Source organism: Mustelus asterias, chromosome 19 (assembly GCF_964213995.1).
Source record: "Mustelus asterias chromosome 19, sMusAst1.hap1.1, whole genome shotgun sequence".
Lineage (NCBI taxonomy): Eukaryota > Metazoa > Chordata > Chondrichthyes > Carcharhiniformes > Triakidae > Mustelus > Mustelus asterias.
In genome coordinates, this window is record NC_135819.1 from 33,968,978 (window position 1) to 34,041,066 (window position 72,089).

Here is a 72,089-nt window from a genome sequence, read left to right on the forward strand (position 1 = left end):
AGCTCCACACCATCCAGGACAAAGCAGCCCACTTGATCGGCAGTTCCAGAAGACGGCTCACCACCACCTTCTCAAAGGCAATTAGGGATGGGCACGGTGGCACAGCGGTTAACATTGCTGCCTCGCAGTGCCAGGGACCTGGGTTCGATTCCTGGCTTGGGTCACTGTCTGTGCGGAGCGTGCACATTCTCCCCATGTGTGTGTGGGTTTCTTCCGGGTGCTCCGGTTTCCTCCCATAGTCTGAAAGACATGCTGGTTTGGTGCATTGACCATGATAAATTCTCCCTCAATTCTCCCGAACAGGTGTGGCAGCCAGGAGATTTTCACAGCTGCTGGAACTCTATCACCAAGCCCGCCACGGAAGTGGAGTGGGTGAGGGTCTGACAATGGAAATGTCCATTGACATCCTACGGGAATTTCTGGTCTCGCTCAGGCGAGCCCATAAAATCCCGCCCAGTAATTTTATTGCAGCGTTATTGCAAACCTACTGTGACACTAATAAATAAACTTAAAAACCTAAATGCTGGTCTGGCCAATAAAAACGAAACACCCAAATTCAATACACAGATTTTATTTTGCATAGTCTGAAATTTAGCAGAAAGGAGTCTGCAAGCTCACCCCTCTCTTTTAAGATTAAAAAATCTGTCCAAACATGTCCATAGTTGGAACGTGACTGAGCCCAGGGTAAGGTGCAATCGGAAGGAGGATTAGGATTTGACAATATTTGAAGCCACTTTGTTCAAATCTTTTTTCATTGTTAAAATATGACAAAGTTTCCAAGCCTGCATTGCGTTAGGGAGGAAAGGATTGTCATTGCGATTTAATCTTTAAAGTGTTAATTTCAGGCGGGCTCCTCCTGACAAGAAGAGGAATTAGATTGGAGGACCACCCTTTCACGTCTAGAAGTTTCTACGAAAGGAGGTGGGGGAGGTATATGCTGATTTGCAAACGTAATGTCCACCCTAAAAAAGCTGAGTGGAAGCAGCGAAGCACTCAGTGGGAGAGAGCCAGCTCTGCATTCGGGATTGGAATAAAGCCTGGCGTGGTCCGGCTTCATGGAGCACTTGAGATTGCCGGAGTTTAACAAGGGCAGGATTATAACGAAGGAGCTTACTCCCGACAGGAGTCTAATCCGGAATAGAGAATTGCAGTGAGTAATGCCAAAGCCCAAGGCTTGTCTCAGAGAGGGAAAGCTCTTTCGTGTAACTAAATAAGGAAGCAAAGTAGGGACAAAAGGATAGACCTTTTAAGGAGGCGAGGATAGGAGGGACAGGTTCATGCAGAGAGAAGTTTCCTAGACTGGACCTGTACATCTGGACACAGGTGACAGGCTTGGACTACAGCTGGACACCTGGACAGAGGGGGCAGAGGTGCCAGGCTCAGCCTATACTTGGACATCTGGATATCTGGACAAAGGTGCCAGGCTTGTACTGCAGCTGGACATCTGGGCAGAGGTGCCAGGCTTGTACTGCAGCTGGACATCTGGGCAGAGCGGCCAACTCACACCAGAACATCTGGATAAGGAGACAGGCTCGGACTACAGCTGGACATCAGCAAAGAGGGGGCAGGGGTGCCAAACTTTGACTGCAGCTGGACATCTGGGCAGAGGTGCCACACTCCACTTACACCTGGGCATCAAGACAGAGGGGGCAGCAGTAATCAGTCCTCAATTAACCTGGGCAGCAACAGCAGGGGAAGGGAGTGACCTGCTCCCATTGAACCCACAGAAGTGTCATCTCCAATTTCACCCTGTGCACCAGCCCAGGGAGAGAAGCTTCCTATAGAGTGTGTGCCACCCACACCCACTCCCCAGCACCCTGGTAGCGCCAGGACTATGTTGCCAGCATGCTGGCCAGGAAGAGCATCATCCCAGAGGAATATGTGCTGGCTCGGATCGCCGCTGAGAATGTGCGGCAGCCCCGCTACACGGTGCGCCCTCGCCAAGCTCGCTTCATCGCCAAGAACGGCTCCTGCAACGCGGCTCACAAGAACATCCGAGAACAGGGCCGCTTCCTGCAGGATGTCTTCACCACGCTGGTGGATCTCAAGTGGCGCTACGCCCTCTTCATCTTCACCATGTCCTTCCTGTGCAGCTGGCTGCTCTTTGCCATGATGTGGTGGCTCCTGGCCTTTGCTCACGGCGACCTGGAGCAGCAGCAGAGGCCGGGCTCCCAGCCGTGCGTGACCAAGGTGCGCTCCTTCACCTCGGCCTTCCTGTTCGCCATCGAGGTGCAGGTCACCATCGGCTTCGGGGGCCGGATGATCACCGAGGAATGCGCCACGGCCATCACCGGCCTGATCGTGCAGAACATCTTGGGGCTGATCATCAACGCCGTCATGCTGGGCTGCATCTTCATGAAGACCGCCCAGGCTCACCGCCGCGCCGAGACCCTCATCTTCAGCCGCCACGCCGTCATCTGCCTGAGGAACGGCAAACTCTGCCTCATGTTCCGGGTGGGTGACCTGAGGAAGAGCATGATCATCAGTGCCTCGGTCAGGATGCAGGTGGTGAAGAGGAGCAGCACGGCCGAGGGGGAGGTCATTCCCATCCACCAGATCGACATCCAGGTGGACAACCCCATCGACACCAACAGCATCTTCCTGGTGGCCCCTCTCACCGTCAGCCACGTCCTGGACAGGCGCAGCCCCCTCTACGAGATATCGGCCAGCGACCTGCAGAGCCAGAAGCTGGAGGTCATTGTCATCCTGGAGGGGGTGGTGGAGACCACGGGCATCACCACCCAGGCCCGCACCTCCTACATCTCCGAGGAGATCCTCTGGGGTTACCGCTTCGTGCCCCTGGTCACCGAGGAAGATGGCACCTACTCGGTCGACTACTCCAAGTTCAGCAACCGCATCAAGGTGGCCACCCCTTGCTGCTCGGCCCGGGAGCTGGACGAAAAGCCCTCCATCCTGATCCAGACCCTGCAGAAGAGCGAGCTTTCCCTCCAGAACTGCCTGAGGAAGCGCAGCTCCATGAGGCGCAACAACTCCATGAAGAGGAACACTTCCTCCCTGGTCGTCCCCAAGGTCCAGTTCTTCACCTCCGATGCCACAGATGAATTCTAACAGACACCCAGAGAGAAACACAATCTTTCTTCTTCGGAGCCAACCTTCAGTCTTTGGGAATCAGTACACTTTCAGATCAGGGGACAGCACGATGGCACAGTGCTTAGCACTGCTGCCTCACAACGTCAGGGACCGGGTTCAATTCCGGCCTCGTGTGACAGTCTATGCGGAGTTTGCACATTCTCCCCGTGTCTGCGTGGGTTTCCTTTGGGTGCTCCAGTTTCCTTCCACACTCCAAAGATGTGCCGGTTAGTTGTATTGGCCATGCCACATTGCCCCTGAGTGTCATGCAATTATCAGGGTAAATATGTGGGGTTACGGGGATAGGGCCTGGGGGGGATTGTTGTCGGTGTAGGCTCAATGGGCCAATTGGCCTCCTTCTGCACTGTAGGATTCTCTGATTCAATTGACCAGTGAAGACTGTGTGGGAATTCTCTGACCAAGTGTTTCCTTAGATATGATTTGTCCCTGTCTTTGAGTCCACATCATATCCAGCAGATTGAGAATATATTCAGCAATCTAAAGTTTGCTCCTCTTTTGGAGGTTATGTTCAGTGTTTAACAAAATCTTGTGTCTGTTTGCAATGCCCCATGCGACTGGCTGTCAATTCCCTTGGATTCATTGGCCCTCACGTCTGTTACTGACCAGAGTGTTGACCAATGAGGTTCAAGATGTGAATGAGGACAACAGCTCATCGTGGGAATGGAGGGATACAAACAAATGGTCTAGTTGGACCAATGAGCGGCACAAGCTTGGAGGGCCGAAAGGCCTGTTTCCTGTGCTGTACTGTTCTTTGTTCAGTTAACTTGAACAGGCTAGGGGCCACCCTGGTGTCATTTCACTATGTACACATTCTGGTCAGCAGAATGTCGCTGTCATTATACCTTATTCCGTACTCATTGGGCATCGCAGGGACTGGAGTGCCTTATTGATCCCTTTTAATCACATTTTGATTTAATGTTTTAAGTTTCATTTTTGGTTTGTTTTTGTTCTGGGTTGCCCTCCTTGCTTTGTCCCACAGCTTGTCTAATTTAATTTAATTTCTTTCGACAAAAGGAATGGCACTATACCTTACGGAGCTTGTACTCACTAAAGTGCCTCTCCACATGCTGTTCACCTTTGCACCTTTACCCAGTCCTACATTACCTTTGGCCTGTGATTTCCCCCGATCTCTGAGCAATCTTGCCACTGTCCGACCTCTCAATTTGCAGAGCTGTGGAAATTCATTGGCTTGGGATTTATTAATCTTACTTTAATTAGTTCAATTGAAATAATTAGGCTACACAAATTCCTAATCTCCTTTGTATGTGATTTCTTTGTGAGTGCTCTAAAACCAGTGAGCACAGCGCTTGACATGGAGGGAGGGAGTGAGGAAATATTCTTGGAAGAAACAAGGTAGTCAGCAGCAAAAGCAAGGCAGCTCCTGCAGCAAAGCAAGGCAGCTCCTGGTTAATGTCCCAGCCTGTCATGCAGGGGACCATAGTTCAATTCTCCGATGAGGAGTTACAAAGTTTGCCTGACGGTGGGTACTGGTAGTGTGTCTTTACTAGGACGGTAGGGTGACAAAGTGGTTAGCACTGCTGTCTCACAGCACTGGGAACCCAGGTTGGATTCCCGGCTTGGGTCATTGTCTGTGTGGTGTTTGCACATTCTCCCTGTGTCTGCGTGGGTTTCCTTCGGGTGCTCTGGTTTCCTCCCACTGTCCGAAAGACGTGCTGGTTAGGTGCACCAGGGAACTTGAGTGTGCTTGAATTGTGAAGAACAGTTAACTGGGACGTAATAAGCCCAAGTCGTGATATATTGTGTGCATTGGAATCCTAAGTATCGTTTATGTATTTCTAATACCTGCTGAGAAGTATCTCAAAGCTTACAGTAAGTGGAGTGTAAATAATTGGGTGGCACAGTGGTTTGCACTGCTGCCTCACAGCGCCAGGGGCCCAGGTTCAATTCCGGCCTCGGGTGACTGTATAGAGTTTTGCACGTTCTCTCCGTGTCTGCATGGGTTTCCTCTGGGTGCTCTGGTTTCCTCCCCTACTCCAAAATGTGCAGGTTAGTCGGTTTGGACATGCTAAATTACCTATTAGTGTCCAAAAATTTGTAGATCAAGTGGATTAGCCAGGGTAAATGCGTGGGGTTAAGGGGCTGAGGGTGTGGGCTTGAGTAAAATGCTCTGTCGGAGATTTGGTGCAGACTCGATGGGCTGAATGGCCTCCTTCTTCAATGTAGGGATTCTATGAATGCTGCTCTGTAACTCTTAATATTCAAATATGACCAATAAGAATGGGAGTAGAGGCTCTAGCGTTTGAAGTGCTAGAACAAATTCATAACATTTGGTGCTTTATCACTCAGCAAGCTATTTATTACTGAGGCAGAATTTGAAAAATCACTACACTGACCATCGTTATTTGGTATAAAGGAGAATTGGTTATATTATCTGGACATGTAATTAATATGAAGTGTGGCACCACTTTTCCAGCCACAACACTTCCAAATCACCATGAAAATTGCGACTGACCCTTTGGGACATGCTAAGCCAACATGCAAATGCCATGCTAAACACGATGGCTTTTTACGATTTTAAACTGTAGTGAAGGTCATACTTCAAATGCAATTCTATTCAATTACCTCTTCCTAGGGATTGTACATATCTCCTTTGACACAAAACTTGAAAACACTTTTCTAGCAGATCTCTCAAAGCTGGTTGTGGAAATCTGGAGGATCTGATGATGTATAAGTATAAAGGTGTGACACAATGCAACACTGAATGTGCTAATATGCTGCCAATATGGAGATGCAAGATGACTGCATACTGGGACATGTGGAGGTCATCTGGAGACCAATTGCTTACTGACTGGTCGATGTATGTAAAATCCTGGTTACTCATCAAGGGGTTGCAAAAAGTGGGAGAAGTTACTGCCATTCCCTCTTTTTCCATTGTTTTGTCACTTGCTATGCCAGCAATGTGAGTTTTCATACAGGTATTTATTGTATAGTTGAAATGTGGTGTATTGAACAGATTTTATCTTGATACTCTATTGCCTTTTGCTGGTGTTCTTACAACCTTTCCTCTTTTATTGAGTCAGTGGGGGTTGATTTTCACTTTTCTCACCCGCCTTTAAAGGGATGGAAGTGGCCTTAAATTCAGGTTGTAGCCTTACCAATTAACTAGCAAACCGGCTGATCATATTTTGAAAGGAGGAATGTCCCATTTGCTATTTTAAGATTGGGACTTGTGGTGGCCATTGTCTTACCCATTCCACGGGTGTTGGAGCCAAAGTACATTTGGGGGTATTTTTGTGGGGAGTAATAGTGCACCTCTGGACCTAGCAACAGTATTCTGATCACTGGCACAATGGAACAGCCATCCTATGTAATTGTGAGCTGCACCCCTTTGCACTTACCTTGCCGGCAGCCTGGAGGACATGAGAATGGGAGGCCCCAATTTAGCCAGCTGGGTATTGAGGTGCCCATTTGGTGCTCCACAGCCTATCAGTCTAATGTAACGGAGGGCAGTGTCTTCAAATCACAGCAGCCTCTTCATCGCGGTCAGGTGCCTACCCACTGTTTCCAAGGGACAAACTTGACCCCACTCTCTCAATCTCCTCCAATACCTCCAATCAGGCAATGAAGATTTTGACTCTCTTGCTCAAGGATGTGGTTCCTTCGTGTCCTTCCCTTATCTGACCAGCAGCCACCTTTGATAAGCTTCAGCCTTAAACTGCTAACACTCTGCCTTTCATTTTCTCCCTTAATCTGAAATGGATTTCCCTTCCTATGATAGATACATTGTCCAAAATGCCTCAAAGTAGTTTGGTTTCCTTTTCTAATTAGCCAAACTTATCCTTTTTTCATGAAGAATTCCTAAATTTCCATAAGGCCCAAATCCATTAAAGGCTTGGAGCCTTCACTTCTACTCACTCTGCACAAATGTCTTAGTCCATTTCTCCTCGCATCTGCCTCACTTATGTCAGGAGATATGTCAGGAGATACTGGATAGGTGCAGGAAAAATAGGGTTGTTGTAGTGGGAGACTTCAATTTCCCTGGTATAGACTGGAAATCGCTGAGAGCTGGGACTCTGAATGGGGAGTAATTTGTAAAATGCGTACAGGAGGGTTCTTTGAAACAATATGTAGATAGCCCGACTAGAGAGGGGGCTATACTGGACCTAGTACTGGGGAATGAGCCCAGTCAGGTCTTCAAAGTTTCGGTAGGGGAACATGTGGCAAATAGTGACCACAATTCTGTTAGTTTTAGGATAGTGATGGAAAAGAATGAGTGGTGTCCCAAGGGTAAGGTGTTGGATTGGGGGAAGGATAACTTTAGTGGGATTAGGCAGAGATTGGGAGAGGCTGTTTGAGGGTAAATCCACATCTGGCATGTGGGAGTCTTTTAAGGAACAGTTGTTAGGGCTACAGGACAGGCATGTGCCTGTAAAAAAGAAAGATAGGAAGGGCAGGATTCGAGAACCGTGGATAACCAGGGAAATTGAGGGACTGGTCAAAAAGAAAAGAGAGGCGTATGTTAGGTCCAGGCAGCTAAAAACGGACGGAGCTCTGGAGGAGTACAAAGAAAGTAGGAAAGAACTCAAACGGGGAATTAGAAGGGCAAAAAGGGGTCACAAAATGTTCTTGGCAGACAGGATTAAGGAGAATCCCAAGGCATTTTATTCATACGTTAGGAACAAAAGGGTTGTCAGGGAAAAAATCGGACCTCTCAGGGACAAAAGTGGGGAATTATGCTTGGAGCCCAAAGAAGTAGGGGAGATCCTAAATGAATACTTTGCGTCGGTATTCACAAAGGAGAGGGATGTGTTGACTGGGAGTGTCTCGGAGGGGAGTGTTGAACTGTTGGAGAAAATCTCCATTACAAGGGAGGAAGTGTTAGGTTTGTTAGAGAATATAAAGACTGACAAATCCCCAGGGCCTGATGGAATCTATCCAAGGCTGCTCAGGGAGATGAGAGATGAAATCGCTGGGCCTCTGACCCAAATCTTTGTCTCGTCACTGGATGCAGGTGAGGTCCCAGAGGATTGGAGGATAGCTAATGTGGTCCCGTTATTTAAGAAGGGTAGGAAGGATAACCCGGGTAATTATAGGCCGGTGAGCTTGACGTCCGTGGTGGGGAAGTTGTTGGAGAAGATTCTTAGAGATAGGATGTATGCGCATTTAGAAAGGAATAAACCCATTAATGATAGTCAGCATGGTTTTGTGAGAGGGAGGTCATGCCTCACTAACCAGGTGGAGTTTTTTGAAGAAGTGACCAGAATGGTTGACGAGGGAAGGGCCGTGGATGTCGTCTATATGGACTTCAGTAAAGTGTTTGACAAAGTCCCTCATGGTAGGCTGGTGAAAAAGGTTGGATCTCATGGGATAAAGGGGGAGGTGGCTAGATGGGTGGAGAACTGGCTTGGTCACAGAAGACAGAGGGTGGTAGTGGAAGGGTCTTTTTCCGGCTGGAGGCCTGTGACTAGTGGTGTTCCGCAGGGCTCTGTATTGGGACATCTGCTGTTTGTGATTTATATAAACGATCTGGAAGAAGGTGTAACTGGGGTGATCAGTAAGTTTGCGGATGACACAAAATTGGCAGGACTTGCAGATAGTGAGGAGCATTGTCAGAAGCTACAGAAGGATATAGATAGGCTGGAAATTTGGGCAAAGAAATGGCAGATGGAGTTCAATCCTGATGAATGCGAAGTGATGCATTTTGGTAGAAATAAAGTAGGGAGAAGCTATACGATAAATGGCAGAACCATAAAGGGTGTAGATACGCAGAGGGACCTGGGTGTGCAAGTCCACAGATCCTTGAAGGTGAGGTCACAGGTGGAGAAGGTGGTGAAGAAGGCATATGGCATGCTTGCCTTTATAGGACGGGGCATAGAGTATAAAAGTTGGGGTCTGATGTTGCAGATGTATAGAACGTTGGTTCGGCTGCATCTGGAATACTGCGTCCAGTTCTGGTCGCCACACTACCAGAAGGACGTGGAGGCTTTGGAGAGAGTACAGAGGAGGTTTACCAGGATGTTGCCTGGTATGGAGGGGCTTAGTTATGAGGAGAGATTGGGTAAACTGGGGTTGTTCTCCCTGGAAAGACGGAGAATGAAGGGAGACTTAATAGAGGTGTATAAAATTATGAAAGGCATAGATAGGGTGAACGGTGGGAAGCTTTTCCCCAGGTCGGTGGTGACGTTCACGAGGGGTCATAGGTTCAAGGTGAAGGGGGGGAGGTTTAACACAGATATCAGAAGGACATATTTTACACAGAGGGTGGTGGGGGCCTGGAATGCGCTGCCAGGCAAGGTGGTGGAGGCGGACACACTGGGAACGTTTAAGACTTATCTAGACAGCCATATGAACGGAGTGGGAATGGAGGGATACAAAAGAATGGTCTAGTTTGGACCAGGGAGCGGCACGGGCTTGGAGGGCCGAAGAGCCTGTTTCTGTGCTGTATTGTTCTTTGTTCTTTGTTCTCACAGCACCAGGGACCCGGGTTCAATTCCAGCCTTGGGTCAGTGTCTGTGTGGAAACTGCACGTTCTCCCCGGGTCCGTGTGGGTTTCCTCCGGGCGCTCCAGTTTCCTCCCAGTCCAAAGATGTGCTGGTTAGGTTGATTGGCCATGCTAAATTGACTATAGTGTCAGGGGGATTAGGAAGGTAAATACGTGCAGTTATGGGATAGGGCCTGGTTGGGATTGTGGCAAGTGCAATCTTGATGGGCCTAATAATGGTCTCCTTAGTGTCATGAAATCCCTACAGTGCAGACAGAGGCCATTCGGCCCATCAAGATTGCACCAACCACAATCCCACCCAGGCCCTATTCCTGTAACCCCACATATTGTGCAAACTCCACACAGACAGTGACCCGAGGCCGGAATTGAACCCGGGTCCCTGGCGCTGTGAGGTTAAAGTCCTTGTGTTGTGAGACTTCTTATTGTTCTTACCCCAGTCCAACGCCGGCATCTCCACATCATGGCTGTGAGATTAACAGTGCTAACCACTGTGCCACCATGCCCCCTTCTGCACTTCTGGCATTCTATGATTCTAAGACCTAACTGCAAATCTTTCTCTGAATCCCAAGCATTTCTTCTCTTTAATTGATTGATATTATGTTGATCAGAAGTGTCCTTATGACTTCCTTCTAAGCTCTAATACGCCATCTTACATGTTTCCCTGCCTCTCTACCTCCTTGCTGGGTTCAAATCAAGATAGTGCACAGTCTGCTGCTCTAGTTGATTCTCTCCCAGGACCCCCAAACTGTGGGAATCTTTACTTCTTGCATCATCCCACAATCTAGACATAGGCCAGAGTTTTATCGGAGAATGGCATTCTCCGTTGGCCTCGGGCAGGATTGTCCGAACCTCGGGCGGACGTGCTGGTAAAATCCCGCCCATAGTTTAACCGCTCATAGTTTAAATCTTGAACTAGGGGTCCTTTGGTCAATATGCAATGTTTGACCTCCCATTCCCCTTTCAAACCATGACGGGTGGGACTTGCACTCTGGCACTCAGCTCTTCACTTGGGGGGTCGCAATGAAATCAAACAATCACAGAATTCTACAGTGCAGAAGGAGGACATTCGGCCCATCGAGTCTGCACTGACCACAATCCCACCCAAGCCCTAGCCCACAACCCTATGCACTTACCCTAGCTAATCCCCCTGACAAAAAGGGGCAATTTAGCATGGCCAATCCACCTAACCCCATACATATTTGGACTGTGGGAGGAAACCGGAGCACCCGGAGGAAACCCATGCAGACACAAAGAGAATGTGCAAACTCCACACAGACAGTGACCCAAGCTGGGAATCAAACCCAGGTCCCTGGTGCTGTGAGGCAGCAGTGTCAACCATTGTGCCACTGTGCCGCTTAAGCAAGTTTAAGCAAGAGTGTTAACTCTTCGGAGTACTTTGTGAGTGCACTGCTCTATATTATTTTTGACAGTAGCCTAGAAGTTACTATTACTGTGCTAGTCAGAATACTATTTAATGCTATTTATCTATTTATTTAGGAAAATTAGGCTATTATTTATATTGTGTGTGTGCAGCACTGTTAGGTAGGAATTATACATTTTGCTCAATTACCTCCATTTTCTTATACCGGCACAAATACAATTTCATGCTCTTTCTCTAAGTGTCAACCTTGGCTCAGTAGTAACAATTCTGCTTCAGAGTCTGAGTGCTCTATAGTCAGATCCCACTTCAGCCCAAAATCTAGTCTCACTCTCCAGTGCAGAAATACTGATTTACGGTAAAACAATCTTTCACATCTGTACTCAGATGGGTGTAAAATGTCCTAAGGCAGTGTTTGGGTGGCGCAGTGCTTAACACTGTTGCCTCACAGGGAGATGGGTTCAGTCCTGGTCTTGGATGTCTGTCTGTGTGGAGTTTGCACATTCTCCCCGTGTCTGTGTGGGTTTCCTCCCACAGTCTAATGATGCGTAGGTGGGTTGGCCATGCTAAATTGTCCCTTAGTGTCCCAAGATGTGCATGTTAAGGGGATTAGCCATGGTAAATGCGCAGGGTTATGAGGATAGGACGGAGAGGAAGGGAAGGTCTGGATGGGATGCTCCTTTGGAGATTCGATACAGACTTACTTGATGGGCTGGATGGCCTCTTTCGGCACCGTAGGAATTCTATAGTTCAAAGAAAAGCTTGGGAGTTCTCTTCAATATCTAGGCTAATATTTATCGCTCAACCAACATCACTAAAGCAGACCTAAAACAGCGTATCTGATAGCTATTACATTATTGTTTGCAGGGCCTCTTTACATTACAGTTGTGGCTACACATTAAAAGTATTTAATTGACAGTAAAACACTTTGGGATGTTCTGAAGTTGTGAAATGATATATAAATGCAACTCTTGTTTCTTATAGTTTTTTTTTCAGATGCATTTGTGATCACTGAAAGAATTTTTGAATGTTTTCAAGGCAGAGGTAGATTGATTATGGGTGGTACGGTGGCACAGTGGTTAGCATTGCTGCCTCACAGCGCCTGGGACCCGGGTTCGATTCTGGTCTTGGGTGACTGTGTGGAGTTTGCAAGTTCTCCCCGTGACTGCGTGGGTTTCCTGTGGGAGTTCCGGTTTCCTCCCACAGCCCTAGGATGTGCAGGTTAGACGGATAGGCTATGCTAAATTGACCCTTAGAAAGGGTCCCAGAACGGAAATCTCCGAACGATCTCGCCCGAGCGAGGCCATAAAATCCCACCTAAGGCCAATGGAGATTTCCATTCTGCGAACGATTCCGGGGCGGGCTAAGTGGTAGGGTTTCAGCTTTAATGTCCCAAGATGCATAGATCAGCTGAGTAAATGCAATGGGGTATGGAGATAGGGTGGGGGTGGGCCTGGGTGAGATGCTGAGTTGGTGCAGACTCGATGGGCTGAATGGCCTCCTTCTGCACTGTAGGGATTCTATGATTCTTGATAAACTAGGGTGAAAGGTAGCCGGGTGGTGTCAATCAGATCTGTCATGATCTTATCCAATGGCAGAGCAGGCTCAAAGGGCCTACTCCCGCTCCTAACCCCCGTTGTTCATCTGTATGTTCAGTCCTCAACTCCAAAGTAGAGTTTCGTGGTGTGGCCCTCCCATTCAGATCCAATGGAAATGTTGCAGCAATCTATGATTAATTAGGATGTTGCTTCTACATTCCTTTTATGTGTAGTAAATGTAAATCTACTTGTGACTAATAAATAAACTTTTTTACTTTCCTATATTTTATGCTGCTTCGAATGTGGTCCAGAAGCACCTTCTCCTGCTTTCTTTCATTAACTTAATTAATAATACGTGTGGCGTTATTCTGGCAGTGACTTCAGCTTCATACAAATTGCTGTCAAGTGTTTTGCCATATCTTGTTTTCACAAATGGCACCATGTAAATCAAATAAAATCAAAATACTGCAGATTCCGGTGATCTGAAATAAAAATAAAAAAATGCTTGAAAAACTCGACAGGTCCGGCAGCAACTGAGGAGAGATAAAGAGAGTTAACGTTTCAAGTCTAATGTGACTCTTTTTCAAGAAGTATCCAGTACTGAAAAAGAGTCATACAGGTGACACTATGGGGGTACAGTGGTTAGCACTGCTGCCTCACAGCGCCAGGGACCCGGGTTCGATTCCTGGCTTGGGTTACTGTCTGTGCGGAGTTTGCACATTCTCCCCGTCCCTGCGTGCGTTTCCTCCGGGTGCTCCGGTTCCCTCCCACAGTCCAAAAGATGTGTTGGTTACGTGCATTGGCCATACTAAATTCTCCCTCAGTGTACCCGAACAGGTGCCAGACTGTGGCGACCAAGGGATTTTCACAGTAACTTCATTGCAGTGTTAATGTAAGCCTACTTGTGACACTAATAAATAAACTTAAACTCATATTGGACTCGAAACTCTGGGTGGGATTTTCTGGCTACGCTGGCCCCAAAATTGGAAAATCCCACCCTAGGTCAATGGACCTTTGCAAAGCCCACTCCCTGTCTGCTACGATTCCCATGGTGGAGGGATGGAAACATTTCCCCCAACAACCGTTTCCCTCTCCATAGATACTGCGAGACCTGCTGAGACTTCCCAGCTTGTTTGTGGCTATAAATCACGTTTTTTTCATTAGAAAATTCATCTTATGTCCGGACCTTGAATGACTCTTTCTATTATATGTATGTATCTATTAAAGTCACTTTTTTAATGATATTATTGACTTGCCAGTATCAATTTTGAGCATATTGGGGAATTCCGTCATGTACTTGGTAGAATGCCACAGTTTCATCATAAGAAACTTAATGGTTTATTAAATTCCTGACAAAATTGGATCCTTTTAGTGGAAAAATAGTAACGTTTAGTGTGCCAACTGTTCCTTTGGAAAAACTAGCCTTATCTGAAACAGTTTTATGGCACTTTTTTGAAATGAAATTAATTGAATATCTATGTTGGAAAAAGGAACTAATTAGCAGCACATACATCTTACTGGTGCTATATTTCAATATAATGAGTGTTTCTAATTGTTTTCACAGTCTAGATAGATTGCTGTCCAAATAACAGTTTCGGAGCAACAGTTAAAATTATACTCATGTTCTTTCTACTGCTCACCTCTGAAATGTTCTTGCAGAAACTGTTTGCTAAACCATGTAGTTATGCCTAAAAAAGCAATAAAATTAAACAACTATTTTTGTTGTATGTATTTTTTTTAGCTGCAAGTCAGTTCATATGTTATGAAGGCAATCTTCATTCTTCACTGGGTGCTAAAGGGGCTTAACACACAGTGCCAGGGACCCGGGTTCAATTCCAGCCTCGGGTGACTGTGTGGAGTTTGCACGTTCTTCCCGTGTCTGCATGGGTTTCCTCCAGGTGCTCTGGTTTCCTCCCACACTCCAAAGATGTGAAGGTTAGGTAGATTGGCCATGCTAAATTGACCCTTAATGTTCCAAGATATATAGGTTAGGAGAATTAACGGGTTAAATATGTGGGGTTACGGGTATAGGGCCTGGATAAGATGTCAGCAAGTCAGTGCGGACTCGAAGGGCCAAATGGCCTCCTTCTGCACTGTAGGGATTCTATGAACCTCACTGAGCAGGTGCTGTGTTGTATTGGAGAGATGTTCTCATTGATGTCACTGCTTCCATAACTGGGCCTAATGCTCTTTGTGGTCTGGAGTCTACGTTTTCCTGTCCTTTAAGACCTCAGTGAGCCTCTTTGATCATAACCCTTATGCTGCTCACTCAAATGGGCTGTGAGATCACAGACTCACAGACTACAGTCAGTAAGGCGAGGGAACAACATTCCTCCACGATCATCCTCAACACCGGTGCCCCACAAGGCTCTGTTCTCAGCCGCCTACTATACTCCTTATACACCTATGACTGTGTGGCCAAATTCCCCTCCAATTCAATTTTCAAGTTTGCTCACGACACCACCGTAGTGGGTCAGATCTCAAACAATGACTGAGACAGAGTACAGGAACGAGATAGTGAATCTGGTGAATTGGTGTGGCAACAATAATCTCTCCCTCAATGTCAATAAAACGAAGGAGATTGTCATCGACTTCAGGAAGCATAAAGGAGAACATGCCCCTGTCTACATCAATGGGGATGAAGTAGAAAGGGTCGACAGCTTCAAGTTTTTAGGTGTCCAGATCACCAACAACCTGTCCTGAAACCCCCATGCCGACACTATAGTTAAGAAAGCCCACCAACGCCTCTACTTTCTCAGAAGACCAAAGAAATTTGGCATGTCAGCTACGACTCTCACCAACTTTTACAGACGCACCATAGAAAGCATTCTTTCTGGTTGTATCACAGCTTGGTATGGCTCCTGCTCTGCCCAAGACTGCAAGGAACTACAAAAGGTCATGAATGAAGCCCAATCCATCACACAAACCAGCCTTCCATCCATTGACTCTGTCTACACTTCCCGCTGTCTTGGCAAAGCAGCCAGCATAATTAAGGATGCACCCCAGACATACTCTCTTCCACCTTCTTCTGTCGAGAAAAAGATACAAAAGTCTGAGGTCACGTACCAACCAACTCAAGAACAACTTCTTCCCTGCTGCTGTCAGACTTTTGAATGGACTTTCCTTAAGTTGATCTTTCTCTATACCGTAGTTTTGACTCTAACACTACATTCTGCACTCCTTTCCTTCTCTATGAATGGTGTGTTTTGTCTGCATAGCATGCAAGAAACAATACTTTTCACTGTACGTTAATACATGTGACAATAATAAATCAAATCAAATCAAAAGGATGTCCACTGGTTGTGAAAGGTGCTATGTAAAGACAAGTCTTGTTTGTCTTTTGCGCCTTTTTTCATCCTACCTGTATGAGTGATTACTCAATAATTGAAACAATTTAATTCAATTACACTGCCTCTTCCCTTCTACAATACATTCTTGCAAACTTAGGCAATTCCCTTATGAATAACAGTTTGGTCTTTATCTAAACATTGGCATTTGGTCAAAACATTTCAGGTTCTTGAAACTCTCTGGGGGAAAAGAAACAGTCAAAATTCCCCATCATTCCTCCCGGGAGTTATCCTGAATTCACTAACCAGTGGAAACAATCTTTCACCGTTTAGCCAAATCTTTGCACTTTTAATTCCAGTCATTTGTTTCATGTACTTTCTTTTTGAATCTTCAGTGGTGGTTCTTGCACATGCTCACCTCCCTGCACTGAAATAGATGTAAAATGTCACTGCCGCAGCCTCACTTCCCGGAGCCTAATGTTTATTTTCATGATCAAATTTGCTTCTCCTGCTTTTATGAAAGCATAGATGATTGCATAAAGATTGCAAAGTGGAAATAGTCAAATATTCCATACTCATATTTATCGTTGACATGAGGCTGCATTTTACAGCGGTGGCACAGTGGTTAGCGCCAGTGACCCAGGTTTGATTCCGGCCTTGGGTCTCTGTCTGCGCAGAGTTCTCCCCGTGTCTCCGGGTGCTCCGGTTTCCTCCCACACTCCAATGATGTGCAGCTTAGGTGGATTAGTCATACTAAATTGCAGCCCCTTAGTGTCCCGAGATGTACAAGTTAGGTGGTAAATGTGCAGGGTCATGAGATAGTTTTGGTGGGGGGGGGTGGTGCTTGGGCCCAAGTAAGATGCTCTTTTGGAGAGTCAGTGCAAACTCAATGGGCTAAATGACGTCCTTCTGCACTGTAGGACAGCGGAGGCTGGATGCCCAGACATTGTGGGAATCACAATTGGTGGTGGGCACCTGCGATTGCCCGGGGGTGGGGGGGTGGGAGGGGGGTGGAAATTGTGAGGCTATCTGCAGCAGCAGAGTCCTGACAACTCTCTCTCTGTCTGCCAGACCCTGGCTTGGCTGCTGAAATTGTGCTTGTGCAGCATCAGAAGTCTGCACATGTACAATAGCTCCCTCTACAGTTTCTATTGAAAGTGTGCAGACACATAGGTCTGCGCGTGCACAATAGCTCCCTCTACAGGCTGAGTGGTGAATTAAGCCCAGCCCACTGCCTGCAGCAGCGAGAAACAATCCAGCCCACATTTTCAATGACTAAGTGAATAAGATTAGAGGTGAATACTCACCCAAAAAATGGATCAGGAACTTTCCCATTTTCACACTAGCTGGACACTTAGAGTCAATCTTGTAAAATTCCACCCTTCCTTTCTAAGTTCTTAAGTTGATTTATTAGTGTCATAAGTAGGCTTACATTAACGCTGCATTGAAGTTACTGTGAAAATCCCCTGGTTACCACACTTTGGTGCCTGTTCGGGCACACTGAGGGAGAATTTAGCATGGCCAATGCACCAAACCAGTATGTCTTTCAGACTGTGGTGTTAAGTTCGTTTCGAGGAGACTTGTTACATTCTTGAAGCAAAACGCAGACACCAAACTGTAGTTCAAAGCAAAGGCAGTTTATTCGCTGACTAGTAAGCAAGCGGACAGTCGCTGGAACGCAGTCTAGCGAGAGTGCGCGCTTAGTTAGAGATGGCACCCTTTTTTATACACTTTTACACTGTACATGAATGCCTAATTTGGATCGATTAACGCTGCTTTCAGATGACCAATTAGGTCCTTTCACATTGGTCAGCAATAATTAACTTCCAATCACATTTCTTTCAAAACAAGTTACCATGAGTTCATAATTAATCATTTTAGTTCCTCCTTATCGAAATAGACCGGGTTTGGCCATCTGGACCTGTGGTCTGCTTGTTCCTTATGTTATACAGAAAGGATTCGTAACTCAACCGCTCGCAGACATGGGGTGGTTAACCGCATTCAGCAAGCTGAGGTCATGTCTACTATGATCCATCAGCAAAGTGGGCATTAGGTATCGTTTTGCCCGATTCTGTTTAATTTAGCATTGTTTCACCTTAAAGCAGAAGTGAGGGATTAACCTCAATTTTTGAGCAGAAAATAAGCCTGCTTTAAGTCTGCAATTTTTTGAGAGACCCCCAGGGTCTGCCTCCGATATTAACCCCTTTAATATCTCATTCGCTCTGTAAGGGGAAAATACAAGGAAAGCACACTTTAAAATGGCTGCCTGGCACATAAAGAGTTAACTGGGAAAGGAGCCATAAAGCAGACACCGGCTTCCACTGACACAGAAATCACTTCAAATCAAAACCTAACAGACAAGCCATTTCTAAATCACAGACAGTGACTCAAAGTAAACAAACACCTCAGGAAGCCAAGCCGAGGGTCGAGACATCTTTTAAGATAAGGAAAACCCAAAACAAAGGGAATAGATTAGCCATATGAAGAGCGGGAAAATATGAATGCGAGGAAACCAATTAACACCTGAATGAGCCGAAACCAACCACTGATAGATACAGACATGAGGAAATGTACCCATTCATAAGAACAATACTATGTGAAATGTCTATATCAGTTTGTACCTGCCTAAAACAATGTGATAATGTTCAAATCACCGGTCTATCCATTGTGTAAAGAGTATAAAGATGGACCGCTCCCGACATTTTACCGAGAGAAGGTCTACTACTGACTTGTGCCTTGTCTCCCGGAGCTCCGTTGAATAAATTGTGTTTTCTGAATCTCGAAGTCTGACTACTAGTGGATTTTTCCCACAACACCCTCCGTTTATCATTTCATGATAACTCATTTATAGGGGGGCTTGGAATCTGGCGTGAGTTATACATTGACACACGCATTTCAGCAAGATTAACAGTAAGCAAACCACCAGTATCATTCCTCCCCAGTCCCCAAAGAGACTGGCAAAAGGCCACCGCCCAGAGGGACTGTAGTCCCTCAATTTCTTTCCCTCGGCTCTAATGTCATCCGCTATCTTTCCAATATGTTCCGCTAAGTTAATGATGTTACCAGAAGAATCTGTGATGTACGTGCAACACTCAGAGCCTATTAGCGCACAGGTGCCTCCAGTAGCCGACAACAGATAGTCTAAGGCCATTCTATTTTGGAGCGCAACTGTTCGTGTGGCTACGATTTCAGCTGAGATTTCTGAGATAGCGGTACGCACATCCTCAAATACAACAGCGGTATCATTAGCTATTTTCTCGAGAGAGGCTGCCATTAGCCTCAATTCTCGAGCTGCAATTCCGAACCCAATGGAAGGGAAGACTATCCCCCAATACCGTTGAGCTTCGGTTATGACCCGTTTTGATACAAAATCTACTCTATCATTTCCTGGGGATTGAGAGGAATAGGGAACAGGGGGATCCCTTCTTTAACATGTGGTGGTACGTGTGAACAGACCCAACACGCACTTGCATTATATGTTAAAGCATACTCATAAGACAGGGACAAAAAGGTATTCACGTGAGATAGTCTATCAAATAGTTCATTTTCCCGGCTTGCTTCCCGTTGATCCGACTGTCCTGGTGCTGGGAAAATAGCCGAAAGGCTGAAGATGATGGGTATAAGCCTCATGGCTTGTCTGTAGTTGTCGGCTTCCAGGTCTTGACGTCACTGATGTGGATCCAGCGGGAATGTCCCTGAACCTTGATTGCAGTTGGAGTCTGAAGGAGAACCTGGAACGGGCCTTTCCACCGAGGACCAAGTTTGGGTCGATCCCAATTCCGGATCAGGACAAAGTCACCTGTCTGCGGTCCCGGGAAGTTGTCCTGTGGGTCGGAGTCTTGACCCGGTGTCCGTGGAGTTGGTCTAAAGGCGCACTGCACCTGTGAATGAAGAAACTTTAAAGACGATGTTAGCTGTCGGAAGTGCTTCTGCATTTCATCACCCATAATGTGTAAGTCTATCTGGGTGGGCGGACTTGTATTCGCATCCCAAGGCGTTCTGTTTGGTTTACCGTAAACTATCTCTGCAGCCGATAGTCCAGTGGTAGAGTGGGGGGTTATCCTCATGTTGGTAGAGGGCTAAGGGTAGAGAACTTTCAACCAGTTTAGACCGGTTTCAGATGTCAGCTTGGCTAATTTAGTTTTAAGGGTCCCATTAGCTCTTTCCACTATCCCTGCTGACTGGGGGTGGTAGGCACAGTGGAACTGTTGCTGAATGTGTAATGCATCGCATAGTTCCTTATTAATTTTCCCTATGAAATGGGGGCCATTGTCTGAGCTAACCTGTTGGAGTATCCCGAACCTCGGTATTAGTTCTGTCAACAACAACTTCACTACTGTTGAGGCTTTATTATTTGTCGTTGGAAAAGCCTCTATCCATCTACTAAATACATCAACAATTACAAGACAATACTTATAACACTGCACATGCGGTAATTCAATAAAATCCAGCTGAATACAATCAAATGGGCCACCCGGCAAGGGTGTTTTCCCTGGTGAACACTTTACACCTTGGCCAACGTTAATTTTTTGGCATGTTAAACATGATGCTATTCGAGACTTTAGCAGCCTCGGCTAGTCGGGGGTGCCACCAGGTACGAAGCAATATTCCACTCATTCCCTCCTTTCCAAGGTGGGTGTCAGAGTGTAAACAATCAAGCAATAAAGGCAGTAATGCATCTGGTATACAAACTTGGTCTGCTGGAGTGACCCAGAGGCCTTTTGACGCAGAATGCGAACATCCATGCGTTTTCCAAAGATCTTTCTCAGGAGCAGGGGCGTCCCCCTGTAAGCGCTGAATAGTGACTATATCTGGCATGCCCGGTTGCTCAAAGAAGGCGATCAATTTATTGCCTGCTTATTCATGGAAGGCACTATAGTAGTTTGGTCTGTCGCAGCCTTTTTTGCGGCATAGTCAGCCCTGTCATTACCCCTAGTTACTGCCGAGTCATCAGCGGCGTGGGCGGCACACTGAATAATGACCAATTGTTTAGGGAGGAGGATAGCTTGGAGAAGATTGCGAACATAAAGGGAATTTTGGATGGGGCTTCCAGAGGACGTTAGGAACCCCCTCTGGGCCCACAGTTGACCAAAATCATGAGAGACTCCGAAAGCATAACGGGAGTCGGTGTAGATGTTTGCAGATTTTCCGGCGGCCAGGATACAGGCACGGGTAAGGGCAAAGAGTTCAGCTTTTTGCGCGGAGATCGAAGGATCAAATGCAGCTAATTCCAGTGTCGAAGTAGTGTCCACAATCGCAAAGGGGTGTCCCCGTGGGCGAGAGGGAGGAACTACCATCAACAAACAGGTTAAGGTCAGGGGAAGGGAGGGGGGAATCTGTAAGATCTGGACGAGGGGAGGTCAGGAAATGATTTCTAAGTAAACAATCATGTGGGGGTTCCGGGAGTTCGTCTGGAGGAGAGGTCAGGAATGTGGCAGGATTAATAGTGGAGCAGAAGGAGAACGTCAAGAGAGGGTTATTAAGGAGTGCAACTTCATAACGACTTAACCGAGCCTGGGTTAGATGCTGAGTCTGATGGGAGGTAAGAAGGGCCACCGCGGCGTGTGAGGTAAAAATGGTGAGGGGCTGGTGGAGAGTAATATTAGCAGCTGCCGTCACCAAAGAAAAAATCGCTGGAAGGACCTGTGAGCAAGGGGGAAGGCCTAGGGCAACGGGGTCTAAACGAGTGGAATAGTATGCAACGGGCCTTCGGTGGTCCCCATGAGTCTGGGTCAGAACCCCGGTGGCACATCCTTCCGTAACATTAACGAAAAGCTGGAAGGACCTATCATATAATGGCCTTCCCAGAGCTGGGGCTGTGGCAAGGGCTGACTTTAGTTCCCCAAAAGCTGTCTGTTGATCCTCTGACAGGGCAAAGGTTTTTGGAGCCTTGCAGGAGGCAAGGGGAGTTAGGGGCTTGGTTAAGAAAATAACATTGGGCAGCCATTGTCGGCAATAGTTAACCAGGCCTAAAAAGGCCCTCATTTGCTTAGGAGCGGTGGGCAAAGGAGTTGCGAGGATAGGCAAAATGCGCTCGGGGGTAAGGGAGCGCTCTGAGCCACTGAGAAGGGTCCCTAGGAACTGGACCTGCCATTGTGTATGTTTAACCTTTGCTGCCGGGACAACATATCCCCAAGAGTGGAGGGCATTCAATAGTCTGTTTGTGTCTGCAATGTTAGCAGGCTCTGAGGGACTTGCCACAAGCAGATCATCGACATATTGGATGATTGTAGATCCATCAAGAAGCTCCAGACTTTGGAGCTGATGATGTAGAGTTTGAGAGAAGAGAGTGGGGGAGTGAATAAAGCCCTGTGGAAGGCGTGTCCAAGTGTATTGTCGGCCTTGGAACGTGAAGGTAAACAAATATTGGGATTCTTTAGCTAAAGGAATGGCAAAGAATGCATGTTGTAGGTCTATCAGGGTGAATACGCATGAATCTGGGGGAATATGGCTGAGGATGGTGGCAGGATTCGGGACTATAGGATGCAGAGGGTTAAGTATTTTATTTATCTGACGTAAGTCTTGGACCAACCGCCATTCCTTGCGTCCTGGCTTTGGGACTGGTAAAATAGGAGTATTACAGGGTGATTGACAGGGGACCAAGATTCCTTGTTGTAGAAAAGACTCCACTAGGGCAGTAATGCCTTTTTCCGCCTCAGGTTTGAGGGGGTACTGGGGTATCGATGGAAGGGATGCTCCAGGGACAACCTGTACTTCAACTGGGGGAACAGGTGTAAACCCGACCTCATGTTTGGAAGCGGACCAAAGGCCTGCCGAGGGTTCGTCAGAGGGGTGGTGGTGGGGGTGGTAGTGATGTAAAGGGCCAGTCACAGTAAAGGAACTGCAATAGTATCTTAGGAGGCCGTCAGGCAGCTGTTGTGGGGCGCCTTTAATAGTGGGGTCTCAAAAAATTACAGACTTAAAGCAGGCTTATTTTCTGCTCAAAAATTGAGGTTAATCCCTCACTTCTGCTTTAAGGTGAAACAATGCTAAATTAAACAGAATCGGGCAAAACGATACCTAATGCCCACTTTACTGATGGATCATAGTAGACATGACCTCAGCTTGCTGAATGCGGTTAACCACCCCATGTCTGCGAGCGGTTGAGTTACGAATCCTTTCTGTATAACATAAGGAACAAGCAGACCACAGGTCCAGATGGCCAGACCTGGTCTATTTCGATAAGGAGGAACTAAAATGATTAATTATGAACTCATGGTAACTTGTTTTGAAAGAAATGTGATTGGAAGTTAATTATTGCTGACCAATGTGAAAGGACCTAATTGGTCATCTGAAAGCAGCGTTAATCGATCCAAATTAGGCATTCATGTACAGTGTAAAAGAGTATAAAAAAGGGTGCCATCTCTAACTAAGCGCGCACTCTTGCTAGACTGCGTTCCAGCGACTGTCCGCCTGCTTACTAGTCAGCGAATAAACTGCCTTTGCTTTGAACCACAGTTGGTGTCTGCGTTTTGCTTCAAGAATGTAACAAGTCTCCTCGAAACGAACTTAACATTGGGAGGCAACCGGAGCACCTGGAGGAAACTCACACAGACGTGTAGACTCCACACAGACAGCGACCCAAGCCAGGGATCGAACCCGGGTCCCTGGCACTATGAGGCAGCAGTGCTAACCACTGTGCCACCGTGTTGCCCACCAATAGTAGTAAAGATATATTTTATTATTTTCACTCAATTCTCTCTCTCTTCAAGATTTTAAGGGCAGGAATACAGAAGTTCCCGATATCTCACCCAGCCTGAGCCTACATCTCTACTTTGCTGACAGTGTCATGATGACATTTTGGTTGAATTTGAGTTGTTGACCTTTCTAAAGGCGAATTATTAAATGATGTTGCTGACTGGGGACAAAAAATGCGGATCCACAACTTTGCTTTTGGGATGAAGTTGCTGATTTTATGTTGTATGTTGCTGCAACTATTGGAACCAAGCTGACATCAATACCAGTTTTTCCATCAATGCTGCCGGGTTAAAGCTCCAGTTCTCTTTCTGAAGAGACAACCCCTTGTTTGAATACATGGCTAACTCTAAGTTTAAGTATTATTGTCCCAAGTAGACTTACATTAACGCTCCAATGAAGTCACTGTGAAAACCCCCTAGTTGCCACACTCCGGCACCTGTTCGGGTACACTGAGGGAGAATTTAGCATGGCCAATGCACCTAAACAACATGTCTTTGAGACTGTGGAAGGAAACTGGAGCATCCAGAGGAAACTCAGGAATTGAACCCGGGGTCCCTGGCACTGTGAGACAGCAATGCTAACCATTGTGACACCGTGCCGCCCCTCTTTTGCTTTCAAGAATTAAAATCATACTTCTCAAAGGGAAGTAGAAATCTGGCATCCTCTCTCCAAAAGGCGATGGATATTTGGAGTTGATGAATTTGAGATGGATTTCTGCTCAGTTAGCATGTCAACACCTGTGGAGGAAAGGCAACTAAATGGAGATGAGGTACAGAACATCCGTGATTTAATTGAATTTCGGTGCAGGGTTGAGGGGCTGAATGGCTCACACCTGTTTCTAATCCTTTGGGGCGGCATGGTAGCACAGTGGTTAGCAGCGCTGCCTCATAGCACCAGGGATCCAGGTCCAATTCCCCGTTGGGTCACTGTCTGTGCGTAGTCACTTGTATATAACACTTGTATATAATGCTTAATCACTTGTATATAACATTCATCTCTGTAAATAAACTCTCACTAAGTGCACCCTTTCTATGGCTCCTTGTTCTGAGGAGCTGTGTTCCTGTAGTCCCGACCTGAAATCTGGATTCCCGCACCAGAGAAAGGCAGGGTGCTCGGTCCAGGGCCCTTTCCAGGTGCTCTGTGCAAGGTTCCCAGCACATTGGTGACGTCCCGTCACAGTGACTGAATACATCAGCCATTCCTGGTTCTCGTAGGGAATAAGGACACATTCCCACAGTGCACAGGGTTGGTGTCACTCATTCCAGTCATTGTCAGTGTGTGTTCTCCGCACCTATCGAGCTGTGTCTGACCCCCAATCACATCTGCTTCCGCCTCCGGTGACACTGAACCTCAAGCGTCACGAAGGATGATGTACAATCAGGAGAGGTGAAACTTTCCCTGCTGCATCACTGTGATATGATCCTAGTCATTGAGAACAAGCGAGCTGCCTTCAGCCAGACAGGAGTCACACATCCACAGAGGCTATGTCAGCCTAAATCCTCTTCAATCTGGAGTAACTGAATTTTTAACTGTGTACTAAGTCATAGTTATTCCTGAACGACCTCTCTGGGCCTGAAATATTAATTTCACAAGTGTAGCATTTTGTTCGTTTGTAAGAAAGTTTAAATGTTGCAGATTTTTAAAGAATAAAAGAGTGAGTTTTGTCATTTCAGCTTCCCCCTTAGGCAAGGGCAAAGTCTCAGATGACCATAGGCAGCTGTCCCCTTTGAGAGGGAGAGCTGACTGGTGGTGATTTAACCTGAGAATTACCACACTTCAGGCAAGGTTGAGAAGATGGGACCTTCATGAATCACCTCAGCCGGGTACAGGAATTGAACCCACACTATTAGCATCACGCTGCATCATGAACCAGTTGTCCAGCCAGCTGAGCTAACCAGCCTTCGCATTTTATCTCATTTCATGCACATCTTTATTTTACTTTGTGTACAACGATTTAAATTTTGCTAAGTTGGGAATGTTTAAAAGAAATTGGTTGACCAGTCTTCCTGCTATCTCCCCCGTTCTCTGACATCACAGAGCCTTTGGGAGAAGGTATCAAATTCGACTTGATTGCAGAAACAAGAGCATCCGTGACCTAGAACCCTCTGACGTTTTGTGGGCAGCTTTTTGGAGGTGAACGATAAATGCTGATTCTTCACTGCTGACCATTCAATCTGGAGCAATACCTTTCACCTCCTGAAAGTTACTACCATTGGGGATTTGAACAGATCACCACATTGTGCCAAAAATGCATCTGACTTTTATAGAATGCTTGTTCTAATTGGGAGAACATGTCGAAGTCTTTCATTATTCAAATTAACATTTAACACCATTACTTTACCTGGATACGTGACTATTAAATTCGTACCATTATCATAGAACCATAGAGTTATAGAGGTTTACAGCATGGAAACAGACCCTTTGGCCCAACTTGTCAATGCCGCACTTTTTTTTAACCACTAAGCTAGTCCCAATTGCCCACATTTGGCCCATATCCCTCTATACCCATCTTACCCATGTAACTGTCTAAATGCTTTTTAAAAGACAAAATTGTAACTGCCTCTACTACTACCTCTGGCAGCTTGTTCCAAACACTCACCACCCGCTATGTGAAAAAATTGCCCCTCTGGACCCTTTTGTATCTCTCCCCTCTCACCTTAAACCTATACCCTCTAGCTTTAGACAGACCTACCTTTGTTGACTATCTAGCTTATCTATGCCCCTCATTATTTTATAGACCGCTATATGATCACTCTTAAATCTCCTACACTTCAGGGAAGAAAATCCCAGTCTATTCAGTCTGTCCTTATAATTCAAACCATCAAGTCCCAGTAGCATTCTAGTAAATCTTTTCTGCACTCTTTCTAGTTTAATAATATCCTTTCTATAATAGGGTGAAGAGAACTGTACACCGTATTCCAAGTGTGGCCTTACCAATGTCTTGCACAACTTCAACAAGACGTTCCAACTCCTGTATTCAATGTTCTGACCAATGAAACCAAGCATGCCGAATGCCTTCTTCACCACTCTGTCCACCTGTCACTCCACTGTCAAGGAGCTATGAACATGTACCCCTCGATCTCTTTGTTCTGTAACTCTCCCCAGCGCCCTACCATTAGCTGAGTAAGTCCTGCTCTGGTTCAATCTACCAAAATGCATCACCTCGCATTTATCTAAATTAAACTCCATCTGCCATTCATCAGCCCACTGGCCCAATTGATCAAGATCCCATTGCAATCCTAGATAACCTTCTTCACTGTCCACCATGCCAACAATCTTGACATCATCTGCAAACTTACTAACCATGCCTCCTAAATTCTCATCCAAATCATTAATATAAATGACAAATAATAATTAATCATAGAATCATAGGGTGTAGCGAACGGGACTCAGACCAAGCAGAGATCCATTGATCTCGGATGGGATTTTCCAGCCTTGGGGAAAGGGCAGCTGGAAAATCCCGCTCATACAATCCCTACAGTGCAGAAAGAGGCCATTCGGCCCATCACGCCTGTACCGACAACAATCCCACCCAGGTCCTATCCCTGAACCCCACGTATTTACCCTCCTGATCTCCCTAACAGAAAAGGGCAATTTAGAATGGCCAATCCACCTAACTTGCACATCTTTGGAATGTGGGAGGAAACCAGAGAGCCCCGTTGACAATACATTGACAATTCTAACAGATAGCTCTTTCAAAGGCACAATTCTATAATCATCAATATTTTAAAATAAGAATTAGAAGCCATTTTCTTTCACATGGTTACAGGGCATAGAATCCCTACAGAGCAGCAGGAGCCATTCGGCCCATCGGGCCTGCACTGACAACAATCCCATCCAGATCCTATCTCTGTAACCTCACGTATTTACTCTGCTCGTCTCCCTGACACTAAAAGGCAATTTAATATGGCCAATCCACATAACCTGCACATTTTTGGAATGTGGGAGGAAACCGGAGCACCCAGAGGGGCCCCATGCAGACACGGGGAGAACGTATAAACTCCACACAGTCGCCCAAAGCTGGAATCAAATCCAGGTCCCTGGTGCTGTGTGCCACTGTGCTGCCCTTCATCTCTCAACTGGTTTTGGCCAACTGTACAGCCTTGACATTTACTACCAAGAGGAAATATAATTTTTCCCAAAAGCAATTCAGCATTAATTGCCCTCAGACTAAGGTTATCAACACCGAGTCTACTGAAATGAAAACCTAGTACTTTCTGTAACGAGTTGATGATCCTGAAAGGCATTTTGATAGCGTGCAGTATGCTAAAAATATGATCCATTTTACTTCAAATTAAGGTCAACATGTTACCATAGGATCAAACTGGGCTTGTCTGTAATTGCTGTATAAAAGAACATGGCATCCCATTCCTTTCCATTGTGCACTGTGTCTTTATGAGGAACATAAACCTCGCTTCAAAGTAAACTGGAGCAGCACACCCAAAAAAGGCAAACTCCAGTGGCAGTCTTGGAGATGTCAGTGCTACACATAACACAGAGATTAAAAAATATAAAATACAGTACACAGTTCAAACACGGTTACAAGATGTACTTTCAGTTAGCCTGAGGCAAATCTGACCACTGTGTGATGCAGCAAAAATGACAAACCGCTGAGACTTGTAAATTGCCCCTGTAAAATAAAAGTGTGATACAAGTTGGACACTTCAATTCCTCTATTAAGCTTGTCAGGCAACTATTAACTCTTCCTTCACCTGGCCGGATCCAGTGTTTCTTTTTAAAATTTGACTCCATTCTTAAAGATACAAAGCCAGTGCTCACAGTCGACTGACAGCACCAAGTCCATCTCCTTGCTTGCTCCAAAAACCAAATTCAAATTGTATCCAACTCATAATCCCCACACAAGATGCATACAAGATCCAAGCTGACCTGATCTTGGGCTTGAACTGAGCCAAAAGACTGAGAACTATTTATATATTCCAACTCTGGTCACATCTGTCCCACTGGATTCCAATTATCTTTTATTTGCAGTTGTGGGAAGAATAGCCACATGGATCATAATATTGCTACAGGAGGCCATTCAGCCCATCGAATCTGCACCAACCCTCCGACAGAGCATCTTACCCAGGACCTATCCCCGTAACACCACGTATTTACCATGGCTAATTCCCCGAACCTACACATGTTGGTACACTAATTTAGCATGGCCGGTCCACCGAACCTGCACATCACCCTTAGATTGAGCTACGTTATTGGCTCTTGGCTCACGGGAACAAAGGAACATCTTGTCCTCTGGAGTCTGTTTCATATTTAATGCAATCATAGTTACTCTGTGATATAATTCCAAATGCCTGCCTCAGTCCCATATCCCTCAATACCTTTAGATCATAAAATCCTACAGTGCAGAAGGAGGCCATTCGACCATTGTGTCTGCACCAGCCACAATCCCACCCAGTCCCTATTCCCATACATTTACCCTAGCTAGTCCCACAACACTAAGGGGCAATTTAGCATGGCCAATCCATCTAACACACAAATCTTTGGAGTGTGGGAGGAAGCCGGAGCATCTGGAGGAAACCCATGCAGACACGGGGAGAATGTGCAAACTCCACACAGACAGTGACCCAAGCTGGGAATCAAACCTCGGTCCCTGCCACTGTGAGGCAGCAGGGCTAACAAATGTGCTCTGGCTTTGATCAAAATCAATCGATTGATTGCAAATGAACAATCAATCTGGCATCAATTGCCATTTGTCAAAGAGAAGTGAAAACTTTTACCATCACCCCTTAACCTTTAAATTCCAAGGAATATAACCCCAGTATGTTAATTTTATCTTTACAGTTTAATCTTTAGAGTCCAGTTAAAATCCAAGGAAATTAGTGCAGTATTCCATCCAAGGCCAATATAGCTTTCCCAAGGTGTGGTCCCCAACAGTACTCCAGCAATGGTATCACTCAGTAGTAACACCCTTGCCTCTGATTCAGAAAATCAAGGGATCAAGTCCCACTCCAGAGACATGAACCCATTAATCCAGGCTAACCTTGCAGGAGAGTACTGAGGCAGTGTTGCACTGTTGGAAGCGTTGTCTTTTAGAAGAGGGGGTGGCATTAAACAAGGCCCCATCTGTCCTGTCAAATGATTATAAAAGACTCCATAGCAGGGATGTCTTTCCTCATGGCTTGGGCAATATTCATCCCTCAACCCATGTCACTATAATAGATTATCTTATTTCTGTCCGAGAGTTGATTGTGCATGAAGCTTCCCTCAGAGTCACTGGGACTCTGTTCCATGGAGACCAGTGGAGGCTAAGTCATTGATAGGATTGCCAACTGTGACTTAATGTATCCCTCACATCACATGACTTGCCCCCAGTCAGCCAACACATCCTCACTTGTAACACACTGCCTTCCTACACACTAGCGGACGTGATGGCCTAATGGTATTATCGCTAGACCATTAATCCAGAAACTCAGCTAATATTCTGGGGAACTGCGTTCAAATCCCACCACGGCAGCTAGTGGAATTTGAATTCAATAAAAAATATCTGGAACGAAGAATCTATTAGATGACCACGAAACCATTGTCGACTGTCGGAAAAAGCCATCTGGTTCACTAATATCCTTTCGGGAAGGAAATCTGCCGTCCTTACCTGGTCTGGCTGACATATGACTCCAGAGCTACAGAAATGTGGTTGATTCTTAGCTGTCCTCGGGCACCTAATATTGGGCAATAAATGCTGGCCCAGCCAGTGGCATCCATGTCCCATTAATGAATAAAAAATAAATTGAAAAGCAACAGACTCACAACCCAATTAGATGACTGTCCCCCTTTTAAAATACTTTTTATATCTAATAAAGAGAGAAATGCCCAAAGAAAATGACCAAAACAAATATTTTTTAATGTTCCAATGAATATTCTCTTGCGTTGCACACAGCAGTGTCCTGGAGGTTCATCTTCAATGGCTGGAAACCGCAGTCATGATGTGGAGATGCCGGCGTTGGACTGGGGTAAACACAGTAAGAAGTTTAACAACACCAGGTTAAAGTCCAACAGGTTTATTTGGTAGCAAAAGCCACACAAGCTTTCGGAGCCCCAAGCCCCTTCTTCAGGTGAGCCACTCACCTGAAGAAGGGGCTTGGGGCTCCGAAAGCTTGTGTGGCTTTTGCTACCAAATAAACCTATTGGACTTTAACCTGGTGTTGTTAAACTTCTTACTGTGGAAACTGCAGGCCAGACATGGAGTGTTGGCAACCCTAGTCATTGATTGCGTACAAGGTTGAGTTAGACAGGTTTTTGACCTAAAAGGGAATCAAGGGTTAGCAGGTGAGAAAAATGAAGTTAAGGCCACAATCACACCGGCCATGAGCTTATTGAATGGCCAAGCAAGTTCAATCGGCTGAATGGCCTACTCTTGCTACCACTCCTCATGATCTTATGAAGTGGCTGATGTGTTTCCCATATTATGACTACACTTGAAAAGAATTGCGTAGTCTGCGTGGGTTTCCTCTGGGTGCTCCGGTTTCCTCCCACAGTCTAAAGATGTGCGGGTTAGGTTGATTGGCCATGCTAAATTGCCCCTTAGTGTCAGGAGCACTAGCTAGGGTGAATGCATGGGGTTATGGGGATAGGGCCTGGGTGGGTTTGTGGTTGGTGAAGACTTGATTGACTGAATGGCCTCATTCTGCACTGTATGACTATATAATCGCCATTAAAAAAAATTGGCTGGACTTCTTGAGGCAGTCACAGGTATAATATAAAAAAACCCTGTCTTCCTTTTCTCCTATTTGAAATCAGCAGCAATAAATTCAGTGGGGCAGCACCGCGACACTGCTGCCTCACAGCGCCAGGGACCCGGGCTCGATTCCCGGCTTGGGTCACTGTCTGTGCGGAGTCTGCACGTTCTCCCCGTGTCTGCGTGGGTTTCCTTCAGGTGCTCCAGTTTCCTCCTATAGTCCGAAAGACATGCTGGTTAGGTGCCTTGGCCATGTTAAATTCTCCCTCAGTGTACCCAAACAGTGGCAACTAGAGGATTTTCACAGTAACTTCATTGCAGTGTTAATGTAAGCCTACTTGTGACACTAATAAAAATAAATAAATAATAAACAAACAGTGGGGGTGAAATTGGTTGACTTGTAGTGAATCAGCAGCCATTTTTTCTCACCACAGCCAGTCTACATTCTAATGAAGTTCACTGAACAATATTTGGAACTGTTTTTGGAGACATGTTTCCAAGATTCGCTATCACTTCTACCTGTTGTGAAACTAAAGATCTTGGCAATATTTTCCAAATCAATGGAAAATAAAAACTGGGGTGGTGAAAAATCAGCTGCTAATTTGCTATAAGCCCTCCTCCAGTCAAGATCACAAAATAAGATACTTATATAAAACTTTTCACTAACACTTCACGGTGATATAATCATAAAGGTGGCCTCTGAGCCAAAGAAAATCGCTTTGCGGGGGGAGTGGGGTTTGGTTTTCATAGATATTGTCACCGCGGGGGGGATTTCCGGAAGGAATTCCAGAGCATAGAGACTAGATGAAACATATATAGAAACGTACATAGAAAATAGGAGCAGGAGGCCATTTGGCCCTTCTAGCCTGCTCCATCATTCATAATGGAATGATGGCTAATCATCAAATTCAGTACCCTGATCCTGCCTTCCCCCCCCCAAATCTCTTAATCCCTTAAGCCCCAAGAATTACATCTAATTTCTGTTGAAATCAGATGACGTTTTGGCCCTAGGGGCGGCACGGTAGCACAGTGGTTAGCATTGCCGCTTCACAGTGCCAAGGACCCGGGTTCAATTCCCAGATTGGGTCACTGTCTGTGTGGAGCTTGTATGTTGTCTGCGTGGGTTTCCTCCGGATGCTCCGGTTTCCTTCCACATTCTGAAAAACGCACCGGTTAGGTGCATTGACCCAAACAGGCGTCAGTCTGTGAAGACTAGGGGAATTTCACAGTAACTTCATTGCAATGTTAATGTAAGCCTTACTTGTGACTAATAAATAAACTTTAACCTTAATTAATTTCTGTGGTAGTGATTTCCACACATTCACCACTTTCTGGATGAAGAAATTTCTCCTCATCTCAGTTCTAAAAGATTTGCCCCTTAACCTCAAACAATGACCCCCTAATTCTGTATTCCCCCGCCATCATTCTTTCTGAATCTACCCTGTCTAACCCCGTTAGAATTTTATAAGTTTCTATGAGATTCCCTCTCAATCTTCTAAACTCCATGAATATAATCCTAACCGACTTAGTCTCTCCTCATATGACAGTCCTACCATCCCAGGAATCAGCTTGGTAAACCTTTGCTGCATCCCCTACAAGTACATCTTTCTTCAGATAAGGATACCAAAACTGCACCCAATACTCCTGATGTGGCCTCACCAACATCCGATACAACTGCAGTAAAACATCCCGATTCCTATACTCAAATCCTCTTGCTATGAAGGCCAACATGCCATTTGCCTTCTTTACTGCCTATGACTGAAGGCATAGTCACCGATATTGGGATGAAGAAAATGAGAGATATCAAGTAACCTTGATCGAGGATCTGAGGGGGCTGGAAGAGGTTTAGACTCTATCTTCCTTTAGGACACATAGGTGAGAACTTTCATCGAATAAAACAAATGTTATTAACAAAACCTCATTATTAAAAATAAATTCTGCAAACTTGTTTTCTGAAGATGTTTATTTTAAACAATCCACAGTAATTATTTTTTTCCCTGTTTAATACTACCAGCATGAATGGGAGGCGATAGCCTAGTGGTATTATCATTAGTTTATTAATGCAGAAACTCAGCTAATGTTCTGGGGACCTGGGTTCGAATCCTGCCACGGCTGATGGTGGAATTTGAATTCAATGAAAAATGTTTGGAATTAAGAATCTACTGATGACCATGAAACCATTGTCAATTGTCGGAAAAACCCATCTGGTTCACTAATGTCCTTTAGGGAAGGAAATCTGCCATCCTTATCTGGTCTGGCCTACAAGTGACTCCAGGGCCACAGCAATGTGGTTGACTCTTAACTGTCCTTGGGCACGAGGGATGGGAAATAAATTCTGTTAAGCCAGCGACACCCATGTCCCACAAATGAAGAAAAATAAGCCAAGAATTTGTTTTTAGATTAATGCGCCTTGTGCTATACTTATAAGAAACTCAAACTAAACGCAGCCCCATTCATGCTTACTTGAACACAAATGCATACTTTGGCTCACCAGTATCTAACTTCTGCCACATTTCCAAAGTTACAAAACAGCTGCCACGCAATTCGGATTTTGCCAGATCTGCTAAACATCCATGTTAAGATTTAAGAAATTGACTTTGCGCCACTTCCGCTATTTCTCATGAGTCTGATATTACCACCTTCTCCCTGTTTTGAGGTTTTTATGCTAGGTATTTCCTTGAGGTTCAGCCATTCTTATAAACTGGCCTTGATGTCCCTTATGTGCTGGCGTGCAGCTCTTTCAGTCCAATATTTAGATAGATAATAGCATAAAGCAGGAATCCTAAAGGCGAAAGCTAACAGCTTAAACTACTCTCTGGAAAATCACACATATCACCACATTAATTCTACTGTCTTTATGAAACATGGGCTGAATGAACACACCACCAAGGTGAGACGCAGATTTTGAACCAATGAGTGCTTTATTTACATAAAATACATCAACAAAGGTACAGAGTTTTCATAATGAGGATATACTCCTGGGTATGCAAGAACAATAAATGTACAACTCACTTTGTCTCGAAAAATGGGGAGCAATTTTAACTGGCAAGATGTGTGGGACAGGCGTGGCTGAGGGGAATTCCCGCACCACGCTGGGATCTCAGAGTGAAGCTGACATCATTTCAACTTCTGGGCCTAAATTTTAAATAATCCAAGAAAGTCTGCCATCTGGAACTGGTGGAGAAAAAAAAATTGGGTTGGGAGCTTGAAGGCGCTGGGATCCTAGGGGACTGGCCCAGGAATAAAATCCGAGGTAGACAGTGGCTTTGGAAGCTGAACACAGCAAAGATAAGACAAGCTTGTGAAGCCAAGGCAGAAACACCACTGCTGCTCCCAATCAATTCTTGGAAACTATCCTTGATCTATTCTCTCCACTTTGCAGATTCCTACTGGGGTCCCACTATGGGTTGGCTCTATGTGGACCTGCCAAACCCAGAATCTAAAATACTGCTGTGGCATTGATTAATGTAGTGTGTCCTTGACTATTTGAAGCAAAGTGGATAGCTATTTGCTCGGAGAAGATTGCCCTCCTGTGCTGGAATTAAGCAAAATAAAGATGGTAGAGATTGCAACAAGGCCCAAAGCACCTCTCCATCGTCTTAACCTCATCCCCCAACCCTTGCCAGCCACAACGTCCTGTTGGGTAGATTGGATTTAAGCTGATCGGCTCCATGACAGAATACCATTGATTTAAGCTCCATCTTTTAACATATTGCTGTACGCATTGACCTACGGACAATCTCTGCATGTTGTTAGCAACAATCCATGAGGTGACCCCTGGGGTGGGATTTTATGGCCTTGCTAGTCCCAAAACCGTAAAATCCCACCTGAGGTCAATGGCCCTTCCCATGTTCCACCCCTCTCTCGCTTTGATTCCCGTGGCGGGCGGGCCAGTAAAATACCAGCCCCTAAGTCAGTGACAACGAACGAAGAAAAGTGCAGCTCAGAAACAGATCCTTTGGCTCTCCAAGCCCATGCCAATCGTGATGCCCTAATGAAACTAAAAAAAACCTTCTGCCCTTTCTCTGTCCCAGTCACTCCATCCCTATTCATTTACCCATCCAGATGCCTCCTAAATGTTGCTAATGCGCCAGTTTCCACTACCTCCAATGGCAGCGCGTCCCACCCCACCACTCTCCGTGTGAAAAGCTTCCTCTGTCCATCTCCCTTAAACTGTCCCCTTCTCACCTTGAAGCTCTGCCCCCTTGTGGTGTCTCTGGCCACTGAACGCCCAATGCCACAGGAGTCCAGCCAATTAAAAACTGTTACTTTCCCAGAAAGAACAGCAATGTAGTTGCTGATCAAAGTGACTACTGCACATTAGGGGATGGACTTTGAACTGTAAATAGAAAACATGTCTCTCGTGATGTAATTCAGTCAGAATAGCTATTCTTCAATGAGGAGTAATTTCTGCTAAAAGGAAACCTAAGAGGCTTTCAATGAATGTATAGAGAAATGCAACATCACGTGAATCAGCAAAATTCAATGTATATTTGCGCTGAACCTCACAAAAAATGAGTTCCGCCTATTAAATTACTAAAGAATGCCATTACATAGCAATCCACATCCAAAATAGCTTGAAGTGAAGTTTATGCAGTCTCCAAGGCATCGGAAATGCTTGGATTGGTGAAACAGAAATCATTTCAACTCCAATAAATGCTGTACCAGGCACTAGTTAGACTGCACCTAGAGCGGGGCAACATGGTGGCACAGTGGTTGGCACTGCTGCCTCACAGCGCTAGGGACCCAGGTTCGATTCCTGGCTTGGGTCACTATCTGTGTGGAGTTTGCACGTTCTCCCGGTGTCCGCGTGGGTTTCCTCCGAGTGCTCCGGTTTCCTCCCACACTTCAAAGATGTGCGGGTTAGGTTGATTGGCAGTGCTAACTTGACCCTAATCTCAGGGGGATTAGCAGGGTAAATATGTGGGGTTACGGGGATAGGGTGGGATTGTTGGCGGTGCAGTCTCGATGGGCCGAACGGCCTCCTTCTGTACTGTCGGGATTCTATGATGCCACGGCTTAACTGCTTGGGACCCATATGCTGCTGAAACCATTACCCTCCTGGAGAATATTCAACACCAGGCAGCTTGTTCCATTAGAAACAATAGCTTGCACGATACCAATGTCTCCCAAATGGTCACCTTGCTCGGCCTCCGGAAGTGAAGAAAGACCCACAGGTTGACATACCTCTATAAACATTTGAATGGACAATTAGATATTCCTGAGGCAGTATATCAAGCCCTAAAGTGACCATGCTTGAAGAGGTGAAAGCCAACAGCTTCAACTGTTTACACCCCAACGTATTTCCTTTGCTAACTCCTTTTCTTCAAGAACAATTAAGGACTGGAACAACCTTTCGCAAATCTTAATCTCCACGCCTCCTCAGACTCATTTAAGGAAAATCTATTGAACTTTTCCGATTCACATGACCGTCGACTGCTCTCATTGTGCACCTCCTGTGAATAATCCCTAGTGGAAAACTATGGAGGGAAACCTTACCAAGTACCAGTACTGAATATCACTTGTTAATTAACCCCTTGAACTTACAATCATTCTCATCTTCATCATCTCATACAAGAATGCAGTGTGAGGTTGGTATCTCTGGAACTGAGCATTTGTGATCTACAGTCCGACCCTCTTCCTGGAGAATCTTGAGTGGCACTGATTTAAGTCTTTTACATGCCTTTACCACTTCTGCAGAACTCTAAGATTAAATATGCAAAACAGGCAAAATCACACATTTTCCATCATTGTACAAAAACTATTGGTGGTAATTTTTTCCTCGCTCCAGCCAATGAGGTCGATGGGATGAAAATTGGCTGGGTTCAAACAATGGGCGGGCGATTTCCTCTGTCAACTGCCAAGGTGAAGATTGCATCCTTTAAGTTTTAAATGAACAGCAGAGAGCTGAAAATGAATTAGTGTTAGGGTCGAGATATTGAAGAATGTTTCGTGTAGGGGCAGCACAGTGGCACAAGGGACAGCACAGTGGTTAGCACTGCTACCTTACAATGCCAGGGACCCGGGTTCAATTCCCGGCTTGGATCACTGTCTGTGCGGCGTCTGCACGTTCTCCCCGTGTCTATGTGGGTTTCTTCTGGGTGCTCCGGTTTCCTCTCACAGTCCGAAAGATGTGCTGGTTAGGTGCATTGGCCATGCTAAATTGCCCCTCAGTGTACTCGAACAGGTGCTGGAGTGTGGTGACTAGGGGACTTTCACATTAACCTCATTGCAGTGTTAATGTTAGCCTACTTGTGACACTAATAAATGAACTTAAACTTGGAAAAAACTTAAAACTTGTCATGTAAAACCACCTTAGTGTCAATTTGTCAAATTAAACACAGCTGAAGTGAAATCACTGGCTCACCATGTTCAAAGGTCAAGAAAAGGAGGGAAAAAAACTATCTCACGACTTTAGAATATCCCAAAGCACCTTACAACTAATGAAGCACTGTTTTAACATAGGAAAATCAGCAGCAAATTTTTACATAGCAAGATCCCCACAAACTGAATTGAAATGATAAATGGGCAATCTGTATTAGGTGCTGGTCGAGGGAACAATCATTGGCCAGAATGCTGGGATCTTGTTTGATCTTTGTTATCGGGGATCAAATCTTGCCTCACCTGATCAATTCTTTCCAGTCCAAAGAAAATGTGCAATTAACCCTGTTCTGCTAAGTTCAAATATAATCCAAGTGTTAAACTTGCAGTACTTTACCCACTTTGTCCATCTGCATTCTATCAATGTGTGTGCAATTACATTCTAGATAACACTTACTACAGCTTTCCAAATGGTTAAATATTTTCAACATTAGTTGATTGGGATTTAATAATCTCATGCAAATGGATCGTATGATAAGATGTGCAAAATAAATTGTTCATCAGACAAGTAAATAAATGCTAAGTATGGATCATTTCCTTTAATTTTCATTGACAAGGATCCAATAATGTTCTATAACACTGACAATGATTTATATAGTGCCTTTACCATAATGGAAAATCCCGAGGCACATCAGATGATTGGCTACAAAACAAAATTTGATGCTGAGCCATAAAGAAACAACATCAGAGTATTGGAATGAAAGCTTGATAAAATGTAGGTATTAAAGAAATCTTAAAGGAAAGAAAGAGAGGCGGAGAGGTTTAAAGAGGGAATTCCAAAGCGTAAGACCTTGGCAGCTGAAGGGTCAGCAACAAATGGGGGACTAACTAAAACCAGGGATCCTTCGGAGGCCAGAATTAGAGGAGTGCAGATATCTTGGAGGTTGCAGAGCTGGAGGAGATTGCAGAGGTAAGGAGGACTGAGGAGGTGAAGAGACTTAAAAATGAGGATAGAATTTTAAAATCATAGCATTGTTTAACCTGGAGTCCATGTTGATTAGTGAGCGTAAGGTGATTGGTGAATGGGACTTGGTGCAAGTTAGGACACGGGCAGCAGAGTTTTGGACGACCTCAAATTTACAGGAGAGGAAAATGTGGGAAGCTGGCCAAGGGTACATTAGAATGGTCAAGTGAAGAGGTAACAAAGGCTTGAATGAGGGTTCCAGCAGCAGATGAACTGAGACAGGGACAGCATTAGTGATGGCACAAATATGTAGCTGTTCTCAGGGTCAAATATAACACAAGTTCATTCAGCCTCAGGCAGTCGTCAGTGAAATGGGTGGAGCCAGTGACGAGGGAGCAGAGTTTGTACTGGTAATGACTTTGGTCGTCTCCATATTTAATGCTTACAAAAATAAATACTTGAAAGACTGGCCGACGCTGTGCTTACTTAGGTAATAAGTTCATTTTTCCTTATTAGTTAAGAGGTAAACAGAAAGAAGCAAGAAGATTGGAGAGCAGGAACAGACCAGCTAATCCATGAAGGCTGCTCCATACTCAAGGTGTCTGGAGCATCCATAGTTGAACACCTCCTATGTGCCACTGCCCCTCCTAATTGTCTACCTACACCAAACCCCACCTCCCCTCCACCACTACCACCCCCCACCCCCCTCCCCCCACACACACACACACATACACACATGAACACACACAAATGGGCTGCAATTTTACTGGCTCGCCCATCATGTAAATCGGAGCAGGCAAGGGGCGGAGCATGGGAAGGTCCGTTGACCTCAGGCGAGATTTTATGGTTTTGGGGTGAATAGGGATGTAAAATCCCACCCATGGACACATACACATGCAAATGCATACAAACAAACATATACACATGCATACACATGGACACATACACACATATGCACACACAACTGGACATACACACACATACAAACATGAATACAAATACACACACATGCACACGCACACATACAAACATATACACATGCATGTGCACACATATGCATGCACACATGGACACGCATACACACATATAAACACACATGCACACACAAATGGGTACGCACACACATTCAAACATATGCTCACACACACATACAAACATATACACATGCGCACATATGCACACGTACATGTACACACATGCACACACAAATGAATACGCACACACATTCATTTACATATGCACGCACACACCTACACACACTGGTGCACACACACACACAACCCTGTATACTGAAAGGCCTCGACCGGTGGCCAGTGTGTGTCCCTTCTCCAGGGACACCCAGCTGTGAATATACACACAGTAGAGGGGCAGACAGTCGGGCTGGACAACCAACCTCGATTGCCTGCTGCCTGGACCTGAAGTAGCCTCTTATATATCAGCACACACTTCCTATTGGTCAGCAGTTAAAATGTGAGGATTACGATGTGAAAATTTTAGAGTGGGGAGAGGATTGAATCTCTCACCATTTCTGTTTCTGTTACTAGAATGTAACTCCAGTAGAGGGCCAAACTTACTTTAACTCTTGAACTCCAGGACACATTGAAGCTGGATTGGAGTGATTGCTGTACGTAGACAAGGCAACACAGTCAGCATTTAAACATTTAACTGCTGAGAGAGAAGCTCAGTGAATGCCAGTCACCTCGGAGCACGGAGTGCTCTTCCAGACAAAAGGAGTAAAACCCCACCCAAGGAATCTCTGGCAGAGCTGGAACTTAAACTGCATTCACCATTCTGACCACTGTACTCATGTAACTTAAAGGAGCCCACATAACAGATTCCAATGCTATAGAAATTAAGTGGGTTCATTATAAATAAATGTCTTTGCCCCATCCAGTCTTTGGCAAGTAGCAACCTAAGTAGTTAAGAGATCACTGGAAGATTTTTAATACAATTTTGTGCTAACTTTCAAATTCTACTGCAGTATCTGCTTACGTTATTAGTGCTATAGTCCTTCTGTAATATGGAATGAAGTGAACTAGTGTAAACGGTTTGATGCTACCATCAAAATCCTCTATATTCAATCGACCGAGAAAACCCTTGCTATGTCCGACACCATACAGAATCAATCAATATACCCCAGATAAATAGTTTACATTTTTGAATTAGACCACTAACCTAATGTGTCCACTCCAATTCCAAGAACAAGGAGTTAAATACAGATAAGTGAGGAGCTGAACATTGCATAAAGATGGGTTCTGGATTAAATAATGCTTGGATTTAATTTATATGTAGAGGAAGGCACAATGGTATTTTAGCAGTTTGCATATTCGTCTAAATACCGACCCTCTTTAAAGTTTGTAAGAAAACTCATCTGAGCAAGTTGGTCCTGGCTTTGGAAAAATTGACCTCTCAGTTGTCAGCCGCATCAGGACTGGCCTCAGGGGTGAAGAACTGGACCTTGGGGATGACCAGGGAGGAGGTGCTCCTCCTCATGGAGTTGTTGCGCCTCATGGAGCTGCGCTTCCTCAGGGAGTTCTGGTGGGAAAGTTCGCTCTTCTGCAGGGTCTGGATCAGGATGGAGGGCTTTTCGTCCAGCTCCCGGGCCGAGCAGCGGGGGGTGGCCACCTTGATGCGTTTGCCAAACTTGGAGTAGTCGACCGAGTAGGTGCCATCCTCCTCGGTGACCAGGGGCACGAAGCGGTAACCCCAGAGGATCTCCTCGGAGATGTAGGAGGTGCGGGCCTGGGTGGTGATGCCCGTGGTCTCCACCACCCCCTCCAGGATGACAATAACCTCCAGCTTCTGACTCTGCAGGTCACTGGCCGATATCTCGTAGAGGGGGCTGCGCCTGTCCAGGACGTGGCTGACGGTGAGAGGGGCCACCAGGAAGATGCTGTTGGTGTCGATGGGGTTGTCCACCTGGATGTCGATCTGGTGGATGGGAATGACCTCCCCCTCGGTCGTGCTGCTCCTCTTCACCACCTGCATCCTGACCGAGGCGCTGATGATCATGCTCTTCCTCAGGTCACCCACCCGGAACATGAGGCAGAGTTTGCCGTTCCTCAGGCAGATGACGGCATGGCGGCTGAAGATGAGGGTCTCGGCGCGGCGGTGAGCCTGGGCGGTCTTCATGAAGATGCAACCCAGCATGACGGCGTTGATGATCAGCCCCGAGATGTTCTGCACGATCAGGCCGGTGATGGCTGTGGCGCATTCCTCGGTGATCATCCGGCCCCCGAAGCCAATGGTGACCTGCACCTCGATGGCGAACAGGAAGGCCGAGGTGAAGGAGCGCACCTTGGTCACGCACGGCTGGGAGTCCGGCCTCTGCTGCTGCTCCAGGTCGCCGTGAGCAAAGGCCAGGAGCCACCACATCATGGCAAAGAGCAGCCAGCTGCACAGGAAGGACATGGTGAAGATGAAGAGTGTGTAGCGCCACTTGAGATCCACCAGCGTGGTGAAGACATCCTGCAGGAAGCGGCCCTGTTCTCGGATGTTCTTGTGAGCCGCGTTGCAGGAGCCGTTCTTGGCGATGAAGCGAGCTTGGCGAGGGCGCACCGTGTAGCGGGGCTGCCGCACATTCTCAGCGGCGATCCGAGCCAGCACATATTCCTCTGGGATGATGCTCTTTCTGGCCAGCATGCTGGCAACATAGTCCTGGCACTACCAGGGTGCTGGGGAGTGGGTGTGGGTGGCACACACTCTCTAGGAAGCTTCTCTCCCTGGGCTGGTGCACAGGGTGAAATTGGAGATGACACTTCTGTGGGTTCAATGGGAGCAGGTCACTCCCTTCCCCTGCTGTTGCTGCCCAGGTTAATGGAGGAGTGATACTGCTGCCCCCTCTGTCTTGATGCCCAAGTGTAAGTGAAGCGTGGCACCTCTGCCCAGCTGTCCAGTTGCAGTTAGAACTTGGCACCTCTGTCCCTCTGTGCTGATGTCCAGCTGAAGTCCGAGCCTGTCTCCTTATCCAGATGTCCTGGTGTGAGCCTGGGACCTCTGCCCAGATGTCCAGTTGCAGTCCAAGCCTGGCACTTTTGTCCAGATATCCAGCTGTAGTCCAAGCCTGCCACCTCTATCCAGATGTCCAGCTGCAGCACAAGCCTGGCATCTCTGTTCCGACGTCCAGTTGCAATCCAAACCTGGTACCTTAGTCCAGATGTCCTGATGTCCAGTTGCAACCCAAGGCTGGCACCTCTGTCCAGATGTCCAGATGTCCAGCTATAATCCGAACCTGGCACCTCTGTCCAGACGTCCAGATGTCCAGCTGTAATCCGAGCCTGGCACCTCTGTCCAGATGCGCAGCTCCGAGGCTGGCACTGCTACCTCCTGTGAGAAGCCGGGATGCTGCCAGGAGCCGCTATCCCAGGGCTGAACTGATCCACTTGAGAAGCAAGTTGAGAGAGAGAATCATCGCTGATGGGAATGTCACACATCCACGCTGCAGTCCCGGGCTCTGCCTGTCTGTGTCTGTGTGTGTATGTGTGGGAGGGTCTGTCTCTCTCTGTGTGTTGGGGGGAGGGAGGGGAGGTCTGTCTCTGCTGTGACTCTCTGGCTACTCCACAGACTCAGCCCGTTTTCAATCCGAACCCAGGCTCCAGCTTCCTGACGCAAATGGGAGGAACTTCCCCATTCCCAAAAGACAAAATCCAGAAACATGATGAAAGCTGCGAACATTAACCCTTCCAGATCATTCCCAGCATTTCCCTCCGTTCTGCTCCTTCTTAAAAAGAACAGGCACATTAAACCGGAATCAGTGCCACTCAATCCGGCAGCTCCCTCTCCCAGTGGGTGCTGAGTAATTATCGGACACAAACACAGCTTCCCCACCCTATCCTGCACTGCTGCTTTGCCCCTGAAACTTCTCTCTGAGCTCCCAATAGCAGTGAGAGACACTCCGAGATTTGCACTGACCATTGGATAGGGAGCCACCGAAAATAGAGATGGGGGAGTGGGAGACAAACGGGTGGGGAGAGGGCAGAGGAGAGAAGGGAAGGGGTGAGAAGGTAAGGGAAAGATCGCCCACCTACTCTCTGCTGATTGAGAAACCAGTGTGGGCTCAAATCAATCCTGTCACCATGCCTGGCTCAGGTGAGTGCAAGATAAAATCAAGTCTCAGTCCCCCTCCTGCCCTCATCAATGTCGATACTAAAGTTACAGCACTCTGTGACAAGAGTCCCTTACCCTACAGAGAGAGAGATTCATTTCAGAATCCAAATTTAACCAACTACCACAGTGAGATTTAGAACCTGGACCCCCCGAACATAGGGGTGGCACAGTGGTTAGCACTGCTGCCTCACAGCAGCAGGGACCCACGTTCGATTCCCAGCTTGGGTCACCATCTGTGTGGAGTCTGCATGTTCTCCCCGTGTCTGCGTGGGTTTCCTCCGGGTGCTCCAGTTTCCTCCCACATTCCAAAGGTATGTGGGTTAGGTTGATGGGCCATGCTAAATTGACCCTAGTTTTGAGGGGAATTAGTGGGGTTATGGGGGTAGGGTTGGTGCAGGTTCGATGGGTTGAATGGCCTCCTTTTATACTTTAGGCTTCTATCTATGCTTCTATTCAATGATTTTTATCAATCTTGGTTTGTGGTTTACTAGCTGTGTGACCTATACCTCGAGATCACAGATCAGGGTTTGCAAAATTGTAGGGCTATTGTTGATGGTTATCAGAATTGAGTAAATCCCTGCAAAATAAACGATTGTAGTGGAAGAAATTCCTTTCAGAGGGGAAGTAACTTCTCGCAAATATAACTGCATTCACTGACTTCAGTTTTAAGAATGAAATGGAAATGTTCATAGAATCCCTACTGTGCAGAAGGAGGCCATTCAACCCATTGAGCCCGCACTGACAACATCCCACCCAGGCCTTATCCCCATAACCACATATTTACCCTGCTAATCCCCCGACACTAAGGGGCAATTTAGCATGGCCAATCAACCTAACCCGTACATCTTTGGACTGTGGGAGGAAACCGGAGCACACGGAGGAAACCCACACAGACACGGGGAGAATGTGCAGACTCCGCATAGAGAGTCACCCAAGGCCGGAATTGAACCGGGTCCCTCGCGCTGTGACACCTTGCCACCCTTGTTATTCGTCTTGAGGATTGGACGGTTAGTTGGTTAGATGGATGAATGGATGGATCCATAAATCTTCTGCAAGTTGGGGCTGAATGAAATAAATGCTATTGAATATAAAAATTTTGCTTTTGATTCTCCACATTTTACTTAACGTGCCTTTAGATGCCAGCTTTCATAAATGTCAATGCAGTTCAAAGGATTGGGTTTGTTTTGATGTTCTCTGTGTGGAAGTCTCGTACAACGTGGAGAGTTGAGCAGCAGGGGAGCAGCATGCATACTGCAGATTACTGTGGGATTTAAAAGGTCGAGTAGAGTTGGAAAGAGAACGTGAAAGAATCGCCAGCGTCATCAGTTTACTCAATGATCATCAGCAAAGTGACTCTAGGGGTCACTGACAGTGCAATCAGTGGCACTAACACAGTAGTGAACTACTCATTGATGCTCAGTGTGCGCTCCTCCAGCAATACTAGGCTCCTGGCCTCATTACAGTCCTGGTCCAAACATGGTCAAAAGTGCTGAACTCAAGGCAGCATTTCACAAAATGTTCCGTCAAGACGTTCTAAGTAAATTGAAGTCAGTGGGAATCAGTGAGAAATTTCTCCGACGGTTGGAGTCATGCCTGGGACACAGGAAGATGGTTGTTGAGGTCAAACATCTCAGTTCCAGGACATCTCTATAGGAGTTCCTCAGGACAGTGTCCTGAGCCCAACCATTTTCATTTGTTTCAATGACTTTCTCTTCGTCATTAGGTCAAAGCTGGGATGCTTGCTGATGATTTCACAATGTTCAGTACTATATATATCCTCAGATATTGAAGGAGTTTTTTTTCACACAGAGAGTGGTGAGTGTCTGGAACGAGCTGCCAGAGGTAGTAGTAGAGGTGGGTACAATTTTGTCTTTTAAAAGCATTTAGACAGTTACATGGGTAAGAAGGGTATAGAGGGATATGGGCTAAACATGGGCAATTGGGACTAGCTTAATAGTAAAAACTGGGCGGCATGGACAAGTTGGCTCAAAGGGCCTGCTTCCATGCTGTAAACCGCTATGGCTCCTTGAGTTCCATGCTCATATGCAATAAAACCTAGGTAACATTCAAGGTTGGGTTGGAAAGTGGCAAGTAACATTCATGCTACACAATTGACAGAAAATGACCATTTTCAACTAAGGGGAAGCTACCCATCTTCTCCCCTTGACATTCAACAGCAGTACCATGACTGAACCCATCTCTATAAGTATCCTGGGGGAGAGTTACCTTTGATCAGAGACTTAGTACAAACAACCACATAAATATTGTGGCTACTAGAGCTGTTCAGAATATCTCACTTTGTAACTCCCCAAAACCTGTGCATAATTTGCAAGGCACAAGTCAGGAGTGTGATGGAATACTCTCGACTTGTCTCAATGAGTGCAACTCCAACAATACCTAAGAATCATAGAATCCCTACAGTGCAGAAGGAGGTCATTCAGTCCATCGAGTCTGCACCGACCACAATCCCACCTAGGCCCTATCCCCATTACCGCATGAGGAAAGCCACGCAAACATGGAGAGAACATGCAAACTCCACACAGTCACCCAATGCTGGAATTGAATCTGGGTCCTATGTGCTGTGATGCAGCAGAGCTAAACACTCTGCCACCACAGCAGAATGGAAGTAAATTAGAACCAAAGCACAATCTCCAAAGCATCCCATCCCCAACATAACAGAAGGGTAAAATTCAGTGTCCTGGAACTTATGACAATGCAAAGTATTTAAGCTGTGAAAGCTAATGCAGTTCCAAACTTTAAAGCCATTTAGGGTTCAGAAACATCAGCTTGGCAGAACCATTGCTTGAATAAGGCAGATACAAAGAGCAATACTCAGAAAAATTTGCATTGCTTGGGATATCACCTTTCAGAGAGATCAACCAATAATGTTGCTGTGTGGTCAATTTAGTGCAAAGAAATCCCATGGCACAACAGAGAGCAGGGAGGTCTCCAGTGTCCTAAGATTCTTGACAACATCCAGAACAAAACAATCTGCTTGGTTGGTATCCCATCCACCACCTTAAAATTACTCCCCCCACCACTGACACACAATGCAGCAGTGTATACCATGTACATGGTGCATTGCAGCAAGGTTCCATGACTGTATATCCCAATCCTTTGTAATCTCTACCACTTGGACGAATAAGAGCAGCAGAGACGTGAAAACATCACCACCATCTAAAAGTTCCCCTCCAAGTCACTCACCATCCTGACTTGGAAATATATCGCCGTTCCTTCACTGTTGCTGGGTCAAAATCCTGGTACTCCCTCCCTAACAGCACTGTGGGTGTACCTACACCTCAGGGACTGCAGCAATTCAAGGAGGCAGCTCACCACTGCCTGCCTACGGTGCAATAAGGGATGGCCACCAAATGCCAGCCTTGTAAGCAATGCTCAGGTCCCATGAAAGAACAGCAATAAAATTGACTTCTCCCCGTTCTGATAAAAGGTCACCCACCTGAAATGTCAGCTCAATTTCCCTCCCTCCAGATGCTGCCTGACCTGCTGAGTGTTTCCAGCCCTTTCTTTCTTTTAAAATCCCAGATACTGGGGGAGATTTGACCCCACACATATAACATCTGTTGCAATACTTAGGGCAGGTCACCACTCATATTAACAGCTGCAGAGACCTGAGATCTCTGAGGAGGCACCCAACACGTCCCAGTATGAACTGTGAGTTCTAAGGGAGACATGACACTCTGCCATTAAGTAAAATAACCCTGCAACCTTGATAGAAATTAGATAGCCTTAGCAGAGCAGCACCTTAGGTGCATAGTGGACACCCAGATACTTTCCACTGGCAACATTATTGGACTGATAGTGTGATTGGGAGTGAAAACTTTCTTCTTTTTTTTATTTAATAGTGCCACAAGTAGGCTTACATTAACACTGCAATTAAGTTACTGTGAAAATCCCCTAGTCGCCACACTCCGGCGCCTGTTTGGGTACACCGAGGGAGAATTTAGCATGACCAATGCATCTAACCAGCACGTCATTCGGACTGTGGGCAGAAACCGGAGCACCCGGAGGAAACCCACGCAGACACGGGGAGAATGTGCAGACTCCGCACAGACAGTGACCCAAGGCTGGAATTGAACCCTGGTCCCTGGCGCTGTGAGGCAGCAGTGCTAACCACTATGCCACCCTGCCACAGAGTGCATTTAAATACAGGGTGTGGATGCTGCAGTCAGGAGCTAAGGCTAAGGAACTGTCATCCAACATGTGACAATTGTGAGTCCCCAGATAGTAGTACTACCGTGTCACCCCATTAGAAACTTAAAGGCAATTTAGCAATTTAACATGGCTAATCCACCTAACCTTTGGACTGTGTTAATTACTTAAATGACAGGACCAAGTGTCCAAATGATATAAAATTAGGTGGGAATGTAAGCCATGCGGAAGACACAATGGCCTGGATTAGCCATGTGTGGTGAAGCAGCAGTGTTAGCTGCTGATCACACTGAAAAGACACACTCACTTATTTTGTCACCCTGCAGCAGCAAGATTGCCGACTTTTGCCAGCAGCATGCCCCAGCAAGGGGAGAAACAAGGAGGCTCTCGAGCGATGGGGAATCCGGATGAAGCTATAGTCCCTGATGATGCCATGAGCCGCACCTATTGGGGGTCACTCTTCCACTGAAGACTGCTGGGTGTTTTATAATGTTTTTAACAACTCTTAAAAACTTTTAAAAGCTTGTGAAAGCATCAACATAATTAAATAAACCTGTGAAAACATTTAAACACTTCTAGAAATAATGGCAAAATGCATCAGTCTGTAAAAGACAAGCTAAATAAAACAACCAGATTTGAAAAACGCTTATTTTTTTTATTTGCTTGCAGAATTGATGTCAAATGACAGATGAGAGGAAGAGGTGCCATATTGTTTGTGATGTAGATCGCGATACACTTCTCAATGAGCTTAGTAGTAACAATAAGTGTAACTCGACACTATGACTGCTAACAGCACCCTTATGTGAAGAAAGCTCACATAATAATTGAATGCTTTAAAATGATTGCACGAAGTTTTAGAAAATGCTTTAATTTAAATTTTCATTTAAGATTTAAAAGGTTATGAAGTGAACACCTTGTTTGTGGGTGAACGGGATTGGATGAGTTGTTCAGAGTGATAACAAGTCGTAAAATTCAGTTGCCTTTCGGTGACAGGGCTGACTGACTAAGTCCTTTTTTAAGATCTGCAACACTCGGCATGGAGATGTGAAGATGCTTTAACTGTCTTCAAACCACCCAACAAATCTTACCAAGCCAAAAAGAAACACAGAGTTTGTAGTATCCATTCTGTGTGTCCATTTAGAGTAAAGTGGCTTAATTATACCTTGGAACATTCATTGACATGGCTTTTCTGAAGGATCTGAATGAGTATGAAGAGAGATCCAGGCAGATTATGGGAATTGGTAATACTTCAGGGACTGGTGGCAAGTAGACACTGGAACGTGGACAGGTGTCACTAAGCTTATTTGTTCACGGAATTTGGGTGTCACTGGCAAACTGCACTTATTAAGCCCAATCTTGAGTGCCCCAGAAAAGGTGGTGGTGAGCTGCTTTCTTGAATGGCTGCGTCCATGTGTTGTACGAACAACCATAGTGCTGTTAGGGAAGGGGTCCCAGAATTTAAGTGAAGGAACAGTGATATCTTTCCAAGCCAGGTTGGTGAGTGGCTTGGAGGGAAACCTGCAGGGGGCAGTGTTCCCATTCATCTCCCGTCCTTGTCCTTTTAGGTGGTAGAGGTCACGGGTTTGGAAGGTGATGTCGAAAAGAGCCTTGGTGAGTTGCTGAGTGCACCCTGTAAATGGTACACATGGCTGCCACTGTGCATCAGTGGTGGAGGGTGTGAATATTCATTGTTGTGGATGAATGCCAGTCAAGCAGGTTACTTTGTCCTGGATGGTGTTGAGATTCTTGAGTATTACTGGAGCTGCGCTCATCCAAGCAAGTGAAGAGCATTCCATCACACTCCTGACTTGTCCCTTGTAGATGGTGGACAGGCTTTGGGGAGTCAGAGGTGAGTTGCTCTCTGCAGAATTACCAGCCTCTGACCTGGTCTTCTACCCATAGTATGCATATAGCTAGTCCAGTTCAGTTTCTACTTAATGGTAACCCTCGGTACATTGATCGTGGGGGATGAAGTGATGGCAATGTCATTGAATGTCAAGAGGAGATGGTTAGATTTGCTTTTGTTGGCAAATGATCAATGCGTGGCAGTTATGTAGCACAAATGTTATTTGCCACTTATCAGTCTAAGCTTGATAATTGTCCAGGTCTTGCTAGATAAGGACACAGACTGCTTCAGTGTCTGCGGAGTTGCGAATGATGCTGAACATTCCTACTTCTGACAGTATGATCGAAAGAGGTACTGATGAAGCAGCAAAAGATGCTTAGGCTCAGAGCTGAGGGACTCTGCATCTGATGTCTCAGGACTGAGATGATTGACCTCCAACAAACACAAACATCTTCCTTTTTGCTAGTTATTACTCCAACCAGTGGAGAATTTTCCCTGATGTCCATTAACACCAGTTTTCCTCTGGCTTCTATACTTGATTAAATGCTACCTAAATGTCAAGGGCAGTCACTCTCACCTCACCTCTGGAGTTCAGTTCTTTTGTCCATGTTTGGGTCAAGGCTGCAATGAGGTCAGGAGCTGAGTGACCCTGGTGAAACTCAAACTGTACATCAGTGAGCAGGTTATTGCTGAGTAAGTGCCGCTTAATAGCACTGTTTACCCCTTCCATCACTGTGCTGGTGATCGAGAGTAGACTGATGGGGCACTAATTGGCTGGATTGGATTTGTCCTGCATTTTATGTACAGGACATACCTGGGCAATTTCCCACATTGTCGAGTAGATGCTAGTGTTGTAGCTGTACTGGAACAGCCTAGCTGAGGGTGCAGCAAGTTCTGGAGCACAAGTCTTCAGTATTATTGTTAGGGTCCATAGCCTTTGTAGTATCTAGTGCCTTCGGCCATGTCTTGCTATCAGGTGGAGTGAATCAAATTGGCTGAAGACTGGCATCGGTGATGCTGGGAACTCTGGAGGAGGCTGAGATGGGTCACCCATTTGATCCTTCTGTCTGAAGTAGGCTTCAGCCTTTTTTGTTTGCACTGATGTGCTGGGGACCTGCATCACTGAGGATGGGGATATTTGTGGAGCCTCCTCCAGTGAGTAGAAAGGATAGACCCTCTGGAGTTTAGAAGAATGAGGCATTCACGACTCTGAGAGGGCTTGACTGGGAGGGAGACTTTCACCTGAATGGAGAAGCTTGAACTAGGGTGCTATCTCAGGATAAGGTGGCGACTGTTTAGGACTGAGGAGAAATTTCTCCACACACAGTGGAATAAATCTTTGTAATTCTCTATTCCAGAGGGATGCTCCATCATTAAATACATTTAATTCTCCGATCGAGATGTTTGAACTCTAAGTTAAATCCATAATGGAGCACGAGGTTGACTGGATCTTTCCGCACCATGCAATCAGAAAATCTACCCATCTGTATTTTATCTGTTGAGCTTCAGTGGTAACACACTCAGTTCTGAAGCAGAAGGTTATGGGTTCATGTCTCCGTCCAGAGATATAGGCACACGATCAAAGAAAATGAGGAAAATGGAGCTGATGTCAAGAATTAGCCATGATTTTATTGAATGATGGAGCAGGCTCAAGGGGCTATTAAGGCACACTCTGAGGCCATGTTCTTGTATTTTGATGTATTGAATGATGCTTCATAAACGCCAAGTATTGCTTTTTCTCTAAGGTGTACAGGATCTATACTTGGTGGCCCTTTTTAAGCTTTGATGATATGTCACTGCTAATAGGAGAACAGATGTGCCAAAAAGATTTTATCAAATCAGAGTTTCAAGACTACAAGGACTCCATAACATTCTGGGCAGGCTATCCTGTTCCTGTACACGGCACAGTGACATAATCTCTGATGTTAATGTTGATCAAGCCACAACAATTCAATTTGATTCACATGATTCTGTTGCGGAAGTCTGTTGTCTGTCAATGTCAGTCATCACAGCCCCTGCCAAAACAGGAACTCACCAGAAATGGCATCAAAGGCTACGGTAACGTGATCCAAGGCTTAAAAAAAATAACTTAGAGCTGAGATGACTGAGAAACAGAAGTTGTAATGCAAACAATCCTCTAAAAGGGGAAATTTACATTCATCATAGAATACTACAGTGTAAAAGGAGGCCATTCGGTCCATCGAGTCTGCACCAACCACAATCCCATCCAGGCCCTATCCCCATAACCTCATGTATATACCCTGCTAGTCCCTCTGACACTAAGGGGTAATTTAGCATGGCCAATCTACTTAACCAGCACATCTTTGAACTGTGGGAGGAAACTGGAGTACCCGAAAGAAACCCACGCAGGCATGGGGAGAACATACAGACTCTACACAAACAGTGACCCAAGCAGGGAATCGAACCCAGGTCCCTGGAGCTGTGAGGCAGCAGTGCTAACCTCTGTGCTCCCAAAGTCTATTAATATAGAACTTTTCACAACCTCAGAACATCCCATAGTGTTTTACAGCCAATTCTGGAGGGCAGTCACTGGGGTGAATTTTCCGGCTCTGCCAAGGGAATCGTAGAGGGCGAGGGGTGGACCATGGAAAGGTCTGTTGACCATGGGTGGGATTTTCCAGTTTCGGTGCGAGCATGGCAGAAAATCCCGCCACTGTTTTACTGTCAGAAACGCAGCGACCAATCCTTGTATTTATGCTTCCACAAATTGCAATAAGATAACGACTAGCTTGGCCTTAATCTTTTGGTTTTGGTTGGCGTGATAAATGTTAGCCAGATCACAGGGGAATCTCCCTGCTCTTCTTAAAAATAGCACCATGGGATCACTTCTCACTTACTTGAAAGGGGAGACAGGGCCTTAGTTTAACATATCATCCAAATGAAGGCACCTCGAAAAATGCCGTACTGCCTTACTGGACTGTTAACCTGGATCTTGTGCCTATGGATGGAGACATGAGCTCATAACCTTCAGTATCAGAACTGAGTGTGTTACCACTGAAGCTCGACAGATAAAAGACAGATGGGTAGATTTTCTAGTTGCGGGGTTCGTGAAGAGAATCCACTCAACCTTGTGCTCCATTATGGATATTTCCAGAATTCAGTGCATCGTGATCAATACAGGAAGGAGTATATGGGCCAAACCATTCAAGATATCAATACTTCATTGGTCCAAGCTGCACCTGCCTTCGCTTACTTTGGCTGATCTGGTGAGGCCATTGGCGTTTTCCCTGCATTGAGTTCCCACACAGGAACTGACACAGGTGACACATGATGCCAAGTCTTTCTCCTTCCACTGACCCATGTCACTTGTGGAGCATCTTCTCTTCAGTGTCTAGAAGATGGATCCTACTTGGGAAGATTGAAGCCAACAACACGTCAGCTGTCGAGTGTATATATTTGAGGCCCCTGGTACTCGATGGATTAGCAGCCTCAGACATTTAACTCAATAAAGAGGGCACAGATAGCCTCAACTTCAAATGGAGTTATCCAAGGGAAGCTGGGTGGAATCATGATATGGCCACAGTAGTGGGAGATGTACATAGAAATCATAGAAATCATAGAAACCCTACATCCTAGCACAACTCTGACAGATGGGTGAAAATCTAGCATGGTGTATGACCCTATTGAATCACAGAATTGTTGCAGTGCCTGAGGCCATTTGGCCCATCATGTCTGCACTGACTCTCCAAACAAGCATCATGACTTTGTGCCATTCCCCAGCACTCCTGCATATCTTTTCTTTTCAAGTAATTATCTAATGCCTTCTTGAATGCCTCGATTGAACCTGCCTCCACCACGCTGCCAGGCAGTTTCTCTCACACCACGTTTGCTTCTTTTGCAAAACATTTTGAATCTGTGTCCTCTCGTTCTTGACCCTTTCACAAGCAGGAACACTTTCTCCCTATCTACTCTGACCAGCCCCCTCGTGATTTTGAACACCTCTATCAAATCTTTTTTCAGCCTTGTTCTCTCCAAGGAGAATGGTCCCACACTCTCCAATCTATCCTTATAACTGAAGTTTCTCATCCCTGGAATTATTCTTGTAAACCTCTTCTGTATTCTCCAATGCGTTCACATCTTTCCTACAGTGTGGCGCCCAGAACTCTACACAGTGGGGGGAACTTTCCCATCCCCCCCCCCCGACCACAGGAATCGTAGCGAGCTGGGGGGGGTGGGGGAGGGAGGCTGTGTGTGGTGGACTATGCAAAGGTCCGTTGACCTCAGGCGGGATTCTCTAGTTTTGGGGCGAGCGGGGCCGGAAAATCCCACCCAATATTCCAGCCTTGCTTCAATCTTGCAGAACAGAAGCATCCCAGCTATTCAAAAACTAGAGCTATGTTGATTAAACTACATGTTAACGGAAGCATTTTGAAAGATGTTGACTTGATTTCCTGGGACTTCAATGATCTGTGCCAACAGCGTGGGTTCAATTCCTGTACCAACTGAGGGTTTTCATAAAGGTCTTTGCCCATCACCTGAGTTGTGGTGATGGGCAAGGGCCTTTATGAATAATCTCAGTCGGTATTGGTGATCCTGAAGTTAAAATCACCACCAGTCAGCTCTCCCTCTCAAATGGTCATAGAAACATAGAAACATAGAAAACTACAGCACAAAACAGGCCCTTCGGCCCCACAAGTTGTGCCGAACATATCCCTACCTTTTAGGCCTACCTATAACCCTCCATCCTATTAAGTCCCATGTACTCATCCAGGAGTCTCTTAAAAGACCCTATTGAGTCATCTGGGACTATGGCAACTTTTAATATTTATTCTGGAGAAGTATTCACCACTAAATATTGGAAGCGCTTGTTGCCATCTGAAGGAATGTTTATGACATTGCACTTCAGTGCAGTTGTGGATCAGCTGGAGTTTGTCTCTTTGACATAGTTTGTGTAAAAGTCAGACTTTGTTTTTGTTGTAAATTCCTTGAAGCAACTTCTCAGGCTTGTTTGATTTCTCTGTGTCCAAGATGTGTTATCCATGGATATAAATCTTCTTGTACTGTGTTCTCCAGGAGAAACATCTGGTTCAAGATGACAAAGCATTGCATCAGCCCATATCAGTGCCGGATTTACAAGGGGAAAAGGCGTATAGAATTATACAGAGTTTAAGGAACAGAAACAGTCCATTCAGCCCAACTGCGCCTTCTCCCACCCCACTATGTCTAATCCTTTCTGTATATTATTCCATTCCCTTTCCCCTTAAGTACTCACCTTGCTTCCCCTCATGGGTTTGGATGGTTTGGTTGGTAAAATAGCATTGAGTCATCAAAAGCCAGAAGCGTTGTAGATGGATTGGACGTGGGAAAGATGTTTCCATTAGTAGGAGACACTAAAGTTTATTTATTAGTGTCACAAGTAGGCTTACATTACCACTACAGTGACGTTACTGTGAAAATCCCCTAGTCGCCACACTCCAGTGCCTGTTCGGGTACACTGAGGGAGAATTTAGCATGGCCAATGCTCCTAACCAGCATGTCTTTTGGACTGTGGGAGGAAACCGGAGCACCCGGAGGAAACCCACGCAGACACGGGGAGAATGTGCAGACTCCGCACAGACAGTGACCCGAGCCGGGAATCGAACCTGGGTCCCCGACGCAGAAGCAAAAGTGCTAACCACTGTGCCACCATGCCACTCCGAGGGCACAGCCTCAGAGTAAAGTTTTTTAGAACCGAAATGAAGAGGAATTTCTTCAGCCAGAGGGTGGTGCATCTGTGGAACTCATTGCCACAGAAGGCCAGGTCATTGAGTGTATTTAAGACAGAGATGGATAGGTTCTTGATTGATAAGGGGATCAAATGTTATGGGGAAAAGGCGGGAGAATGAAGTTGAGAACCTGATCAGCCACGATTGAATGGCAGAGCAGACCCGATGGGCTGAATGACCTAATTTTGCTCCTATATCTTACGGTCTTATGGATTAAGAGTGCAAAAATGATAGTTGACCTCAAAATTACCGGACAAGGGGGAGGGAAATTAAACATCAGCAATAGCTTTGCCTTGACCTCCTGATGTTTATTAGACAATCCCTGATAGAATGGTGTATACACGTGCGTCAGGTATGGACCAGGTGAACAGTTAGAACCTCCATGGGCAACAGTTAGAACCCCCATGGTCAAATAGCATTAAGGATAACTGCATGTGTGAGGAATTAGAGGATGACAGCCTGTGGAACTGTACCTGTGTTGGGTTGCCACCTACAGGTGAGGCTGTGTAGGGAGAACACAGCCGGCTATTAAAGAATGTATGCGGAATTGAATTATAAACCCTAAAGTGAGTTAATTTGGATCAGCCTGGGTTAACGAATGAAAGGGGTCCGGAAGGGAAAGAAGGGGTTTAGGAGAGCGATAGTGGTGCGGGACGCAATGGTTAGAGGCATGGACAGGCGGTTCTGTGGGAGCGAACGAGAATCCAGGATGGTAGTCTGCCTCCCTGGTGCCGGGGTACTGGATGTCTCCGAGAGGGTAGGAAGCATATTAAAAAAGGAAGGTAGTCAAACGGACGTAATTATACACATTGGTGAAAATGATGTAGGTAGGAAGAGCAGGGGGGGTCATACGAGAGAAATTCAGGGAGATGGGTGCTAGGCTAAAAAGTAAGGCCTCCAGGGTAGCAATCTCTGGACTGCTCCCGGTGTCTAGTGCAAGTGAGGCGAGGAACAGGGAGATTCTACAGTTGAACGCATGGCTAAAGGACTGGTGCAAGAGGGAGGGTTTCAAATTCATAAATAACTGGGAAGTCTTCAAGTCAGGATGGCAACTGTACAGAAAGGATGAGTTACATCTTAACTGGAAGGGAGCAAATATCCTGGCTGGGAGTTTTGCTAGAGTGTTTCAGCAGGATTTAAACTAGTGTGGCAGGGGGGTGGGGAACTAAACAGTAGGTCAGTAAGTACGGAGGCTGGGGTCGAGCCTGGGGGCCAGGGCAAGGCTAGCTAAGAAGAGGAGCACTCTGGAGGAGGATGACCTGAGTGAGCCTGGAGGTCTGGAGTGCATCTGCTTCAATGCGAGGAGCGTGATGGGTAAGACAGACGAACTTAGGGCCTTAATGCTTGTGCGGAATTTGGATGTGGTTGCGGTGACGGAGACTTGGTTAAAAGAAGGACAGGACTGGCAGCTGAATATTCCGGGGTATAAGTGTTTTAGGCGAGACAGAGTAGGGGCTAAAAAAGGTGGGGGAGTAGCGATATTAGTTAGGGAGCATATTACCGCGGTGCAGAGGGTAGACAACTTAGAGGGGTCATGTACTGAGTCACTGTGGGTGGAACTCAAAAACAGGAAGGGTGCAGTCACTCTGCTGGGGGTGTACTACAGACCACCCAACAGCCCACGGGAAGTGGAGGATAGGATATGTCAGGAGATTCTGGATAGGTGCAGAAAAAATAGGGTTGTTGTAGTGGGGGACTTTAATTTCCCTGGTATAGACTGGAAAGTGCTTAGAGCTGGGGGTCCGGACGGGGAGGAATTTGTAAAATGTATACTGGAAGGTTCTTTGGAACAGTATGTAGATAGCCCGACTAGAGAGGGGGCTATACTGGACCTAGTTCTGGGAAATGAGCCCGGTCAGGTCGTCAAAGTTTCGGTAGGGGAACATGTGGCAAATAGTGACCACAACTCTGTTAACTTTAGGATAGTAATGGACAAGGATGAGTGGTGTCCTACGGGCAGGGTGCTAAATTGGGGGAAGGCTAACTATAGCCGGATTAGGCAGGAATTGGTGGACGTTGATTGGGAGAGGATGTTCGAGGGTAAGTCCACGTCTGGCATGTGGGAGTCATTTAAGGAACTATTGATAAGGCTGCAGGATAGGCATGTGCCTGTAAAACGGAAGGATAGGAAAGGTAGGATTCGAGAGCCGTGGATTACCAGGGAAATTGAGGATCTGATTAATATGAAAAGGGGGGCGTACGTTAAGTCCAGGCAACAGAAAACAGATGGAGCTCTGGAGGAATACAGAGAGAATAGGAAAGAACTCAAACGGGAAGTTAGAAGGGCAAAAAGAGGTCACGAGATGTTCTTGGCAGGCAGGATCAAGGAGAATCCTAAGGCATTCTATTCGTACGTTAGGAACAAAAGAGTTGTCAGGGAGAAAATCGGACCTCTCAGAGACAAAGGAGGGGAATTATGCTTAGAACCCAAGGGAATAGGGGAGATCCTAAATGAATACTTTGCATCGGTATTCACGAAGGAGAGGGGCGTGTTAACTGGGAGTGTCTCGGAGGGAGGTGTTGATCTGTTAGAGAAAATCTCCATTACAAGGGAGGAAGTGTTAGGTTTTTTAGGGAACATTAAAACTGATAAAGCCCCAGGGCCTGATGGCATCCATCCTAGACTGCTCAGGGAGACGAGAGATGAAATTGCTGGGCCTCTGACGGAAATCTTTGTCACTTCTTTGGACACAGGTGAGGTCCCTGAGGATTGGAGGATAGCGAATGTGGTCCCGTTGTTTAAGAAGGGTAGCAGGGATAACCCGGGAAATGATAGGCCAGTGAGCTTGACGTCCATGGTAGGGAAGTTGTTGGAGAGGATTCTTAGAGATAGGAAGTACGTGCATTTAGAACGGAACAATCTCATTAGTGACAGACAGCATGGTTTTGTAAGAGGGAGGTCATGCCTTACAAATTTGGTGGAGTTTTTTGAGGAAGTGACAAAAACGGTTGACGAAGGAAGGGCCGTGGATGTCATCTATATGGATTTCAGTAAGGCATTTGACAAAGTCCCACATGGCAGGTTGGTTAAGAAGGTTAAGGCTCATGGGATACAAGGAGCAGTGGCTAGATGGGTGGAGAACTGGCTTGGCCATAGGAGACAGAGGGTAGCAGTCGAAGGGTCTTTTTCTGGCTGGAGGTCTGTGACCAGTGGTGTTCCGCAGGGCTCTGTACTGGGACCTCTGCTATTTGTGATATATATAAATGATTTGGAAGAAGGTGTAACTGGTGTTATCAGCAAGTTTGCGGATGACACGAAGGTGGCTGGACTTGCAGATAGCGATGAGCATTGTCGGGCAATACAGCAGGATATAGATAGGCTGAAAAATTGGGCGGAGAAATGGCAGATGGAATTTAATCCAGATAAATGCGAAGTGATGCATTTTGGAAGAAATAATGTAGGGAGGAGTTATACAATAAATGGCAGAGCCATCAAGAGTATAGAAACACTAGGTGTGCAAGTCCACAAATCCTTGAAGGTGGCAACACAGGTGGAGAAGATGATGAAGAAGGCATATGGTATGCTTGCCTTTATAGGACGGTTTTAGAGTATAAAAGCTGGAGTCTGATGATGTAACACTACATTCTGCACTCTCTCGTTTCCTTCTCTATGAACAGTATGCTCTGTCTGTATAGGGTGCAAGAAACAATACTTTTCACTGTATGTTAATACATGTGACAATAATAAATCAAATCAAATCAACTCAAAAATTGGGTGAAGAAGTTCCTCCTCAACTGAATCTGGTCCCCCTTATTTTGACGCCATGCCCCCTAGTTCTAGTTTCGCCTGCCAGTGGAAACAACTTCCCTGCTTCTACCTTATCTATTCCCTTCATAATCTTACATGTTTCTATAAGATCTCCCCTCATTCTTTTGAATTCCAATGAGTATAGTCTCAATCTACTCAGTCTTTCCTCATAAGCCAACCCTCTCAACTCCGGAATCAACCTAGTGAATCTCCGCTGCACCCCCTCCAATATCCTTTCTCAAGTAAGGAGAGAAAAACTGTACACAGTACTCCAGGTGTGGCCTCACCAGCACCTTATACAGCTGCAACATAACCTCGCTGTTTTTAAACTCCATCCCTCTAGCAATGAAGGACAAAATTCCATTTTCCTTCTTAATTACCTGCTGCACCTGCAAACCAACTTTTTGTGATTCATTAATCCCCATGTGTTAGTGTAGCTATTCAGTCACAATGAAGTGCGTGCTCCCATTGTAAGTGAGAGTAGCTGTTATTAATTGGAGAAAGGTGAGGGCATTATTCTTAAGTATATATAAGAATTGGTTTACAACTGCATAGGTGGAAGTAACAGGGAGTCGATGCCTGTGCCATTTGGGTTTTGTGAATGAAGCTACGTAAAGGAAAGACTGGCTCCAGATTTGTCCTTTACTCAATGAATGAGGAGTGCATTGTTACACCATGACATCTAACACTTGCTGCTCCTGACCCTGAACTGATTGTTCATTGCCGTGTCCATCCCCATCGAGGATCTGGCAATGATTTCAGCACATTGACAACAAGGAGGATAGTACGTGTCGCTCTGCGGGTCCTTGGCATGAGCAGTGTGTGAATAGCAGCTCCGCAGTCAGGGTTGACGGCAGCATTTCACTTCCCTTTCCTTTGATTGCTTGCAGAAACTTCAGGCATCCAGTGCTGTTCTGTACTTATAATGAATCTAGAAGAAATATCATTAAACACAACCGGGAAGTACATTCACAATGTATTCAGAAAAGATATTCTTCACCAACTGCAAAAACAAACCATTTTGATTTGTTGTCATGTATAATGTGCGCTCTAATTCGAGGTCATTTTCTAAGGAGAAAATGTGTATTATACTCATAGAATTATGGCTGCAAGGTTGGGGTAAATTATGATTGCCTGAAATGAGTTCTTGGTAGGCAAAAAGGACAGGGAGACAGTGTCACAGTATTATTATCACTGGATCAGTAATCCAGAGAGCCAGGGTAATACTCTGGGAACCAGGGTTCAAATTCCACCACAGCAGATGGTGGAATTTGAATTCAATAAAGTCGAATGATGACCACAAAACCATTGTTGATTATCGTAAAAACCCACCTGGTTCACTAATGTCCTTTAGGGAAGGGAATCAGCCGTCCTTACCCGGTCTGGCCTACTCCAGAGCCAAGGCAATGTGGCTGACTCTTAAAATGTTCTCTGAAATGGCCTAGCAAGCCACTCAGTTATATCAAACCGCCAAATAGCCTGAAAGGAATGGAACCAGATGGACTCCACCCGGCATGGATCCAGGCAGCAGAAAGGGCGATGGCAAACTCAGTCCTGTCGACCTGGAAAAGCCTCCTTACTAACATCTGGGGTCTAGTGCCAAAACTGGGAGAGCTGTCTCAGACTAGTTAAGCAACAGCCTGATTTAGACATACTTACAAAAACATACCATCCCAGGCACCATCACCATTCCTTGTTATGTCCTGTCTCACCAAAAGGACAGATCTAGCAGAGGAGATCGCATAGTGCTATGCAGCCGGGATGGAGTCTTCAACATCAACTCTGGACCCTATGAACTCTCATGGTATCAGTCAACCATGGACAAGGGAACTTCCTACTGTTTTCCACGTACTGTGTCCCCCTCAGCTGATGAATACTGATCCATGTTGAACACCACTTAGACAAAGCACTGGCGGTGACAAGGGTGCAGAATGTACGCTGGGTGGGGACAAAGAACAAAGAACAAAGAACAGTACAGCACAGGAAACAGGCCCTTTGGCCCTCCAAGCCTGTGCCGTTCCTTGGTCCAACTAGACCAATCGTTTGTATCCCTCCATTCCCAGGCTGCTCATGTGACTATCCAGGTAAGTCTTAAACGATGTCAGCGTGCCTGCCTCCACCACCCTACTTGGCAGCGCATTCCAGGCCCCCACCACCCTCTGTGTAAAAAACATCCCTCTAATATCTGAGTTATACTTCGCCCCTCTCACCTTGAGCCCGTGACCCCTCGTGAACGTCACTTCTGATCTGGGAAAAAGCTTCCCACCGTTCACCCTATCTATCCCCTTCATAATCTTGTACACCTCTATTAGATCTCCCCTCATTCTCCGTCTTTCCAGGGAGAACAACCCCAGTTTACCCAATCTCTCCTCATAGGTAAGACCCTCCATACCAGGCAATATCCTGGTAAACCTTCTCTGCACTCTCTCTAACGCCTCCACGTCCTTCTGGTAGTGCGGCGACCAGAACTGGACGCAGTACTCCAAATGTGGCCTAACCAGCGTTCTATACAGCTGCATCATCAGACTCCAGCTTTTATACTTTATACCCCGTCCTATAAAGGCAAGCATACCATATGTCTTCTTCACCACCTTCTCCACCTGTGTTACCACCTTCAAGGATTTGTGGACTTGCACACCTAGGTCCATCTGTGTTTCTATACTCCTGATGACTCTGCCATTTATTGTATAACTCCTCCCTACATTATTTCTTCCAAAATGCATCACTTCGCAAATATCCAGATTAAACTCCATCTGCCACCTCTCCGCCCAATTTTCCAGCCTATCTATATCCTGCTGTATTGCCCGACAATGCTCTTCGCTATCCGCAAGTCCAGCCATCTTCGTGTCATCCGCAAACTTGCTGATTACACCAGTTACACCTTCTTCCAAATCATTTATATATATCACAAATAGCAGAGGTCCCAGTACAGAGCCCTGCGGAACACCACTGGTCACAGACCTCCAGCCGGAAAAAGACCCTTCGACCACTACCCTCTGTCTCCTATGGCCAAGCCAGTTCTCCACCCATCTAGCCACTTCTCCTTGTATCCCATGAGTCTTAACCTTCTTAACCAACCTGCCATGTGGGACTGTCAAATGCCTTACTGAAATCCATATAGACGACATCCACGGCCCTTCCTTCATCAACCGTTTTTGTCACTTCCTCAAAAAACTCCACCAAATTTGTAAGGCACGACCTCCCTCTTACAAAACCATGCTGTCTGTCACTAATGAGATTGTTCCGTTCTAAATGCACATACATCCTGTCTCTAAGAATCCTCTCCAACAACTTCCCTACCACAGACGTCAAGCTCACCGGCCTATAATTTCCCGGGTTATCCCTGCTACCCTTCTTAAACAACGGGACCACATTCGCTATCCTCCAATCCTCAGGGACCTCACCCGTGTCAAAGAAGCGACAAAGATTTCCGTCAGAGGCCCAGCAATTTCATCTCTCGTCTCCCTGAGCAGTCGAGGATAGATGCCATCAGGCCCTGGGGCTTTGTCAGTTTTAATGTTCCCTAAAAAACCTCACACTTCCTCTCTTGTAATGGGTCAACACCTCGCTCCGAGACACTCCCGGGTAACACGCCCCTCTCCTTCGTGAATACCGATGCAAAGTATTCATTTAGGATCTCCCCTATTCCCTTGGGTTCTAAGCATAATTCCCCTCCTTTGTCCCTGAGAGGTCCGATTTTCTCCCTGACAACTCTTTTGTTCCTAACATATGAATAGAGTGCCTTAGGATTCTCCTTAATCCTGCCTGCCAAGAACATCTCATGACCTCTTTTTGCCCTTCTAACTCCCCGTTTGAGTTCTTTCCTACTCTCTCTGTATTCCTCCAGAGCTCCATCTGTTTTCAGTTGCCTGGACTTAACGTACGCCTCCCTTTTCATTTTAATCAGATCCTCAATTTCCCTGGTTATCCACGGCTCTCGAATCCTACCTTTCCTATCTTTCCTTTTTACAGGCACATGCCTATCCTGCAGCCTTATCAATAGTTCCTTAAATGACTCCCACATGCCAGACACGGACTTACCCTCGAACATCCACTCCCAATCAACATCCACCAATTCCTGCCTAATCCGGCTATAGTTAGCCTTCCCCCAATTTAGCACCCTGCCCGGAGGACACCACTCATCCTTGTCCATTACTATCCTAAAGTTAACAGAGTTGTGGTCACTATTTGCCACATGTTCCCCTACCGAAACTTTGACGACCTGACCGGGCTCATTTCCCAGAACTAGGTCCAGTATAGCCCCCTCTCTAGTCGGGCTATCTACATACTGTTCCAAAGAACCTTCCAGTACGCATTTTACAAATTCCTCCCCGTCCGGACCCCCAGCTCTAAGCACTTTCCAGTCTGTGCCAGGGAAATTAAAGTCCCCCACTACAACAACCCTATTTTGTCTGCACCTATCCAGAATCTCCTGACATATCCTTTCCTCCACTTCCCGTGGGCTGTTGGGTGGTCTGTAGTACACCCCCAGCATAGTGACTGCACCCTTCCTGTTTCTGAGTTCCACCCACAGCGACTCAGTACATGACCCCTCTAAGTTGTCTACCCTCTGCACCGCGGTAATATGCTCCTTAACTAATATCGCTACTCCCCCACCTTTTTTAGCCCCTCCTCTGTCTCGCCTAAAACACTTATACCCCGGAATATTCAGCTGCCAGTCCTGTCCTTCTTTTAACCAAGTTTCCGTCACCGCAACCACATCCAAATTCCGCATAAGCATTAAGGCCCTAAGTTCGTCTGTTTTACCCGTTACACTCCTCGCATTGAAGCAGATGCACTCCAGACCTCCAGGCCCAGTCAGGTCCTCCTCCTCCAGAGTGCTCCTCTTCTTAGCTAGCCTTGCCCTGGCCCCCAGCTCGACCCCAGCCTCAGTATTTACTGACCTCTTGTTTTGTTCCCCACCCTCCTGCCACACTAGTTTAAATCCTGCCGAAACACTCTAGCAAAACTCCCAGCCAGGATATTTGCTCCCTTCCAGTTAAGGTGTAACCCATCCTTTCTGTACAGTTGCCATCCTGACTTGAAGATTTCCCAGTTATCTATGAATTTAAAACACTCCCTCTTGCACCAGTCCTTTAGCCACGCATTCAACTGTAGAATCTCCCTGTTCCGAGCCTCACTTGCACTAGACACCGGGAGCAGTCCAGAGATTGCTACCCTGGAGGCCTTACTTTTTAGCCTAGCACCCAACTCCCTGAATTTCTCTCGTATGACCCCCCTACTTACATCATTTTCACCAATGTGTATAATCACATCCGTTTGACTACCTTCCTTTTTAAATATGCTTCCTACCCTCTCGGAGACATCCAGTACCCCGGCACCAGGGAGGCAGACTACCATCCTGGATTCTCGTTCACTCCCACAGAACCGCCTGTCCGTGCCTCTAACCATTGCGTCCCCCACAACTATCGCTCTCCTAAACCCCTTCTTTCCCTTCCGGACCCCTGAGCCTGTCTCCGTGGAGGCGATCTGGACACCAATGTTCATCACCAAGAGTGGCTCGGTAGACCCCCCACAGGCTGAGCTGGCCAGATCCTAAAGGACATAGCTACTAGACTGGGACTGCAGCAGGTGGTGAGGGAACCAACAAGAGGGAAAAACATACTTGAGCTCATCCTCACCATCCTGCCTGCCGCAGATGCTTCTGTCCATGACAGTATTGGTAGGAGTGACCACCACAGAGTCTTTGTGGGGATGAAGTCCAGCCTTCACATTGAGGAAGCATTTGGAATCATCTTCAGCTAGAAGTGCTGAGTGGATGATCCATCATTGCCTCCTCCAGTGGTCCCCACCATCACAGATCACAACCTACAAATTAAATTCATTCCATGTAACTTTTAAAGAATGCCTAAGACACTGGATATTACAAAGACTAAGGGCCGTGACAATATTCCAGCAATAGCACGCCCCTAGCAGAGCTGTTGCAGTACAGCTACAACATTGGCATCTACCCAGCAATGTATTCTGCCCCATCAGTCCACTCTCGATCATCAGCAAAGTGATGGAAGGGGTCATCAATAGCACTGTCAAGTGGCACTTACTCAGCAACAACCTGCTCACTGATGCTCAGCTTGGGTTATACCAGAATCACCCAGCTCCTGATCTCATTACAGCCTTGGTTCAAACATGGACAAAAGAGCCAAAGGTGAGTGACAGCCCTAGCTATCAAGGCAGCATTTGACTGAGTGAGGTATCAAGGAGCAAAACTGGAATCAATGGAAATCAGGGGGCAAACTCTCTGCTGTTTGGAGTCATACCTAGCATGAAGGAAGATGGTTGTGATAAAGAACAAAGAACAAAGAACACTACAGCACAGGAACAGGCCCTTCGGCCCTCCAAGCCCACGCCGCTCCCTGGTCCAAACTAGACCATTCTTTTGTATCCCTCCATTCCCACTCCGTTCATGTGGCTATCTAGATAAGTCTTAAACGTTCCCAGTGTGTCCACCTCCACCACCTTGCCCGGCAGCGCATTCCAGGCCCCCACCACCCTCTGTGTAAAATACGTCCTTCTGATATCCGTGTTAAACCTCCCCCCCCCCCCTCACCTTGAACCTATGACCCCTCGTGAACGTCACCACTGACCTGGGAAAAAGCTTCCCACCATTCACCCTATCTATGCCTTTCATAATTTTATACACCTCTATTAGGTCACCCCTCATCCTCCGTGTTTCCAGTGAGAACAACCCCAGTTTACCCAATCTCTCCTCATAACTAAGGCAACATCCTGGTAAACCTCCTCTGCACTCTCTCTAAAGCCTCCACGTCCTTCTGGTAGTGTGGCGACCAGAACTGGGCGCAGTATTCCAAATGCGGCCGAACCAACGTTCTATACAACTGCAACATCAGACCCCAACTTTTATACTCTGTGCCCCATCCTATAAAGGCAAGCATGCCATATGCCTTCTCCACCTGTGACGTCACCTTCAAGGATCTGTGGACTTACACATGATGATTGGATATCTGTGGACTTGCACATGATGATTGGATATCAATCAACTCAGCTCCAGTGCATCATTGCAGGAGCTCCTCAGGGTAGTGTCCTGGGCCCAACCATCTTCAACTGCTTCATCAATGACCTTCCTTCCATCATAAGATCAGAAGTGGGAATATTCGCAGATAATTGCACAATGTTCAGCACCATTCGCGGCTTCTCAGATATTGAAGCAAATGCAGCAAGACCTGAACAATATCCAGGCTTGGGATGACAAATGGCAAGTAACATTTGCACCACACAAGTGCCAGGCAATGACCATCTCCAACAAGAGAGAATGTACCTATTGCCCCTTAGCATTCAATGGCATTACCATCACTGTCAGAGTACATTGACCAGAAACTGAACAGGGCTAGTCATATAAATATCATGATGACAACAGCAGGTCAGAGGCAAAAATCCTGAAACAAATAACTCACCTTCTGACCCCACAAATCTACTGTCTACAAGGCACAACTAATTTTCACAATTACTGTGCAGTGTTAATGTAAGCCTGCTTGTGACACTAATAAATAAACTAAAACAACTCAGGAATGTGATGGAATACTCCACTTGCCGGGATGGGTGCAGCTCCAGCAACACTCCAGAAGCTTGACACCATCCAGGACAAAGCAGCCCGCTGGATTGCACTCCATTCACAAGCATTCACTCCCTCCATTGCCAATGCGCAGTGGCAGCCCTGTGTACCATCTACAAGATGCATCACAAGAACTCACTAAGGCTCCTCAGGCAGCATCTTCTATACATACAACCGGTACCACCCACAGAAGGACAAGATCAGCAGATGCTGGGGAGCATCACCATCTGGATGTTCCCCTCCAAGTCACTCATCATCCTGACTTGGAAACACATCACTGCCCCTTCACTGTCGCTGGGCCAAAATCCTGGAACTTCCTCCCTAACAGCACCTTGATACACCTACACCTCAGGAACTGCAGCAGTTCAAGAAGGCAGCTCACCACTACCGTCTCAAGGAAAAGTAGGGATAAATCTGACCCAGCCAGTGACGCCCATATCCAAACATTAATACTAAAGAAGTGCAATTGAATGTTATATTTATAACTAGCCAAAAATAAATGACCACAGCTTAACATTCTGCATCAACTCAAAATATCTTCTCAGCATAAATGACATTGACATTTCAGCTTAATTGTGCCTACTTCCTGGAATTCAGTCTTGCAAATATAGAAATTCAAATGTAATGTTGGAACCGGAGTTGCTGCAGTTTGGATTCATGTTGTGGGAAATCTTTGATATGTCTGTCAGTGCCCTAGTTAGGCCTATCCAAGTTATTTTCAAGTTGGCAGAGGGTAGTGGAATCAAAATCATGGGACATCTGTTACCTCTCCAGCTCCACTGTCTGTCATGATATCCACTATGAAGAAGTCATAAATTAAAGTGTCTGGAAAGCAATGCAGGGCACACAGAGATTGCAAAAGGTGCCAAATAAATGTAAGTCTTTCTTTTTAAATGAAAGTGAGCTGAGTCAGTCTGGACAAGAGAGCCTCTAGTTGGTGTCCAACACTTGTTGGCTAGTCTCCTTCCTGGGGGAGGTGAATCGGAACTCACTGAGATCAAATTGGCTCCAGGAGACCTACTTGGTAATGGAAACTTGGAAGTGAGTCAATACTCTGTGATAATCTTGGTAACCTGATGCCTGAACCTTACAGATTTCTGGAGCCCCAGGCCATTGTTCATGTTGAACAGTCAGCCCACCTCACTAATGGAAGATGGATTGTTGCGAGATACTGGAACCCTGCGTCACTCCATAGCACCCTCCAACACTGCCAAAAGAGGTAGACCGGTTACCGTTGGACACACAGCAGGAAGTTGGCCTGTGCTCTATGTAGGTAAACTGTAAATTTTATGTTCTTAAAACTTGGTTATTTCCAACTTGTGACCTAAGGACATAGTATGTCAGATTACGTATTGAGTATGTCGCTGGGGAGAGACTGCTGTAGGATTGCTTTCCTGCTCTGTGTCAATACTTCCAAGTTGGACACAAACGGACTATTAAAATGACTGCTGCAAATCATCTGGCCATTGGCATTTGAGCTGCAGACAGGCCTAAATCTCAAGCCAATACGTAATTAAATATGGACATTCATGGCTAACCAGGGCATTCACACCTTTCCTTGTTTAAAATTTTATCAACATAAATAGACAGAGAGCGTCCGTGAGAATTGTACTGGGCAGGACAGAATATTCAACGGACCATCTAAAGACCTATTGACTTCGGGCAGGAATTTCTGGTCTTGGGGCATGAGTGGCCAGAAAATCCCAGTAAGAAGTTTAACAACACCAGGTTAAAGTCCAACAGGTTTATTTGGTAGCAAAAGCCACACAAGCTTTCGGAGCTCCAAGCCCCTTCTTCAGGTGAACACTCAGGTTCAACACTCACCTGAAGAAGGGGCTTGGAGCTCCGAAAGCTTGTGTGGCTTTTGCTACCAAATAAACCTGTTGGACTTTAACCTGGTGTTGTTAAACTTCTTATTGTGTTTACCCCAGTCCAACGCCGGCATCTCCACATCAGAAAATCCCACCCAGAGTTCTAACGAAAGGCATCGAACTAACCACAAGTCAGCGAGCAGCCAATGTAATTAACAGCAATACCTCAAAAACAGGAGGACCCATTAGCAGAACTCACCCAGCCTGTTCCAATTCCAACTTCAAATCCACCTGCAAACTAACCTCCTCAAAATTCAACTGCAAGAAATCTCACAGCTTGCTGTGAATCCTTTACTTTACAAACCCCTTGCTTCAATTTCAAAGCATCAAAACCTTCCAAGAAATTTATGGAAGTGAGATCATTATAATCAGAAACTGAGATCGTTATAATCTGTTACAGTACATCCCCTTCATCTGTATCTAATCTTTGTGTACGTGAGATGTCGGGTTTAATTCAGGGTAAGTGTGCATGAATAGAAATAACCTTCTTTATTTTCAATTCCCAAAAATTTGCTGCTGGAATTATTTAATTAGGGTGGCTCAATGGTTGGCACTGCTGCCTCATAGCTCTAAGTACCCGGTTTGGTTCCCAGCTTGAGTCACTGTCTGTGCAGAGTCTGCATGTTCTCCCTGTGTCTCCATGGGTTTCCTCCGGGTGCTCCAGTTTCCTCCCACAGTCCAAAAGACGTGCTGGTTGGGTGCATTGGCCGTGCTAAATTCTCCCTCAGTGTACCCGAACAGGCGCTGGAGTGTGGCAACTAGGGGATTTTCACAGTAACTTCATTGTAGTTTTAATATAAACCTACTTGTGACATTGATAAATAAATAATAATTGGGATACAAGGGTAAGAAAAGACCTTTTTCTCCACTGATCACAGGCACTTTATTAGTCACAAGTAGACTTACATTAACACTGCAATGAACTCACTGTGAGAATCCCCTCGTCGCCACACTCTGGCACCTGTCCGGGTACACTGGATTTAGCATGGCCAATGCACCTAACCAGCACGTCTTTCAGGAGGAAATCGGAGCGCCCGGAGGAAACCCACGCAGACACAGGGAGAACGTGCAGACTCCACACAGACAGTGACCCAAGCCGGGAATCGAACGTGGGTCCCTAGTGCTGTGAGGCAGCAGTGCTAACCACCGTGCCACCATGCCTCCTCATCCTGTCCCCGATATATGCAGCCAATTTCCATGTTTTGAGAAGTATTGTGTTGTGAAACAATTTTACAGAAAATGTAATTTTAAAAAATTTTTGATTTAATTTATTACTATCACATGTATTAACGTACAGTGAAAAGTATTGTTTCTTGCGCACTATACAGACAAAACATACCATTCATAGAGAAGGAAAGGAGAGAGTGCAGAATGTAGTGTTACAGTCATAGCTAGTGTGTAGAAAAAGATCAACTTAATGCAAGGTAGGTTCCTTCAAAAGTCTGACAGCAGCAGGGAAGAAGCTGTTCTTGAGTCGGTTGGTACGTGACTTCAGACTTTTGTATTTTTTTCCTGACAGAAGGAGGTGGAAGAGAGAATGTCCGGGGTGCGGAGGGTCCTTAATTATGCTGGTTGCTTTACCGAGGCAGCGGGAAGTGTAGACAGAGTCAATGGATGGGAGGCTGGTTTGAGTAATGGACTGGGCTTCGTTCATGACCCTTTGTAGTTTCTTGCAGTCTTGGGTAGAGCAGGAGCCATACCAAGCTGTGATACAACCAGAAAGAATGCTTTCTGTGGTGCATCTGTAAAAGTTGGTGAGAGTCGTAGCGGGCATGCCAAATTTCCTTAGTCTTCTGAGAAAGTGAGACATCGGTTAATTTCAATGGGGTGCAAAATGATTGTGATTATTTTATAATGGAAGTATTTCAGCTTTTGATCTCCAGAAACATCTAAGATTTTTAATCTTGTATTCACATTCCTCCTTGATCATGTCCCTCGCTAACTCTGTGACTTCCTCCAGCCTACAACCTCTAAAATCTCCTGGCACCTTCAATTATGGCCTTTTGAGCACCCCTGGTTCTCTTCACTCCACCATTGGTCACCGTGCACACAACTGTTTCGGCTCTATGCTCTGGAATTCCCTCTGCCTCTCTCTCCACTTTTAAGATGCCCCTTAAAATCTTGTTTGATAACTCACCTGTCAAGCAACTTTTTTATGATATTAAGGTGTTACATAAATGCAATTTGTTGTGATGAAGCAGCTGAAGGTTGGGCATAGGACATTACCCTGAGGAACTGCTGCAGTGATGTCTTGGGGCTAATTTGATTGACTTCCAAACTCCACATCCATCTTCCTTTGAGCCAGGTATGAATCCAACCAGCTGAGAGTTTTCCCACTGATTCCCATTGACTCCAGTTTCGCTAGGCCTCCTTGATGCCGCACTCGGTCAAATGCTGCCTTGATGTCGAGGGCTGTCACTCTCACCTTACCCCTGGAGTTCAGCTCTTTTGTCCATGTTTGGACCAAGACTGTAATGGGGTCAGGAACTGAGTGGCCCTAGCAGGACCCAAACTGAGCCTCAGTGAGCAGGTTATTCCTGTATCATAGCAGGAGGAAGAAGAGACTGAACAACTATCTGCATCCTCAGTGATAGGCAAACCCAGCACATCAGTGCAAAATACAATGCTGAAGCATTTGTAATCATCTTCAGCCAGAAATGCCGACTGGATGATCCATCTCCTCAGGAGGCGACACGGTGGCACAGTGGTTAGCACTGCTGCCTCACACCGTCAGGAACCCAGGTTCAATCCCTGCCTTGGGTCACTGTCTGTGCAGAGTCTGCACATTCTCTCCGTGTCTGCGTGGGTTTCCCCTGGGTGCTCCGGTTTCCTCCCACACTCTGAAAGATGTGCTGGTTAGGTGAATTGGCCATGCTAAATTCTCCCTCAGTGTAGCCGAACAAGTGGAGTGTGGCGACTAGGGGATTTTCACAGTAACTTCATTGCAGCGTGAATGTAAGCCTACTTATGACTAATAAACTTTGAAATAAAAAGGTCCCCAGCATCACAGATGCCAGTCTTCAGCCATTTCGATTCACTCCAGGTGATATCAAGAAATGGTTGAAGGCACTGGATACTGGCACTGTGCTCCAGAACTTGCCGCAGCATTAGCCAAGCTATTCCAGTACAGCTACAAAACTGGCATTCACCTGGCAATGTGGAAAGTTGCCCAGGCATGTCCTGTACAAACAAAGCAGGAGAAATCTGACCCAGCTGATTATTACCCCATCCATTTACTTTTGATCGTCAACAAAGTGATGGAAGGGGTCGTCAACATTGCTATCAAGCAGCACTTACTCAGGAAGAATCTGCTCACTCACGCTCAGTTTCTGTTCCGCTATGGCCACTCAGCTCCTGACCTCATTACAACTTTGGTCCAAATATGGACGAAAGAGCTGAACTCCAGGGGTGAGGTGAGAACCGGTGGATGCGGTGTTTTTGGATTTCCAAAAGGCGTTTGATAAGGTGCCCCATAAAAGGCTACTGAAGAAGATTAGGGCACACGGAGTTGGGGGTAGTGTGTTAAAGTGGATTGGGGACTGGCTATCCGACAGGAAGCAAAGAGTCGGAATAAATGGGTG

The 72,089-nt window shown here is 46.0% G+C and overlaps 2 protein-coding genes and 1 pseudogene across 3 annotated transcripts; 1 reads left to right on the plus strand and 2 right to left on the minus strand.

Annotated features, from left to right (window-relative positions):
- The first annotated feature begins 1,123 nt into the window (after positions 1–1,123).
- LOC144507552 (ATP-sensitive inward rectifier potassium channel 8 pseudogene) lies at positions 1,124–3,307 on the plus strand (annotated as a pseudogene). The gene is made up of 2 exons (XR_013500116.1): positions 1,124–1,416; positions 1,455–3,307. The product of XR_013500116.1 is annotated as an ATP-sensitive inward rectifier potassium channel 8 pseudogene (transcript).
- A 16,096-nt stretch (positions 3,308–19,403) lies between these two features.
- On the minus strand, positions 19,404–24,136 carry LOC144507477 (uncharacterized). The gene is made up of 3 exons (XM_078234602.1): positions 24,109–24,136; positions 21,976–22,664; positions 19,404–19,856 (listed from the first exon to the last, which is right to left on the minus strand). Exons 1-3 carry the CDS (start codon positions 24,134–24,136, stop codon positions 19,404–19,406), a joined length of 1,170 nt encoding a protein of 389 aa, XP_078090728.1.
- A 13,923-nt stretch (positions 24,137–38,059) lies between these two features.
- LOC144507872 (ATP-sensitive inward rectifier potassium channel 8-like) lies at positions 38,060–43,008 on the minus strand. Its single transcript, XM_078235305.1, has 2 exons — positions 42,682–43,008; positions 38,060–42,635 (listed from the first exon to the last, which is right to left on the minus strand). Exon 2 carries the CDS (start codon positions 42,090–42,092, stop codon positions 40,860–40,862), a length of 1,233 nt encoding a protein of 410 aa, XP_078091431.1. The 5' UTR covers positions 42,093–42,635; positions 42,682–43,008; the 3' UTR covers positions 38,060–40,859.
- Positions 43,009–72,089: the final 29,081 nt, after the last annotated feature.

What these genes read in the sequence shown, in the direction of transcription:
- LOC144507872 (XM_078235305.1), bottom strand. Translation starts at nt 42,092, where the DNA reads ATGCTGGCCAGAAAGAGCATCATCCCAGAGGAATATGTGCTGGCTCGG.
- LOC144507477 (XM_078234602.1), bottom strand. Translation starts at nt 24,136, where the DNA reads ATGCCAGATTTCTACTTCCCTTTGAGAA. An exon ending in TTTCTACTTCCCTTTGAGAA is followed by an intron (nt 22,665 to 24,108) that starts GTATGATTTTAA and finishes CCACTATTAAAG; the next exon opens with GCGCCCCACAACAGCTGCCT. An exon ending in ATGTCGATGATCTGCTTGTG is followed by an intron (nt 19,857 to 21,975) that starts GCAAGTCCCTCA and finishes CTCTACCCTTAG; the next exon opens with CCCTCTACCAACATGAGGAT.